At 44.9% G+C, this 72089-nt stretch overlaps 1 protein-coding gene and 2 pseudogenes across 1 annotated transcript; 2 read left to right on the forward strand and 1 right to left on the reverse strand.

Annotated features, from left to right (window-relative positions):
- Window positions 1-17920: 17920 nt before the first annotated feature.
- LOC129812106 (AP-5 complex subunit mu-1-like) lies at window positions 17921-32284 on the reverse strand (annotated as a pseudogene).
- On the forward strand, window positions 17976-28874 carry LOC129812105 (zinc finger BED domain-containing protein 4-like; annotated as a pseudogene).
- LOC129811693 (exocyst complex component 5-like) lies at window positions 32099-44264 on the forward strand. Its single transcript, XM_055863210.1, has 18 exons — window positions 32099-32309; window positions 33936-34030; window positions 34684-34831; window positions 34986-35180; window positions 38101-38165; window positions 38434-38462; window positions 38566-38675; window positions 38888-38932; window positions 39753-39893; window positions 39996-40078; window positions 40173-40382; window positions 40633-40780; window positions 40891-40999; window positions 41147-41267; window positions 41353-41439; window positions 41553-41661; window positions 41956-42171; window positions 42404-44264. Exons 1-18 carry the CDS (start codon window positions 32283-32285, stop codon window positions 42590-42592), a joined length of 2127 nt encoding a protein of 708 aa, XP_055719185.1. The 5' UTR covers window positions 32099-32282; the 3' UTR covers window positions 42593-44264.
- The last annotated feature ends 27825 nt before the right edge of the window (window positions 44265-72089 follow it).

The following is a 72089-nucleotide window of genomic DNA, read 5'->3' on the forward strand; positions in this document are numbered from 1 at the left end:
AACGTACAGAGAGATGGTTTCAGAGGGGAAATGCTCATGTTGCCAGTGGGAGGACTTGAAGCCCGCTTTGATTGATAGCTATAGATGACAAATGGATAGCTGAGAGGTATGCCACCTCAACTAACAAATAAAGTTATGATGTAATTCATGGTATCATACTAAAGGGCTATGCTAATTTATCAAGAAAGAAAAGTCAACTACAGTATATCAAGAGCCGTAGCAGCCGTGGCGGAGCATGCCACACCACATACAGCCAAGCGAATGAGAGAACCTGAGCGGAGGACTCCAAAACAAGTGAGATGAGACAAGTTCCTCTGATTTCAACACTAAAGGTAATTTATTAACCAATTCCTGCTTGGCTGACCAACAGACTTTCGCTAAAAGCAAAAGCCTAGCATAGCATAGCAGCCTGACGGCCATAGCAGAGGTCTAGTAGTGGAGTATGGGTTCTACAGGCTCCAGGTCCAGGCTCAGTCAGGTGGCCCCGTGTCACAGTCAGACAGAGGGAGACCTGGACCAGCAGGCCAGTCATCCCACTTCACATTGGACCATCCCTGCCACACCAACCCCACTGAAGCAACAACATGAGCCGCTGGGACATAGGAGGACTACCCAGCTGCCCCCACTGAAACTGGAAAACCCTGCAACCTTCCCACCACTATCTACAGGTTGGTATACAAGCAGAACATTATTCAAAATGTTGTTGTCATCCTCATGAAGGATGAACTGTATTGTGTGTCTATGTGTACATGTGCATGTGTGTAAGTATCATCATAAGTATCAAGCAGCCTCCCACAAGTCAAATCAACATTTGGCGTCCAAGCATCATTCATTCTCAGCCTCCACGGAGACTACAGGTCAGAACAGTATAGCTTTCACTAAAATTGTACGACAAACTATTACTAGCAATCTTGTTCAACTGTTACTAAATTCCTACTTTGTTATTTTCCTATCTCTATGTGAGATAAATTGTATTTCAGTATAGTGTCAATTTTTAATCTGTTTAAATGGCCTTAATGCTTCAGTTTGATTTGTTCCCTATTGTCACAGGGCAGGGACTGGAGAGATGGGGGTGTCCTCCACTTTTCTACACCCAGCCAGGGGGCACATGGTGGCACCGGCCGCCAGCCGCAGGTGCAGATAGATACTGTAATGGATTAACATGCTTAAGTTACTCAGTTATTATAAGAGGAAAGTACGTGTGTAGGTGCGTAGCGTCCTCAGCAAGATAGCGCTGTGCTTGGTCTGTGAGTGGGTCTGAGAGAGAGAGAGAGTTGTTCTGATTAATATTGTTGTTGTTGTTAATGGTAATCCCATGTCCACTACTACTATTATTATTGCTGTTGGTCCCACCATTTACTTATATATAAATATATATATTTTGTAAATATATACATATATATTTGATTTGTATTTTTCGATATGTATACTTTGACAATGTAAGTAATAATGAACTTGCCATGTCAAATTGAATTTGAGAGAGAGAGAGAGAGAGAGAGAGAGAGAGAGAGAGAGAGAGAGAGAGAGAGAGAGAGAGAGAGAGAGAGAGAGAGAGAGAGAGAGAGAGAGAGAGAGAGAGAGATGGAACTGCCAGCCCGGGCCCCTCCTGTTCCAGTGGGCCTGACTACAGTGCTGGTGGAATGGAAAGTGGGGTGGGCCACAGCCATGACTGGCCCTCAATGGGATGCTCTTTCAGGGTACGGGGAACAGGAAAATCCCATGACCAGGCAAACACACACAAGCATGTATGCGGACATACACTCCCTCGCAAACAGAACATATTTTGTAAATGTTCATGTTTCATTGCTTAGGGCATGATCTAGAGATCCAATTATTTTCTATAGCATATTTTGGGTGAATTTTCTGTAACATATCGTTGGTGCATTATGTGTGTACCGTGGAATGTGACTATATTATATTTCAAACGACCATTTGTTGGTGACCCATGAATGGTGTGGTCTTTCTGGTTGTGTGGGTTGGGTTGTGCTGGATAGGGAGGTCTCCTGGAGGCACAGATGGTCCTCAGTCAACATGCCCACCAGTCAACATGCCCACCAGTCAACATGCCCACCAGTCAACATGCCCACCAGAGACAAGTCAGAGAACAGCGGGAACACGAGAGGATCATCTATACAGATAATTGTGAGACTGGATACATTTTGTACCACCCCCACCAACTTGAACATGTTCTAACTGACGCATACAGTCCATAGATAAATGGTGTACTTGTATTATTGTCTTTCTCTCTTGGCCTCTATAGTTGGAGCACCAAGCAGCAAAGGGATACAGACACTGCATCTGCTGAACAGGCCAATGCTAGGGGACATATTTTGGGATCGGATGACAGGAGAGAGCCTTGCCCTCAGGGAGATCCTCCAACAAAGCCCCCTTCCCCCAGAGCAAGGAGAGAGACAACAGTACCAGCTTGGACCACAACCACAGCGCCTGTGTAGGGATGAGGAGCTGATCAACAGAGATATGGCTTGGGGAGGCCTCAGGAGTCCTCACCAGAAAACAAATACTCTCACAGACAGAGGCAGGGGAGATGGATGGTGGACCGACTTTGAGGAAAACCTTACCTTGGATGCTGGACTGTAAGACAGAGAAACAAGGAGATCCAATTCCCAAACACTTGATCTCTTTAGGGGATAGTGAGAGGGCTAGTAGGTGGGACATGAGGCCCAGGCCTTTGGTAGACGGGCAAAGGTGGGGCATTGGTTGAATCAACGTTGTTCCACATCATTTCAATGAAATTACGTTGAACCATCATGGAATAGACGTTGACTTGACGTCTGTGCCCAGTGGGCTATATCATGTGGAGAGCGTGAACTGGACTAGGAGCTGTTTATGAGGTTTAGTAATCTGGATTAAACTGGATCTCCAATCTCATGTTGGAAAATGCTAATTAACTTTTCATGGACACTTTATTTAGAAAAAACTGAAATTGTATCTAATTTACTTGTTAAAATGTTTGCATGTTACTGTATGATCGCATGGCAAAGTTAAATATTGGTTTGTTATCAATTACAGTGACAAGAAAATGAGAATCCTTTCCTTACCAGGATTTCTGCATAAATTGGTCATAAAATTTGATCTGATCTTTAAAAAATAAAAATGTAACCTTTATTTAACCAGGCAAGTCAGTTAAGAACAAATTCTTATTTACAGTGATGGCCTACCGGGAACAGTGGGTTAACTGCCTTGTTCAGGGGCAGAACGACAGATATTTACCTTGTCAGCTCAGGGATTTGATCCAGCAACCTTTCGATTACTGGCCCCATCTAAGTCACAACAATAAACAAACACAGTCGGCTTAAACTAATAACACACAAACAATTATATGTTTTCATGTCTTTATTGAACACACCGTGTAAACATTCACAGAGTAGGGTGGAAAAAGTATGTGAACCCTTGGATTTACTAACTGGTTGCCCCTCCTTTGGCAGCAATAATCTCAACCAAACGTTTTTTTGTAGTTGGGGATCAGACCTGCACAACGGTCAAGTGGAATTTTGAACCATTCATCTTAACAAAACTGTTTCAGTTCAGCAATATTCTTAGGCTGTCTGGTGTGAACCGCTCTCGAGGTCTTGCCACAGCATTTTAAATCGGGATGAGGTCAGGACTGAATGGGACACTCCAGAAGGTGTATTTTCTTCTGTTGTTGATTTACTTCTGTGTTTTGAGTTGTTGTCCTGATGCATCACCCAACTTCTGTTGAGCTTCAATTGGCAGACAGATATCCTAACATTCTACTGCAAAATGTCTTGATAAACTTGGGAATTAATTTTTCTGTCGATGATAGCAAGCTGTCCAGGCCCTGAGGCAGCAAAGCAGCCTCAAACCATGATGCTCCCTCCACCATAATTTACAGTTGGGATGAGGTTTTGATGTTGGTGTGCTGTGCCTTTTTTTTCTCCTCACATAGTAATGTGTGTTCCTTCCAAACAACTCAACTGTAGTTTCATCTGTCCACAGAATATTTTGCGAACATCCAGGTGCACTTTTGCAAACTTCAGACGTACAGCAATGTTTTTTTGGACAGCAGTGGCTTCTTCCATGGTGTCCTCCCATGAACACCATTCTTGTTTAGTGTTTTACGTATCGTAGACTCGTCAACAGAGATGTTAGCATGTTCCAGAGATTTCTGTAAGTCTTTAGCTGACACTCTAGGATTCTTCTTAACATTGAGTATTCTGCGCTGTGCAAGTCAACGATTCTTAATCTTAAGTCTTCTGAGATCTCTTTTGTTCGAGGCGTGGTTCACATCAGGCAATGCTTCTTGTGAATAGCAAACTCACATTTTGTGAGCATTTTTTATAGGGCAGGGCAGCTCTAATCAACATCTCCAATCTCGTCTCACTGATTGGACTCAAGGTTAACTGACCTTTGACTCCAACTAGCTTTTGGAAAAGTCATTAGCCTAGGGGTTCACATACTTTTTCCAACCTACACTGTGAATGTTTAAATTATGTATTCAATATAGACAAAAAAAATACAATAATTTGTGTGTTATTAGTTTAAACACACTATGTTTGTCTATTGTTGTGAATAAGATGAAGATCAGATGAAATTTCATAACTAATTTATGCAGAAATCCAGGTAATTCCAAAGAGTTCACATACTTTCTCTTGCCACTGTATGTCATAAGCAAAGTATTTCAGAAAATGTGTCCACCACCAGTGTTAAACTATCATCAATAAGATTGTGAATAGCAGCTGGCATCCTTACCATGATAAAATAAATGTTTTGCTGCTTCTGTGTAGAGCTGTTCTCTCTCACCTGATAATTGATAATTTTGTCACTGTGGTTAAAATAAGTCTCATTGTGGGAACCATTCTGTTTTCCATAACAAATAAATGTGTTGTGGCAGTGCGTCAGTCTCTTATTCCAATATGTTTGAAGCCACAGCATGGGGCGCCCTCTAGGGATGATAGTGATAATCCAGGTGTGGAAAGGACTAACGTGCTTGGTGCAACACCAGTGTAATGTTCAGAAGGTGAGAAAGCACATTCAAAATAATACATTTGTCTTATGCCATCTTCAGAGAGAGATTGTTTTCTTTTCAATCTTAAATAATTCTTAGGATTACATGGTATTTAGATTTAGGGGCGGCAGGTAGCCTAGTGGTTTGAGAGTTGGGCCAGTAACTGAAAGGTTGTTTGATTGAATCTCCGCGCTGACAAGGTAAAAATCTGTCATTCTGCTCACTGTCATTGGAAATAAGAATTTGTTGTTAACTGACTTCCCTAGTTAAATAAAGGTAAAAAGATAATACTTTTCAAGGAACCAAAGTGGCTTTAATCGATTTGTTAGTTTTCAATCTTATTTCATTATTATGATTAATACCTTTCACTGGGCAAAAACTGGTTGAATCAACGTTGTTTCCATGTCATTTCAACCAACACAATCAATGTGATGATGTTGAATCAACGTGGAAAACTGATTGAATTCTCAAAGTCATCAAAATAACATCAGCATTTCGTCTTTTTTCACCCAACTTTTAACCTAAATCCAATGACATAGTGATATATATTAATGTTTTCAACCAAATGTAAGTCAAAACTACACGTTGCACGTTGATATTAAATGATCTCTACTTAGAATCAGCTAAATGTTTTATTTACTCAAAAGTGTATCATTAGCAAACTAGTTTCCTCCTTGCTGACCTGAAGATATGATTTGAGAATATTAATGGCGGGCGGCTCTGGCAGATCCTGGCTGGCGGGCGGCTCTGGCAGCTCCTGGCTGGCTGGCTCTGGCAGCTCCTGGCTGTCTGTGCCCAGTGGGATGGTATTTTTATATATTTTTCAAGGACCCAAAGACCTCAATTTCAATACTTAATCTTAATGGAAATATGTGTTCCCTCAATGGCCATTTGATCTAGCTTCAAGGAGAAAGTATTTAAAAAAATATATTTTGTTTGGTGAGAAGCACACAGAAGATCTCTTATGTTACCTAGTTCCCTTCAACATTGAAAAGATCTATTGCACTTCAGGTCTCCTTTTACCATAACAGGAAATTGCTTTTTGCAACACTCCTCTCCACCTCAATGAAGCCCAGATTGAAGCTCTTAGCAGGACTAGAGAGACAAAGTAGAACTGGCCAGCTACCAAACACCTGGGTCCACAATGTTGAACACACAACAAGAGCAGGGTCAGGTGCATTTCGTTCTTGAATTGAGTGAGAGGTGTCCACTTTTCCAATGATTTCTGAAGCATCTAGGCTACTGTATATAGCCCTTATAAAGGGTTTATGATGAAGATTCAGTTTGTGTAGTCTTACTCTCCTTGTGCCATGGTTTAGTCTTCTAAGAAACAAGGACAGAAGCAAGCTGTTTTTTTGTTTGTAATAGCTCTAGTTTAGTACAGGTCAAGAGCTAGGGTGTGGTAATTTTCTGTTAATTTCCACTGGCCACTATAATGCCACAAGTACTTTCAATACACCAAAGAAAACTGTGGTACTGGTCTCCTTTTCCTCCTTCCTAATCTTGCTGGCTTTTCTGTGGCTTTGATGTTTCCCCTCATAGGGAGCTTTGATGCAACGGTACTGACCTTACCTTCTGGATGGTAGCGGGGTGAACAGGCCGTGGCTCGGGTGGTTGAGGTCCTTGATGATCTCTTTGGCCTTCCTGTCACATCTGGTGCTGTAGGTGTCCTGGAGGGCAGGCAGTGTGCCCCTGGGAATGCGTTTGGCAGACCACACCACCCTCTGGAGTGCCCTGTAGATGCGGCGGTAGAGTTGCCGTACCAGGCAGTGATACAGCCCGACAGGATGCTCTCAATTGTGAATCTGTAAAAGTTGTCTTAGGGGGTCTTAGGGGCCAAGCCAAATTTCTTCAGCCTCCTGAGGTTGAAGAGGCGCAGCTGCGCCTTCATCAACACACTGTCTGTGTTGGTGGATAATTTCAGATAGTCAGTGATGTGTACGCCGAGGAAGCTTTTCACCTTCTCCACTGCAGTCCCGTCGATGTAGATAGGGGCATGCTCCCTCAAGTCCATGTTCAGCTCCTTTGTTTTGTTGGCATTGAGGGAGAGGTTATTTTCCTGGCAGCACTCCACCAGGGCCCTCACCTCCTCCCTGTTGGCTGTCTCGTCATTGTTGGTAGTCAGGCCTACTACTGTTGTGTCGTCTGCAAACTTGATGATTGAGTTGGAGGCGTGTGTGGCCATGCAGTCATGGCTGAACAGGGAGTACAGGAGGGGGCTAAGCATGCACCCTTTGTGTCGAGGATCAGTGAAATGGAGGTGTTGTTTCCTACCTTCACCACCTGGATGCTGCCCGTCAGGAAGTCCAGGACCCAGTTGCACAGGGCGGGGTTCAGACCCAGGGCCTCGAGCTTAATGACGAGTTTGGAGGGTACTATGGTGTTGAATGCTGAGCTATAGTCAATAAACAGCATTCTTACATAGGTATTCTTCTTGTCCAGATGGGATAGGGCAGTGTGCAGTGCGATGGCAATTGCATCATCTGTGGATATATTGGAGCGGTATGCAAATTGAAGTGGGTCTAGGGCAGAGGTGAAATGTTCCTTAACTAGCCTCTCAAAGCACTTCATGATGACAGAAGTGAGTGCTATGGGGTATGGTAGAAAATTACAAGATTATGTTATAATACTGTTTTATTTTACCTTTATTTAACCAGGTAGGCCAGTTGAGAACAAGTTCTCATTTACAACTGCGACCTGGCCAAGATAAAGCAAAGCAGTGCGACACAAACAACAACACAGAGTTACACATGGAATAAATGTAATGATAGTCTATATCGTCCTCCTCATCGGACGAGGAGAGGCGAGAAGGATCGGACCAATATGCAGAATGGTTCGTGCTCATGATGATTTATTAAAACCGAAACTGAACACTGAAATACAAAACAATAAACGAAGTGCAGAAAACCGAAACAGTACCGTGTGGTGAAAACACTAACACTATAGACAAACACCCACAAAAAACACGTGAAACCCCGGCTGCCTAAGTATGATTCTCAATCAGGGACAACGATTGACAGCTGCCTCTGATTGAGAATCATACCAGGCCGAACACACAAAACCCCAACATAGAAAACAACACATAGACAACCCACCCAACTCACGCCCTGACCATACTAAATCAATACAAAACAAGGGAAAACAGGTCAGGAACATGACAGAACCCCCCCCCCCCCCCCCTCAAGGTGCGAACTCCGGGCGCACCACCTAAAACTCTAGGAGAGGGTCTGGGTGGGCGTCTGTCCGCGGCGCGGGACGTGGACCCCACTTTAACAATGTTTTTGTCCGCCTCCTTAATCCCCCCCGTGGCCTCCTAACAACCACCCTCCATATCAACCCCACTGGACCAAGGGGCAGCAACGGACCGAGGGGCAGCACCGGACTGAGGGGCAGCACCGGACTGAGGGGCAGCACCGGACTGAGGGGCAGATCCTGGCTGGCGGGCGGTTCTGGCAGGTCCTGGCTGGCGGGCGGCTCTGGCAGATCCTGGCTGGCGGGCGGCTCTGGCAGATCCTGGCTGGCGGGCGGCTCTGGCAGATCCTGGCTGGCGGGCGGCTCTGGCAGCTCCTGGCTGGCTGGCTATGGCAGCTCCTGGCTGGCTGGCTCTGGCAGCTCCTGGCTGGCTGGCTCTGGCAGCTCCTGGCTGGCTGGCTCTGGCAGCTCCTGGCTGGCTGGCTCTGGCAGCTCCTGGTTTGCTGGCTCTGGCAGCTCCTGGCTGGCTCTGGCAGCTCCTGGCTGGCTCAGACAGCGCTGGGCAGGCTGGCAGCTCAGACAGCGCTGGGCAGGCAGGCAGCTCAGACAGCGCTGGGCAGGCAGGCAGCTCAGACAGCGCTGGGCAGGCAGGCAGTTCAGACAGCGCTGGGCAGGCAGGCAGTTCAGACAGCGCTGGGCAGGCAGGCAGCTCAAACAGCGCTGGGCAGGCAGGTACACCTGTAGGGAGGAGACGGAGAGACAGCCTGGTGCGGGGGGCTGCAACCGGAGGACTGGTACGTGGAGGTGGCACCGGATATACCGGACCGTGAAGGAGTACACGAGCTCTTGAGCACCGAGCCTGCCCAACCTTACCTGGTTGAATGGTCCCCGTAGCCCTGCCAGTGCGGCGAGGTGGAATAGCCCGCACTGGGCTAAGCATGCGTACTGGGTACACCGTGCGCTCCACCGCATAACACGGTGTCTGACCAGTACGACGCCCTCTCACTCCACGGTAAGCACGGGGAGTTGGCTCAGGTCTCCTACCCGGCTTTGCCACACTCCGCGTGTGCCTTTCCCCCCCCCAAGACATTTTTGGGTCTGACTCTCGGGCTCCCAACCGCGTTGCCGCGCTGCCTCCTCATACCAGCGCCTCTCTGCCTTCGCTGCCTCCAACTCCGCCTTGGGACGGCGGTATTCCCCTGGCTCAACCCAGGGTCCCTTGCCGTCCAGGATCTCCTCCCAAGTCCAGGAGTCCTGTGTCTGTTTCTGCTGCTGCTGTCGCTGCCCTTTTCCACTCTGCTTGGTCCTTTGTTGGTGGGTGTTTCTGTAACGATAGTCTATATTGTCCTCCTCATCGGACGAGGAGAGGCGAGAAGGATCGGACCAATATGCAGAATGGTTCGTGCTCATGATGATTTATTAAAACCGAAACTGAACACTGAAATACAAAACAATAAACGAAGTGCAGAAAACCAAAACAGTACCGTGTGGTGAAAACACTAACATGGTAGACAAACACCTACAAAAAACACGTGAAACCCCGGCTGCCTAAGTATGATTCTCAATCAGGGACAACGATTGACAGCTGCCTCTGATTGAGAATCATACCAGGCCGAACACACAAAACCCCAACATAGAAAACAACACATAGACAACCCACCCAACTCACGCCCTGACAATACTAAATCAATACAAAACAAGGGAAAACAGGTCAGGAACGTGACAATAAAAAAATGTACAGTCAATAACACAATGGGAAAAAATCGATATACAGTGTGTGCAAATGAGGTAAGATTAGGGAGGTAAGGCAATAAATAGGCCATAGTGACTAAGTAATTACAATTTAGCAATTAAACACGGGAGTGATAGATGTGCAGAAGATGAATGTGCAAGTAGAGATATTGGGGTGCAAAGGAGGAAAAATAATTTAAAAAATAACAATATGGGGATGAGGTAGTTGGATGGGCTATTAACAGATGGACTATGTACAGGTGCAGTGATCTGTGAGCTGCTCTGACAGCTGATGCTTAAAGTTAGTGAGGGAGATATGAGTCTCCAGCTTCAGTGATTTTTGCAATTCGTTCCAGTCATTGGCAGCAGAGAACTGTATGGAAAGGCGGCCAAAGGACAAATAGGCTTTGGGGGTGACCAGTGAAATATACCTGCTGAAGCGCGTGCTATGGGTGGGTGCTGCTATGGTGACCAGTGAGCTGAGATAAGGCGGGGCACTGTGATAGACTGCATCCAATTTGCTGAGTAGTGTGTTGGAGACTATTTTATAAATGACATCGCCGAAGTCAAGGACCGGTAGGATAGTCAGTTTTATGAGGGTATGTTTGGCAGGATGAGTGAAGGATGCTTTGTTGTGAAATAGGAAGCCGATTCTCTATTTAATTTTGGATTGGAGATGCTTAATGTGAGTCTGGAAGGAGAGTTTACAGTCTAACCAGACACCTAGGTATTTGTAATTGTCCACATATTCTAAGTCAGAACCGTCCAGAGTAGTGATGCTGGACGGGCAGGCAGGTGCGGGCAGCGATCGGTTGAAGATCATGCATTTAGTTTTACTTGCATTTAAGAGCAGTTGGAGGCCACAGAAGGAAAGTTGTATGGCATTGAAGCTCGTCTGGAGGTTAGTTAACAGAGTGTCCAAAGAAGGGCCAGAAGTATACAGAATGGTGTCGTCTGCGTAGAGGTGGATCAGAGAATCCCAGGCTGCAAGAGCGACATCATTGATGTATACAGAGAAAAGTGTCGGCCCGAGAATTGAACCCTGTGGCACCCCCATAGAGACTGCCAGAGGTCCGGACAACAGGCCCTCCGATTTGACACTGAACTCTGTCTGAGAAATAGTTGGTGAACCAGGCGAGGCAGTCATTTGAGAAACCAAGGCTGTTGAGTCTGCCGATAAGAATGTGGTGATTGATAGACTCGAAAACCTTGGCCATGTTGATGAAGTCGGCTGCACAGTATTGTCCTTTAACGAGGGCAGTTATGATATCGTTTAGGACCCTGAGCGTGGCTGAGGTGCACCCATGACCAGCTCGGAAACCGGATTGCATAGCAGAGAAGGTACGGTGGGATTCGAAATGGTCGGTGATCTGTTTATTAACTTGGCTTTCAAAGACCTTAGAAAGACAGGGTAGGATAGATATAGGTGTGTAACAGTTTGGGTCTAGAGTGTCTCCTCCTTTGAAGAGGGGGATGACCGCGGCAGCTTTCCAATCTTTGGGGATCTCAGACGATACGAAAGTGAGGTTGAACAGGCTGTTAATAGGGTTGCAACAATAGAAAGAGAGGGTCCAGATTGTCTAGCCCAGCTGATTTGTAGGGGTCCAGATTTTGCCACTGTTTCAGAACATCATCTATCTGGATTTGGGTGAAGGAGAAATGGGGGAGGTTTGGGCAAGTTGCTGTGGGTGGTGCAGGGCTGTTGACCGGGGTAGGGGTAGCCAGGTGGAAAGCATGACCAGCCGTAGTAAAATGCTTATTGAAATTCTCAATTATCGTGGATTTATCGGTGGTGACAGTGTTTCCTAGCCTCAGTGCAGTTGACAGCTGGTAGGAGGTGCTCTTATTCTCCATGGACTTTACAGTGTCCCAGAACTTTTTGGAGTTTGTGCTACAGGACGCAAATTTCTGTTTGAAAAAGCTAGCCTTTGCTTTCATAACTGCCTGTGTATTGGTTCCTAACTTCCCTGAAAAGTTGCATATCGCATCGAATAAGGTTTTTCTCAGAATAAGGTTTTTCTCATAATAAGGTTTTTCTCAGTACTCTCTCATTTGCGTCTGTGTGGACTGAGTTGGGCCTCTGGGGCTTGGGCTGGCAATTGATTGATGATGGCTTGATGATTAAAAACCTACAGCCTGCATTCCATAGAATGAGTTGGTGTTTGTGTACTATGAGGTACCAGGGAGAAGATGGCTCTGGTATGGATAGCTGATAAGAAGAACCTTGTCTTAGGGGCAAAACCTTGGGTTCTATACAATTGGAATAGTCTACACAGCAAATGCTATCTGGCTGGGGGATATTACTTTCTCACATACAAAACCTCACCTTTGACCCATTCCACTCATCGGTTGTTTGTCATGAAAATTCAGAAGGAAGTACTTTGCTATAAAGAATTGTAACCAAAATCTGCTCGTGGGTACTCAGCGATCACCTCCGGGTGATTGTTTACCAGCTCCATTATTGCTATAATTAATAATAAAGTTTGATTGTTTTGAAGAAATAACAAAGTCTCTCTCACTTGGTTAGAATTTCTACGACAGTGGCTATAGTCATTTAGTTCAGTTACCTTTGCTTTCTTGGGTACAGGAACAATGGTGGACATCTTGAAGCAAGTGGGGACAGCAGACTGGTATAGGGAGAGATTGAATATGTCCGTAAACACTCCAGCCAGCTGGTCAGCGCATGCTCTGAGGACGCGGCTAGGGATGCCGTCTGGGCCGGCAGCCTTGCGAGGGTTACTCACGTCGGCCATGGAGAAAGAGAGCCCACAGTCCTTGGGAGCGGGATGCGTTGGTGGCACTGTGTTATCTTCAAAGCGGGCGAAGAAGGTGTTTAGCTTGTCCGGGAGCAAGATGTCGGTGTCCACGACTTGGCTGGTTTTCTCTTTGTAACCCCTGAATGTCTGTAGACCCTGCCACACACGTCTTGTGTCTGAGCCGTTGAATGCAACTCCACTTTGTCTCTCTACTGACGTTTTGCCTGTTTGATTGCCTTACAGAGGGAATAACTACAATGTTTGTATTGAACCATATTCCCAGTCACCTTGCCATGGATAAATGCTGTGGTTTGCGCTTTCAGTTTTGCGCAAATGCTGCCATCTAGCCACGGTTTCTGGTTTGGGTAGGTTTTAATAGTCACAGTGGGAACAACATCCCCTATACACTTCCTGATGAACTCAGTTACCATGTCCATGTATACGTCAATATTATTCTCAGAGGCTACCCGGAACATATCCCAGTCCGCGTGATAAAAACAATCTTGAAGCACGGATTATGATTGGTCAGACCAGGGTTGAATAGACCGTAGCACGGGTACTTCCTGTTTGAGCAAAATGGAGTTGTGGTCTGATTTGTCGACGAGAGGACGGGGGAGGGCCTTGTATCCCGGAAGGGGGAGTAACAGTCGTCGAGCTTTTTCCAGCGTGAGTACTACAGTCAATGTGTTGTTAGAACTTCTCTATCGTTTTCCTCAAATTTGCTTTGTAAAAATCCCCAGCTACAATAAATGAGGCCTCAGGATATGTGGTTTCCAGTTTGCACAAAGTCCAGTGTAATTTCTTGAGGGCCATCGTGATATCGGCTTGGGGAAAAATATACACGGTTGTGACTATAACCGAAGAGATTTCTCTTGGGAGGTAATATGGTCGGCATTTCATTGTAAGGTATTCTAGGTCGGGGGGAACAAAATTACTTGAGTTTCTGCACGTTATCACAATCATACCATGAGTAGTTAGTCATGAAACATACACCACTGCCTTTCTTCTTACCAGAAAGTTATTTATTCCTGTCTGCGCAATGTACTGAGAACCCAGCTGGCTGTTTGGACGGGGACAGTATATCTGGAGAGAGCTATGATTATTACATAATTTTACATAATTATGACATAACATTGAAGGTTGTGCAATGTAACAGCAATATTTAGACTTAGGGTTGCCACAATTCAATAAAACACGTAACGGTTCCATATTTGAAAGAAACGTTTTGTTTCTGAAATTATAGTTTCTGGATGTCACGTTCCTGACCTGTTTTCTCTTGTTTTATATGTCTTTATTGGTCAGGGCGTGAGTGTTGGGTGGGCAGTCTATGTTTTCTATTTCTATGTGGGGTTTTGTGTTCGGCCTGGTATGATTCTCAATTAGAGACAGGTGTGTATCGTTTGTCTCTGATTGAGAGTCATACTAAGGCAGCCAGGGTTTCACTGGTGTTTTGTGGGTGTTTGTTTCCTGTGTTAGCGTTTGGGCCACACAGGACTGTTGCAGGTTAGTCACGTTTGTTGTTTTGTTAATTTGTAGTGTTTGTTGGTTTGCCATTAAAATCATGAATACCTCCTACTCCGCATCTTGGTCCGATCCATGCTCCTCCTCGTCTGAGGAGGAGAACGACATTGACAACCTTTACAGAAACACCCACCAAACCAGGACCAAGCGGATTGGAGAAGGACGGCAAGAACCAAAGCAATGGAGAGAAGAGGAATGGACTTGGGAGGAGATCCTAGACGGTAAAAGACCCTGGGCACAGCCAGTGGAGTGTCGCTGCCCCAAAGCGGAGCTGGAGGCAGCGAAAGCGGAGAGGCGGCATTATGAGGCGCTTGCAAGGCAGAGTGGCTGGAAACCCGAGAGGCTCACCCAAAAAATTCTTGGGGGGGGGGTGGGGGGGCGGCTAAAGGGGAGTGTGGCGAAGCCGGGTTGGATACCTGAGCCGACTCCCCGGGCTTACCGTGGAGTGAGAGGGCGTCGTACTGGTCAGACACCGTGTTATGCGGTAAAGCGCACGGTGTCCCCAGTACGCGTGCTTAGCCCAGTGCGGGCTATTCCACCTTGCCGCACTGGGAGGGCTAGGTTGGGCATCGAGCCGGATGTCATGAAGCCGGCCCAACGTATCTGGCCTCCAGTACGTCTCCTCGGGCCGGCGTACATGGCACCAGCCTTAGAGGTGGTGTCCCCGGTTCGCCTGCATAGCCCAGTGCGGGCTATTCCACCTCGCCGCACTGGCAGGGCTACGGGGACCATTCAACCTGGTAAGGTTGGAGAGGCTCGGTGCTCAAGAGCGCGTGTCCTCCTTCACGGTCCGGTATATCCGGCGCCACCTTCCCGCCCCAGCCCAGTACCACCAGTGCCTACACCACGCACCAGGCTTCCAGTGCATCCCCAGAGCCCTGTTCCTCCTCCCCGCACTCGCCCTGAGGTGCGTACCCTCAGCCCGGTACCTCCAGTTCCGGCACCACGCATCAGGCCTATAGTGCGTCTCAGCTGGCCAGAGTCTGCCGTCTGCCCAGCGGTGCCTGAACTGCCCGTCTGCCCAGCGGCGCCTGAACTCCCCGTCTGCCCAGCGGCGCCTGAACTGCCCGTCTGCCCAGCGCCGTCTGAGCCATCCGTCTGCCCAGCGCCGTCTGAGCCATCCGTCTGCCCAGCGCCGTCTGAGCCATCCGTCTGCCCAGCGCCATCTGAGCCATCCGTCTGCCCAGCGCCGTCTGAGCCATCCGTCTGCCCAGCGCCGTCTGAGCCATCCGTCTGCCCAGCGCCATCTGAGCCATCCGTCTGCCCAGCGCCATCTGAGCCATCCGTCTGCCCAGCGCCATCTGAGTCATCCGTCTGCCACGAGCCATTAGAGCCGCCCGTCTGTCCCGAGCCAGTAGAGCCGTCCGTCAGTCAGGAGCTGCTAGAGCCGGCCGTCAGTCAGGAGCCGCCAGAGACGCCCGCCAGTCAGGAGCCGCCAGAGACGCCCGCCAGTCAGGAGCCGCCAGAGACGCCCGCCAGTCAGAAGCCGCCAGAGACGCCCGCCAGTCAGGAGCCGCCAGAGACGCCCGCCAGTCAGGAGCTGCCAGAGACGCCCGCCAGTCAGGAGCTGCCAGAGACGCCCGCCAGTCAGGAGCTGCCAGAGACGCCCGCCAGTCAGGAGCTGCCAGAGACGCCCGCCAGTCAGGAGCTGCCAGAGACGCCCGCCAGTCAGGAGCTGCCAGAGACGCCCGCCAGTCAGGAGCTGCCCGCCAGTCAGGAGCTGCCCGCCAGTCAGGAGCTGCCCGCCAGTCATGAGCTGCCCGCCAGTCATGAGCTGCCCGCCAGTCATGAGCTGCCCTCCAGTCATGAGCTGCTCTCCAGTCATGAGCTGCCCTCCAGTCATGAGCTGCCCTCCAGTCATGAGCTGCCACTCAGTCCGGAGCTGCCACTCAGTCCGGAGCTGCTGCCCCTTATCCCGGAGCTGCTGCCCCTTATCCCGGAGCTGCTGCCCCTTCTCCCGGAGCTGCTGCCCCTTCTCCCGGAGCTGCTGCCCCTTATCCCGGTGCTGGCCCTTATCCCGATGCTGCCCCTTCATTTAGGTGGGTTGAGTTGGAGGGTGGTCATTGGGAGGGGGATACGGAAGCGGGGAGTGACTATGGGGGGGTGGGGACCTCGCCCAGAGCCTGAGCCACCACCGTGGTCAGATGCCCACCCAGACCCTCCCCTAGACTATGCGCCCGGAGTTCGCACCTTAAGGGGGGGGGTTATGTCACGTTCCTGACCTGTTTTCTCTTGTTTTATATGTCTTTATTGGTCAGGGCGTGAGTGTTGGGTGGGCAGTCTATGTTTTCTATTTCTATGTGGGGTTTTGTGTTCGGCCTGGTATGATTCTCAATTAGAGACAGGTGTGTATCGTTTGTCTCTGATTGAGAGTCATACTAAGGCAGCCAGAGTTTCACTGGTGTTTTGTGGGTGTTTGTTTCCTGTGTTAGCGTTTGGGCCACACAGGACTGTTGCAGGTAAGTCACGTTTGTTGTTTTGTTAATTTGTAGTGTTTGTTGGTTTGCCATTAAAATCATGAATACCTCCTACTCCGCATCTTGGTCCGATCCATGCTCCTCCTCGTCTGAGGAGGAGAACGACATTGACAACCTTTACACTGGATTTGATCATCTTAATGACCAAAGGCTCATATTTCTGTTTGTTTATTATATTATAATTAAGTCTATGATTTGATATTTGATAGAGCATTCATTCAAACAGCACTTTACTGCGTTTGCCAGCAGCTCTTAACAATGCTTGAGGCACAGCGCTGTTTATGACTTCAAGCCAATCAACTCCCGAGATTAGGCTGCCAATACTAAAATGCCTAAAAGAACATCCAATGGTCAAAGTTATATGAAATACAAATGGTATAGAGAGAAATAGTCGACGTGTCATAATCCCTACAATAACTTGCGGCTGAACTTGAAAGGGGTTCCTTCGTTATTTTACCGTTCATGTCTTCCATAGGGAATGTCTTGACCTACTTCAAATAAGGTCTGTGTTTCGTGCAGGCTTAAACCACCTCGACGTTTTGATACCCGTGTAAATCTCACTAGGATAAGGTAAGGTTTGTCAACATATTTTCATAAATCCACTCTACAAAAATAAATATTTGCTTATATTTAGCCTTTATTGATCAGAGTTACCTTGTCCTATGTATATCTACACAGTTATCAAATTGTCAAGGTGGTGCAAGCCTACACAAAACACAGACCTTATTTGAAGTGAATCTATAAATATCCTATGGAATAAATGAACGAAGGAACCGCTTTTCAGATTTTGCTGTAAGGTGTCATGGGAATTATGACTCACACTTTGGTAGTCAATTCTTACCATGTCCATTATTAAAATAGGATTTCCTGCATATAGAAATTACAGTTTTTGTTTTCAACATTCATCACAGGTAACTTAAACTCTAGTTTTATTATCCAAACAGTTGAGAATATGTGTCTCCTAAGCAGACTCTTCGGTATCCTTGTCACTTCAGAGTGCTGTGTGTGTGTGTAAGATTATATTCATTTTACAGATGGCAGAGAAAAGCACCAGCGTGGGACTATTACATTGAATTGGCACCAGGGAAAGCAAGGTGTCTTATTTGTGATAAAGATGTAAGCATGGGGTCAGCAACCTGTGGATTCACCTTAAGAACACCTATCCAAAAGCCCATAAGGAAGCAATGATGAAAACAGCTAAACGCAAATTCTTTGCAAGGAAAAAGTGATACAGACACGTCACAGACATCGCAGGCTACAATCGTACAACTTTTTAATAAACAAGCAAAATGGCAGGACAAACCTAAGAAGATGGATAAAGCAATTATTAAGATGATAGCCCCTGACAAGCAGTCATTCACAGTGGTGTCGAACGTTGGTTTTCAGCAGCTGATTACTCTTGCTGAACCCCGGTACAGGATCAAATATGAAAAATGATACCGCACAGAAATGCTAGATAAAACACATGAAAGAGCTGTGATGAAAGTGAATAATCTGATGGCACCATTGAATGCTCCACACATGGCATTCACAACTGACTGCTGGTCAGGCACTACAGAGTCCCTGATGAGCCTTACTGGACATTTAATTGACAATGTCTGGACAAGAAAGCAGGTTGTGCTGAATGTCAAGACTATGACTGGATCACACACAGAGAGATGTTTTTAACCATGTTGAAATACTGGGAAGTCCACACAGAATGTGTAGTGCCTGTCCTCTGGGACAGTGAGGCAAACACGGTGAAGTTATGAGACTGGCAGAGCTTCCAGACTTCAGCTGCAGTGCACACACCCTACAGCTTGTAATCAATGATGGACTATCCAGTCAGAGAGCTGTGCTAGACATTATGCCATGTTGAAGAGCTGTGCAACTCACTTTGACCACTCTGTACTGGCCAAACAGAGGCTGAGGACCATTCAGGAAGAGCTTGGCCTTCCCAAACACAGCATCATCCAAGCAGTTCAAACTCGCTGGAACTCAACACTACACATGTTGCAGAGGATGTTTGAACATAGACGTGCACTGAATGTGTATGCAGGTGAATATGGACACATCAGCAGTTTGTCTGCAGCACAGTGGGACATTGTCTCTAACCTAATTGAGACTCTGGCACCTATGGAGGAGGTGACGGTGGAGATGAGCCACTCCGACTCTACAGCAGCATGCATCATCCCCAGTGTGTCGGTGCTGAATCTGATGCTGCAGCAGGAGGATTCTTCTACTCAAGGCATCAAAACTTTACGGAAGACCATGTTGGACAGTCTGACAAGGCGGTTCCCCAAGGCTGAGGAGACAAAGTGCCTGGTGCTGGCAACTGTCCTGGATCCACGTTACAAAAGCTATGCCTTCACCTCAGGGACAGCACTAGAGAAAGCAAAAGAGTGGCTGAAGGAGGAATCTGACCTACTAAGGAAGCCAAATCCCAGAGCCACAGCAGAAAGGACTAGTGTAGAGGAGGATTCAGATCCAGGTGCAAAGAGTCCAGATAGATCAGCCACCCAGTCTGGTGGAAAGCCTCTACGCTAGAATCCTTGGAAGCCAAGAGGGCAGGGCTGAAGTCCAGTGCAGTTTTGAAATTGAGTTGGAGCGTTACCTCACAGAGCCTGTCATTGACAGAAAGAGCAGTTTGCCTTTGGAGCGGTGGAAGCAGAATGAGGACAGACTTCAATCACTTGCTCCACTGGCAAAGAAGTTTCTCTGTCCCCCATCTTCTTCAGTCCCTAGCGAGAGAGTGTTCAGTGAGGTGGGGATCATTTATGATAAGCGGAGGAGCAGACTGACAGGGGAACATACAGACAAGCTCTGCTTTCTGCACTACAACCTAAAACCTCTTAACTGGGAATATATTAGGAACTACCAGCTTTCATATGTTCTCATGTTCTGAGCAAGGAATTTAAACGTTAGCTTTTATACATGGCACATATTGCACTTTTACTTTTTTCTCCAACACTGTGTTTTTGCATTATTTAAACCAAATTGAACATGTTTCATTATTTATTTGAGACTAAATTGATTTTATTTATGTATAATATTAACTTAAAATAAAAGTGTTCATTGTTCATTCAGTATTGTTGTAATTGTCATTATTACAAATATATATATATATAAATCATTCGATTAATCGGAATCGGCTTTTTTGGTTATCCAATAATCGGTATCGGCGTTGAAAAATAATAATCGGTCGACCTGTAGCATGCACTGTGCGAAAAACATATTCTTGTACTTCTTCTTCTTCTATGGTAATATGGCGGTTCGCAAACAAACATTAGAGGTGCATGCCGCCACCTACTGTACTGTGTAGTCAATCACCCCCCCCCAATCCTCATCCAACCTCAATAACTATACACATCAATCTTTCCCGCTCTTCCACATACCGGTACTTACAACATCACATCATCACATGCTCCAGTGTTTCATCAACCATACACTCGATACACAAACCATTCACATGCTTGCCAACCAGATGCAATGATGAGTTCAATGTACAATGTCCAAGGCGCAACCGAGCAAACACCACCTCTTCCTTCCTAATCTGACCTTTGAATCTTGGTCCACCGTCCTTTCTTTGGAGGGCATATAAATACCGGCCATTGGGCTCACTGTCCCATGAAAAACAACTTTACGACACTCATAGAAGTTAATTTGCTGAGGAGTCGCATACACATCTTTGGAACAGTGTACTATCAAGAAGTCTACAAATTTGATTAAATAATTGAATGCAGAAATAAAATGACATATCTATAAAACTAAATTACGTTTTTTGTTTAGTGTGTCAAACAGACAGAGCTCAACAACATGTTCTCCATCCATACCACTGGATGTCGTAGAAGGCTTGACAGTGCGAGGGTAGCGCTTCGTCCCTACACTGTCGTTGCATTTTGGTACACCAGAATTACATTAATTTCCAATGAAACGCTGTGTTCGCCTTGCAACATTGTGTTGCAGAGACAGTTGCAGTGCGTTCGGTGTGGTGCATACATTAGATTTATCGAAGTTTGTGTCAAACTGTATGTGTAAATGGTTTGACAGAAATTGTAGAAGGTGAATGTTGATTTTTTTGTTGCATACATATCCAGATGATGCTGCGTACTATTCTGCGCAATGACGCTGTCTGTGTGTTCGAAGCGTAAGGAGATTAAAGATATACTCAGCAATATGACCTAGACAAAGAAAGTAAACAGCATAGTGGGTCAATTTCCGCAACAACTAAGAGTATAGAAGCTCAAGGCTCAACTTTTCAACTGTTTTGGTCCCGTGGCTCCCCGTGAAGCAAAACCGTGCACATGCACAGGTACTGTGTGTGACTGTGTGAGAGTGAAGTCTTGAATCTCACCATAGCTGTGGGAAGTACAGGTGCTGGAGGTGCTGCAGCACCCACTGGTGGTGAGATGAACAAGATGGCACCAACAGACATGGTCGCCCTGTTCCTAGCACCTAGCCAACTTTGTAGTATTTTTTTGTCTATTTATTTCTTACATTATTTGCTCAGAACGTTTCTTTCACTATGGGCTGCTCTAAGACTCCACTGACGGAGAAGAGGAATATAAAGTGGGCTTTTAAACCGACTCAGGAGGCGTGCATACCATCCGCTGCTTCCGAGCATATTACACGCTAATGTTCGGTCCCTGGACAATAAAGTAGACAAGTTCAGGGTGAAGATCTCCTTCTCGAGAGACATCAGGGACTGTACATTTCATGGAATGATGGCTTTCTTCGGATATACTATCCCTGTCCATACAGCCAGCGGGGTTCTCAGTACATCGTGCGGACAGGAATAAAATAAGTCTCCAGGAAAAAAGCAGAGGTATATGTTTCATGATTTAACTACTCATGGTGTGATTGTGGTAACGTACAGGAACTCAAGTCCTTTTGTTTTCCCGATCTGGAATACCTTACTATCAAATGTCGACCACATTACCTCCCAAGAAAATGTTCTTTGTTCGTCGTCACAGCCGCGTATATTTCCCCTCAAGCCGACACCGCGACGGCTCTGGACTTCATGCAAACTGGAAACTGCCTATCCTGAGACTGCATTTATTGTAAATGGGGACTTTAATAAAGCAAATCTGGGGAAAACGCTAAAGAAGTTTTATCAGTTGCGCTACTCGCTCATCAAGAATTCTTGACCATTGCTACTCCCCCTTCCGGGATGGTGGGGTGGCAGGTAGCCTAGTGGTTAGGGTGTTGGACTAGTAACCGAAAGGTTGCAAGATTGAATCCCCGAGCTGACAAGGTACAAATCTGTCGTTCTGCCCCTGAAAAAGGCAGTTAACCCACTGTTCCTAGGCCATCATTGAAAATAAGAATTTGTTCTTAACTGGCTTGCCTAGTTAAATAAAGGTAAATAATGGCTACAAGGCCCTTCCTTGCCCTCCCTTTAGCAAATCAGATCACGCCTCCATTCTGCTCCTCCCTTCCTATAGGCAGAAACTTAAACAGGAAGTACCCGTGTTAAGGATTGTTCAATGTTGGTCTGACCAATCGAAATCTATGCTTCAAGATCGCTTTGATCATGCGGACTGGGATAGGTTCCGGGTTGCCACTGAGAATAAGAGGAAGTGAATAGAGGATGTTGTTCCCACTGTGACGATTAGAACTTATCCAAACCAAAAACCAAAAACCACCAATTACGGGTTATAAAGGGAAAACCAGCGAAGTCACGGACACCGATTCCTTGCTCTGGACAAGCTAAACACCTTCTTTATCCGCTTCAAGGAAAACACAGTTCCAGTGCTGGGGGAGCAGCCCGTATCCCTAGCCGCTCCCTCAGAGCATGTGCAGACCAGCTGGCTAGAGTGTTTACGGACATATTCAATCTCTCCCATCCCAGTCTGTTGTCCCCACTTGCTTCAAGATGTTCACCATTGTTCATGTACCCGAGAAAGCGAAGGTAACTGAACTAAATGACTATCACCCCGTAGCACTCACTTCTGTCATCATGAAGTGCTTTGAGAGGCTAGTTAAGGATCATATCACCTTCACCTTACCCGACACCCTAGACCCACTACAATCGCCATTGCCTCTGGACAAGAGGAATACCTATGTAAGAATCCTGTTCATGAACTACAGCTCAGCCTTCAATACCATAGTACCCTACAAGCTTATCACTAAGCTTAGGCCCTGAGTCTGAATCCCGCCCTGTGCAACTGGGTCCTGAACTCCCTGACAGGCTGAACCCAGGTGGTGAACACAACAAAACGAAGGAGCTGATCGTGGACTTCAGGAGACAGCAGAGGGACTGTTTTTTGGCATGCACATCACTGAAAACCTGAAATTGTCTATCCACACAGACTGTGTGGTGAAGAAAGCGCAACAGCGCTTGGCCCCTAAGATCCTCACAAACTTCTACAGATGCACCACTGAGAGTCATCCTGTCGGGCTGTGTCACCACCTGGTACGGCAACTACACCATCCACAACCGCAGGGCTCTAGAGGGTGGTGCTGTCGGCCCAACGCATCACCAGGGCACATTTCTTGCACTCCAGGACATCTACCAGCACCCATTGTCACAGGAAGGCGGAGAAGATCATCAAGGACCTCAGTCACCCAAGCCACAGTCTGTTCACCCCGCTATCAGGCGCTAGAAGGCGGAGATAGCACAGGTGCATCAAAGCTGGGATCACCAAGACTGAAAAACAGCTTCCATCTGCAGGCCGTCAGATTGTTAAATAGTCACTACTAGCTGACCTCCGCCCAGTACCCTGCACTGAACTGGAACAATATCAAATAAGGAACATAGCATTCTCTCAACCTTGGCTTGCAGACCTGCTCCTGTCCATGTCAAACACATAGGTGTACTATCCAACTAGTTTAGCAAGCAACACCATGCTGGGCAAGGCACAGCTCATATAAACTAGATTGAGTTATTTGGCAATGTTAGTTGTGAATGATACAAACCATAGAATGTCTTAGAAATCAACAGATAGGCCTATATGGGCTGTATGATGTGACTATAGGCTATTGACGATTTGAGAAAGTTGCAAAGAAATGTTAGCACATTTTCACCCATCAGACTGTTCTCAAATCAAATCAAATCAAGTTTATTTTATATAGCCCTTCGTACATCAGCTAATATCTCGAAGTGCTGTACAGAAACCCAGCCTAAAACCCCAAACAGCAAGCAATGCAGGTGTAGAAGCACGGTGGCTAGGAATAACTCCCTAGAAAGGCCAAAACCTAGGAAGAAACCTGGAGAGGAACCAGGCTATGAGGGGTGGCCAGTCCTCTTCTTGCTGTGCCGGGTGGAGATTATAACAGAACATGGCCAAGATGTTCAAAATGTTCATAAGTGACAAGCATGGTCAAATAATAATCAGGAATAAATGTCAGTTGGCTTTTCATAGCCGATCATTAAGAGTTGAAAACAGCAGGTCTGGGACAGGTAGGGGTTCCATAACCGCAGGCAGAACAGTTGAAACTGGAATAGCAGCAAGGTCAGGTGGACTGGGGACAGCAAGGAGTCATCATGCCCGGTAGTCCTGACGTATGGTCCTAGGGCTCAGGTCCTCCGAGAGAGAGAAAGAAAGAGAGAAGGAGAGAATTAGAGAGAGCATACTTAAATTCACACAGGACACTGGATAAGACAGGAGAAGTACTCCAGATATAACCAACTGACCCTAGCCCCCCGACACATAAACTACTGCAGCATAAATACTGGAGGCTGAGACAGGAGGGGTCAGGAGACACTGTGGCCCCATCCGATGATACCCCCGGACAGGGCCAAACAGGAAGGATATAACCCCACCCACTTTGCCAAAGCACAGCCCCCGCACCACTAGAGGGATATCTTCAACCACCAACTTACAATCCTGAGACAAGGCCGAGTATAGCCCATAAAGATCTCCACCACAGCACAAACCAAGGGGGGGCGCCAACCCAGACAGGAAGATCACGTCAGTAACTCAACCCACTCAAGTGACGCACCCCTCCTAGGGATGGCATGAAAGAGCCCCAGTAAGCCAGTGACTCAGCCCCTGTAATAGGGTTAGAGGCAGAGAATCCCAGTGGAGAGAGGGGAACCGGCCAGGCAGAGACAGCAAGGGCGGTTCGTTGCTCCAGAGCCTTTCCGTTCACCTTCACACTCCTGGGCCTGACTACACTCAATCATATGACCTACTGAAGAGATATGTCTTCAGTAAAGACTTAAAGGTTGAGACCGAGTCTGCGTCTCTCACATGGGTAGGCAGACCGTTCCATAAAAATGGAGATCTATAGGAGAAAGCCCTGCCTCCAGCTGTTTGCTTAGAAATTCTAGGGAAAATTAGGACAATCAATTTAATATTGTCTTTACTAACATGTAAAATTAGTTTTGATTTAGAATTGCCCACTATCAAATAGGCAGGAACAGTGGCAAGAGAAAAAACACATGTCATCTGTATGCACTCGAATAGCTAATGAAGGCCGCTTTCCCACGGGTTCGTTTCACTCATGTCAGGTAGGCTACATCGGTTATTTCACCACCCGACAGGTGACATTCCGCCCAAACTCTTTATGCCATGGGCTCTCCAACCCACTTCCTGAAGCTACCCAGTGCTTCATTTGGGAAATCGAGTGAAATCTGTTTGGGAGCATCGATAGTAACATGTTTTCACAATTAAACATATTTCATTAAACTGTTGACAGCCCCTCTCTCTGCGTGCTGGAGAAAGGAATGAAGGAGAGCCAGGAGATGAAAACCCATGGTGGTGAGATATTATGTAGCTAAAGGTAATGTGTCAGCATATTAATTATGAAAATATAACAAATCATTTTAATTCAGTTTTTTTTGGACTTGGGCTCATACACTGCCTTCGGAAAGTATTCAGACCCCTTGACATTTTCTACATTTTGTTAGGTTACATCCTTATTTTAAAATTCATTAAATCAAAATTTCCCTCATCAATTTACACACAATACCCCATAATGACAAAGCAAAAACAGTTTTTTAGAAATTTTAGCTAATTTATAAAAACCTAAAAACTGAAATATCACATTTACATAAGTATTCAGACCCTTCACTCAGTACTTTGTTGAAGCACCTTTGACAGCGATTACAGTCTCGAGTCTTCTTGGGTATGATGCTACAAGCTTAGCACACGTTTATTTGGGGAGTTTCTCCCATTCTTCTCTGCAGATCCTCTCAAGCTCTGTCAGGTTGGATGGGGAGTGTTGCTGCACAGCTATTTTCAGGTCTCTCCAGAGATTTTCGATCAGCTTTAAGTCCGGGCTCTGGCTGGGCCACTCAAGGACATTCAGAGACTTGTCCCGAAGCCACTCATGTGTTGTCTTGGCTGTGTGCTTAGGGTCATTGTCCTGTTGGAGGGTGAACCTTCGCCCCAGTCTGAGGTCCTGAGCGTTATGGAGCAGGTTCTCATCAAGGATCTCTCTGTACTTTGCTCCATTCATCTTTTCCTCGATCCTGACTAGTCTCCCAGTCCCTGCCGCTGAAAAACATCTCCACAGCATGATGCTGCCACCACCATGCTTTACCGTAGGGATGGTACCAGGTTTCCTCCAGACGTGACGCTTGGAATTCAGGCCAAAGAGTTCAATTTTGGCTTCATCAGACAAGAGAATCTTGTTTAGGTGTCTTTTGAGTGTCTTTTGGCAAACCAAAAAAGTTTGCCAAAAAAAACTTTTACTGAAGAGTGGCTTCCATCTGGTCACTCTACCATAAAGGCCTGATTGGTGGAGTGCTGCAGAGATGGTTGTCCTTCTCCCATCTCCACAGAGGAACTCTAGAGCTCTGTCAGAGTGACTATCGGGTTCTTGGTCACCTCACTGACCAAGGCCCTTCTCCCCCAATTGCTCAGTTTGGCTGGGCGGCCAGCTCTAGGAGGAGTCTTGGTGGTTCCAAACTTCTTCCATTGAAGAATTATGGAGGCCACTGTGTTCTTGGCGACCTTCAATGATGCAGACATTTTTTGGTACCCTTCCCCAGATCTGTGCCTCGAAACAATCCTGTCTCGGTGCTCTACGGACAATTCCTTTGACCTCATGGCTTGGTTTTTGCTCTGGCATGCACTGTCAACTATGGGAACTTACTGTATATAGACAGGTGTGTGCCTTTCCAAATTATGTCCAATCAATTGAATTTACCACAGGTGGACTCCAATCAGGTTGTAGAAACATCTCAAGAATAATCAATGGAAACAGGGTGCACCTGAGCTCAATCTCGTGTCTCAAAGAAAGGGTCTGAATACTTATGTAAATAAGGTATTTCTGTTTGATATTTTTATACATTTGCAGAAAATTCAAAAAACCTGTTTTCACTTTGTCATTGTGGGGTATTGTGTGTAGATTGCTGAGTATTTTTATTTTTTTTAAATCCATTTTATAATAAGGCTGTAATGTAACAAAATGTGGAAAAAAGTCAAGGGGTCTGAATACACATAACCCCTTATATGTATGAGTGTTTAAATTGATCATCACCTTAGAAAGTGATGTCCATTTCGTTGTGTTAGGCTTTGAAACAACATCCACATTGACCATGTTTTCCACTCAGTTTCAAATTGATCAATCACAGTGAGGTGAGTTTTAAAAGCATGATACTGTTTTGATAAGTGTTTGATGTGATTTTCAATTACATTTGCATTGATGTCAGCGTGGTTAGATGGACAATAGAGCCCTGAGTACCAGGCCATTAGCTACCTTTTGATTATTAGTGAGTTGGGTTCTACTAACACATGTCCAGAGTGCATAAGAGGAGATTACCATGACTCAATGGTCACGTAGAATTTTACTGCAGTCATGACTGGTCACGCAACAGCCCTAGTCGTGGTGAATTAAGACAATCAGAAATCGGACATCCCCAAATGGGCACTTTCCTACATTTGTCCACAGCAGGCCAGTAGTACTTCTCTGCGTGCTCAGGCGCCCTCGCTCCATCAACATTAAGAAGACAGCGAAATCAGACACATGCTCGTTGCTCACATGGAGCACTCCAAACAAAACACAATGAAAAAATGTACAACACTCAGAAATGATGGTATGACAACCAAAACTTGTTTCTCACACGTGGATCAGGTTGTGAACTCTGCAAACAACGTTTCCACTGCGAGAATAAGAGCAGTAAATGACTGTAGGCCTAATTAATCCATGCATTAACAGAAATGTATGTAACCAAATGATGGGGTTAACTGTAAATGTACTACTGGTGAATTTATAAAAATAAACAATAAAAGTGCAAACAATTAACAGGAGACAGCTCACCATATTCTGGAGAGCTGAGCACATTCTGGAGAGAGATGTGCCAAATGTCTTTGTCACACACTCCTCCCCTTCTTGTCTCAACATTTCAAATTTTCCTCAAGACACATTATCTTCACACATATTTGAGATGCATTGCTTTCACTGACAGCCACATCTCAATAATCAGCGCGGCCTATTGCTACCTGCACTGCACAAATTGTGGGCTACCCAAATAGGCATATATGCCTACTGATGATGATTTTTATGATTTGAAACAATCCACAGCTTTAAAAAAGCAAATGGTCCAAATTAAGCATTTTCCTACAACAGAGCAAACCAATGTGGTGCCACCTGGACAGCTGATGAAACTGATGAACTTTTGTGGGGTAAAACGTATTCTTATAGGCTGGGCCTGGCTCCCCAGTGGGTGGACCCTCCCAGGTGGGCCCTCACAGGCACAGTCTTGTGTAATCCATAGATTAGGGCCAAATTAATTTGCATTTATATTTTTGTTCAGTGTACCTTCCTTACTAAAAACAGGGTCTACATATAGTATGTCTTGGGAAACAGCTTTGTTCACTTTTTTGTTACATTTTGTAGACCTGCCTATGCATTTTCTTTTAATTTACAGTTTTTTTTATCATGGTCATGCATGGATGAGCTCTACTCTAATCAAATTGCAATTAGGACCTGAATCCGGGCCCCTACGCTAAACCAATTTTTGGCATGTAAAATTTAATGCCACCACACCCAGTTTCTCCAATTAGCCAGTCATCTGGCCAGCTGGGGCCTCAACTTTTTAGAGGGCGGTTCAGTGGAGAGGCTGGGTATTTGAAGAGACCACTGGCTGACAGGCAGGGCAGTCACAGGGAGGGACCAGTGAGTCCTGCCAGTTCTCCAGAGGGGCCCTTTGTGGCACAGACTCTGCCCAGATCAGCTTACCCTTTCACAGCCCAAGCCCCGTCTCCCACAGGCCCTCAGCTCCAGCTGACAACAAGGCCCCAGCTGCTAATTATCCGGCTGATGGAGGGGTGGGACTGAAGTGGGACTGTCAAAGCTAAGGGTGGCAACACTCTCTAAAGAGATGTGGAGTGGGGTGGCCAAACAAGTTCCAAAAATGGCAGCATCAATACCATTTTTATAATTTCAATATCTCTATTCAGTATTACTACTCTTTACTAGAATTCAGTTAAATAACCATTATCTCTATTTAATAAGGCACATTCTTTCACAGAACAGGGATTGGTCTGTGTTCAGAACAGATGAGAAACAGCATTTTGCATCTTAGATGAGACCAAGACTGTAAGAACAACAGCAGAAACAAACCATTCAGTTACAGTACTTTGACCATTGGGTTCATAACGTTGGATGCTGTCCGTTTCACAGACTCAAACCTGGTCACCAGAATCCTGTTGTCCAGTTGCTGCAGAGAGGAGAGAGACAGAGTGTGCATTCAGAATTCACACTAATACACCTATTTTCATACATAATAATGAAACCATCATTAGAACCCAAATATGTGACTATGCAAGGTTTTGCAGAGGAATAGACCAGCACTGAATGCTGGGCTACACATCATTGAGACAGAGTCAAGTCTGGCACTCAAAAGTACAACTGAAAAACATAAATCAAAAGTTTCTGGTTTGTTTGGTTTTAGATGCATCTCCATTGTCTAGAAAGATTCTGACTTACTTTGATGTAGACTGTAAGGTCTGTGCAGAGAGGATCTGTAGGTCCTGGGAGCTGCCCTAAGAAACTCAGTGCTGTCTAGTGACACCTCACTGGACTTGGGGAACTTCTGGCCTAAAGAGTGGCAGGGCAGAATAGGCATGTTGTTTTTCCATAAACAAAGGCTATTTTAACATGTAATATGGCTTAAACTGGGTCATTGCAAAGTGTAAATGTTGTCGCCAGACCAATGAGACATACAGAGGAACCAGACCAGCAGGTTCTCCTTGAACACCTCCAGCTGTCCTGAGCTCACCTTTACATCCACACTACTCATCTGGTCCATACAGGGACACATAGGTCAGAGGTTTAACTTCAAGTCAAGATGTGTTTCTTAAAAGAATTGCTGAAACACTATTTCAAGCGACAAAAAGTGATGATTATGTGTAATAAGCTACTATGTTGACATCAGGAAGCCCGTCATCAATGTGAGATGTTATGTATTGTATTTAGAGGAAGCGCTACCGGAGAGCCAAGTCTAGGTTCAAAAGGCTCATTAACAGCTTCTTCCCCAAGCCATAAGACTGCTGAACAATTCATCAAATGGCCACCTGAACTATTTACATTGACGATCCCCCCCTTTGTTTTTACACTGCTGCTACTCGCTGTTTATTATCTATGCATAGTCACTTTACCCCTACCTACCTATGTACAAATGACCTCGACTAACCTGTACCCCCGCACATTTACTCGGTAACGGTACCCCCTGTATATAGCCTCGTTATTGTTATTTTATTGTGTTACTTTCTTTTCTTTTTACTTTACTTTATTTAGTAAATATTTTCTTAACTCTATTTATTGAACTGCATTGTTGGTTAAGGGCTTGTAAGTAAGCATTTCACGATAAGGTCTACTACACCTGTTGTATTTGGTGCATGTGACAAATACAATTTGATTTGATATGTCCATAGGTTACCTGTTAAAGAACGGCAGATGTGCCTCACAGTACTCAAAGCTGTTCCTCACACTCTCGTGAAGTTTGAGACTCACAGTCAAATGCAGCTGGTTGTCATACTCCTTCAGCTGATAGAGAGGATGGGTGGCACGGGGACCTGAGAAAAGATAGCATTTCATTTAACATGAGATGAACACAGCAATGTATGACATTTGTTGATGTATGAAGGAGTGTTTAGCTATGTTTAGAAGCTGTGGACCTGAAAGACTCAATGGGAGAAGGGGAACTTGTAGGGGCCAGAAGCATCCAGTGAAGACACACAAGAATGGACCAGGACATCGAGCAGTGGTGAGCCATTGGGTCGCAGGGAGAGAGTGACCGTCACATTGGGAAGGACCCCTTCCACGTCACACAGATTACACAAAGGGAAAAATAACAAATGTGTTTGAGATAATTAGGAGACAGCAGAAGGCAACAAGAAGCTTTAGCATTACATTTACTGTACCATAGACATAAACAATATTACTGTGCGCACCTTGCAATTCACTGTGCCGTAGACACTGTGCAGTTTCCATACTGCATGGAGCGTACCATCTCCGATAGAGCTACATTCACCACATCCCCACCATGCTGCAGCCGTTTTCTAGGCTTGGTGTTTCTGGATCCTTGCAGGAGAGGGCATTGCTGATGCCGATGAGGCCCCTGGCTGAGGGATGTCCAGGGGGGTCCCAAAGGGGCAGACCTGCAGGAAGATAGAGGGTATCATGGCCAGGCGAGAGGCCAGCCCTTCACTGTCAGGCCTACTCCCAGACCCACAGAGGAAAGCCCGCAGGCCCGACAACAGTGTGAGGTCCTGTGAGACAGAGAACAGCCTGGCCAGAGGAGGAAGGGCCCATCCACCAGGGGCAAATGGCCAACACTGGCCAGAGGACCCCTCCACTGGAACCCTCCACATGCAGCTTCATAGCTGGCGAGCGCTGCTGGTGGAGACGGTTATCTCATGGAGCCATGTACAGTTTGTCAGGGTTTGTGAGTAATAGGAGCTGTGAGTAGGAGCTGGAGCACATGAACATCCTCTGGGACAGACACACACAGGGAGCCGGCCAGACACTTAGCACGCTGCTCCACTGTTGGGTATCGCATGTGTTAGAGAAGAAGACAAAATACTGCACAATCACAAAGATGACATAGCCTGCTGACAGTGTTGAAAGTAGAATAATTAAAATGAGTACATGCACAGTACAATCAGGGAAAATAAGAAAAAAAAGCATTACAAATGTGGAAAAACGCACTACAGATTCCCCCTCTCGTATATAACGTTACTGTATAATCCACAATGCCCTCACACTCATTTTGGCCAGTAATGACTGTTATTGACTGTGATTGAGGTTATGAATAATTATGGTAACCAGGACTCTTCAGTGATACATCTATGAGTAAAATCCTAAAATAAACAAAGGAAAAAATAATGCAATTTTGTTTCATTTTAAACTTACACGGCTGATGTTCTATCAAATTAACATTCTGTTGCGTTCTATTTTCATTGCAAACTGTACTTCCTATTTTTATAATAATGTGACTGCCTGGACCAATCAAGAATCATTTGGTGCGTGCGTTTTACGCAGTGTATTTTGGCAACGATCAGTCCCAAACTTTTTTTTTTCTTCAGCTCAGGATTTGTATTGCTTTGGATACAGGAAGTAGAGCTGTGTAACTGTTGTCAATAAAGGGCAAAACATAAATCCAGCTGATCAATCAGTTGTCTGTCATACCCGACTGTTAGTTTGCCTGAATTGCAATTTCTACATTGCAAATCGAAGTAAAACATGTCAACGACTGCCCAACTATTCGAGGTAAATTGAACTGTATGTTCTAGTATTGTTGGGATAGCTGTCTGCTAGTTCTAGGTAGCTAGCTAATGTTAGCTAGGTGGAGAATGGAGAAGTCAGTGCTAGCTATACATCCATATGAAGAGAAGTCCGAGCTAGCAAGCTAGCCAGCCTATTGTTTAACCGATTAGGCTATAGTTAGCTGGCTAACGTTAGCTATAGCTAGCTAGCCAGATAACTATAATGAGTGTGAATCGCGTTTTTGAAAGGAAGCTGCCATCATCTAGCTAGCTACCACTCGCTATACAGTTGACAGTGCTGTGTTTATCCAGGGATATGTTGATGTGATATTGTCAAACATGTAGCTAACGTTACCTACATATGTTGACCAACAGAGCCTTTCCAGCAGTGAATGTTAATCTTTGCTTCTATGTTTTTTGTTATTGTATACTGGTGTACATTTGCATTGGCTAGCTTGTCACGCCCAGTGTTGGCCCAATGTACTACCGTCTGAATGGGCTAGCCCAGTGTTAGCTATTAGCAGTGACTACGTTTACATGCGCATATTATTACGGATAGTAGCTCATATCCCGTTTAAGGTCTTATTCGGGAAATGCTGTTTACATGCACCTTTGATATCCTGCTCATGGGTATCCCTGTAAACATGAATAAACATAATATTCTTAATTTACGTTTATATGGGTTAGTCACTGAAATATGGACACTGAGTGTCGGCCTCTGAGTGTAACCTCTCACATATAGCGTAATAATATTAACTCCTGGATAATTATTCATTTCTTGCAGTGTAATTATACAACAAATGTTAATTTTGTCTCGGGAACAGCAGTGGATAAATATTATGTTTTTCTTTCAGCATCTGTTGAGAAAATGCAAATGCGTGTGTAATGTGTTATCTTTGACACTGTTATGCCATCAGACAATATTTCAACCACATCAAATATGCACCCAAACTGAAGTCTTATCAGAAACGGGTTTTGGTATTTTTCTCAGCTTTTCATTTCCTTAACTGGTCAAGCTGATGACATTTGGACATTTTGCACAGGACCAATCTTTCCACTGTTTTCTCCCCGGTCACTAAACAAAACAGACAATTTTACCAGCGTTAACTAGATTACAAATGCATTCATTCCATCGATGTAAGACATTATTCTGGTGATCACTACTTTATTTGGTCTTCTGGGGGAACAAGTTATGAAAGAAGAAAAGCTGCATGTATCAAACTATAGGTGACAAACAAATGGCCTACCAAATGTCTGAAATTATAATATGGCCTTCCAAATGTAAGCAGAAACTTATATTAATTATAGTAGGCAAAATTATTAAGGAATTATTATGGTGAATCGAACTGGCAGGTAGCCTACTTTTTGAAGTGATTTCAGTTTACTTAGAATTCCAGCAGTTGTACAGAACAAACATAGGTACAGGTAAGTGTCTTCAGAATTTACATTTTTACAGGAATTGAATGATGGTGACTCAAATCTTGCGACCCAGTTATAAAAACTCAACCCCACCTCGATATAAGAGAACAGAGTTGAGCGTTCCTCAGCTAGGTCCAGTATTGCTCATGTCATGTAAGATACACACCATTTACACTGATTTACTGTGTTTGTGATATGATATGATTCACAGGAGCCCTTTGATGCAGACGAGTACATAGAGAGGTTGGCCTGGAGAACCCCCGGAGGAGGGTCCAAAGGAGGAGCAGAGGCATTCGACCCCAAAAGGTAGTCTTGTACTATAGACATGGCTTTATTGAGACTCACTGTAATCATGGCTCTAATCTCAACCATACAGCAAGCTTTATTTAAACCTCCATTGAAGATAACTCTGAGGCAGAGCATTATGGGAGGCCACCAAGTTCTGAGTCATACAGTAACTGACAGAGGGAATGTATGTGCGTTGGGAAGGGATGGGCGATGTGCCTAAGCTGTAGCCACTGCCTAAGGAATTAGCCAAAAGATTATATACTCATCATTTTGGGATGTTTCCTACTCTGTTAAATATGGTGCTGACTTACAACATTTGCTCCACAGTCCTCACTTTAAATGCAGCTGACGAAGCTTCCAGTTTGTAGAGATTCTGAAATCTGGGGACCCAAGAATTAAGCCCCCAATGCTATTTATAAATATTAACAGAGAGAGTGTAAGGTTAGTAGGACAAATCTAACCCCGTATTACTCAATCACTCATGCTAGTAATATAGTAAGGCATTTTCTCCCTACCCTTTGTTTGCTGTAAAACTCATGACTATAGATCAATGAAGACTGTTGAAGGCCAGCTTGTACTGTAAGTGGACTTATGGCTATAGAGTGTTTACTCTAGACCAATGTGAGGTATGCCTGCAGTGTGTTAAAGCCCTTGTCCTGCTTCCCTTCCAGGCTGCTGGAGGAGTTTGAGAACCATATAGAGGAGCTGAAGCATCTGGATGAGAAGATCCAGCGGCGGGTGGAGAAGCTGGAGCACCAGTGTCACAGAGAAGCCAAGGAGTTTGCCCACAAAGTTCAGGACTTACAGAGGAGCAACCAGGTCAGCTTCACGGCCCATCGGACCCTTAACCACCCACCACAACCCCAAATCCCCAGGAGTTTCTCCTGTAGACAGGAGTGTGTTTTATCCACATTGATCAATCATGTCACTAAACATGTGACTTCTTTTTGCACAACTCTTTGTCTCTATACAGGTAGCCTTCCAGCACTTCCAGGAGTTGGACGAGCACATCAGCTATGTGGCCACCAAGGTGTGTCACCTTGGTGACCAGCTGGAAGGCGTGAACACGCCCAGGCAGAGGGCTGTGGAGGCCCAGCGTCTCATGACCTACTTTAATGAGTTCCTGGATGGGGAGCTGCGCAGTGATGTCTTCAACAACCCAGAAAAAGTCAGGATACACGCACTACCATCCACCCACATGTAGTCTTAAAGAGATGAACCTTTTTATCTTTTCAAAAAACATTGAGTTTGACCATTGAAAACAAAAAAAACACTACAGTAGTGAAAGATATTAAGAACTGAAATTAGTTAATGAACAGGATTATGAAGTAACCACCCATTTTAATTTGTGGAATTGATCCCTTTAATTGAAACTCTTAGCTAATTTGGATTAATATACTCGCATTTACTTCTTGACAATAGCTAGCGGATTGACTGGTATGGATGTCAACATGCTCATGTCTGGCATAATTGCCTTAAGGTGCAAGGTAGACTGGGCCTAATTAATCTATGTTTCCTAATGATGGGTTGGTTGTTTAGCAACAACCGATGCATGTGCAACTATGGGGCAAAACAGACGGGGTTGACTTAGATTGTTGACAACATGTAAACTATATTTCATCTCCAATGTTTATTGAAAACAAATTGATTTGCACAATTAGCATTTGTTGTCTCTCAAAGACATTTCTCCGGTTGTTGTTTAGCTAGCTAACAAATGTTAGCCATATTAGCATAGACGTGACAACAGTCAAACACCCCCAAAAAAGAGACAGTATCAGTAACACGATACACTACATGACCAAAAGTATGTGGACACCTGCTCATCGAACATCTCATTCCAAAATCATGGGAATTAATATGGAGTTGGTCCCACCTTTGCTGCTATAACAGCCTCCACTCTTCTGGGAAGGCTTTCCACTAGATGTGGGAACATTACTGCGGGGACTTGCTTCCATTCAGCCACAAGAGCATTAGTGAGGTTGGGCACTGATGTTGGGAGATTAGGCCTGGCTCGCAGTCAGCGTTCCAATTCATCCCAAAGGTGTTCGATGGGGTTGTGGTTAGGGCTCAACAGGCCAGTCAATTTCTTCCACACCGATCTCCACAAACCATTTCTGTATGGACCTCGCTTTGTGCACGGGGTAATTGTCATGCTGAAACAGGAAAGGGCCTTCCCCAAACTGTTGCCACAAAGTTGGAAGCACAGAATCGTCTAGAATGTCATTGTATGCTTTAGCGTTACGATTTCCCTTCATTGGAACTAAGGGGCCTAGCCCGAACCATGAAAAATAGCCCCAGACCATTATTCCTCCTCCACCAAACCTTACAGTTGGCACTATGCATTGGGGCAGGTTGCGTTCTCATGGCATCCGCCAAATCCAGATTAGTCCGTCGGACTGCCAGATGGTGAAGCGGGATTCATCACTCCAGAGAACACGTTTCCACTGCTACAGAGTCCAATGGCGACAAGCTTTACATCACTCCAGCCGACACTTGGCATTGCACACAGTCATCTTAGGCTTGTGTGCGGCTGCTCGGCCATGGAAACCCATTTCATTAAGCTCCTTACGTAGAGTTCTTGTGCTGACTTTGCTTCCAGATGCAGTTTAGAACTCGGGAGTGAGTGTTGCAACTGAGGACAGACGATTTTTACATGCCACGCGCTTCAGCACTCGGCGGTCCTGTTCTGTGAGCTTGTTTGCCCTACCGCCTCGTGGCTGAGCCATCATTGCTCCTAGACGTTTCCACTTCACGATAACAGAACAGTTACAGTTGACCGGGGCAGCTCTAGCAGGGTAGAAATTTGACTACCTGAGTTGTTGGAAAGGTGGCATCCTATGACTGTGCCATGTTGAAAGTCACTGAGCTCTTCAGTACGGGCCATTCTGCCGATGTTTGTCTAAGGAAAATGCATGACTGTGTGCTTGATTTTATACACCTGTCAGCAACGGGTGTGGCTGAAATAGCCGAATCCACAAATTTGAAGGTGTCCACATACTTTTGTGTATATATAGTGTACAATGAGTTGAAATGAGCCACCTATGTTTCTCAACGTGGCAGTTTCTTGTCCTTGTTGTTAGCTATCTGGCCATCCAGAATCACAGCAACACACCACAGCCTTCTGCCCCATTGAAGCGCTCGCATTGTTTTTGTGACGTTGTCCGCTAACCCGTCTATAGGGTTCAAAACAATCTGAGCAACCTCACTATCAACCCTCAAAAATTTGATAGTGTATAATCAGAATATTACAGCTGTTTTGAAGAGTTTGGGATTCTCTCAATTAATTCCTTTTAGTGGGAAAACAGTAATCAATCTCAGAGACGGGAGCTGGACATAGGATGAGAATGCTTCCAGAGAGGCATGATGTGGAAATTGCAGACAGATCCCTTTTTCTGAGCATACCTCCAGACGAGGAGGAAAGAGGAAAGCTGCGAGTGAATAGCTGAAGGGGGAAGGCTCTGCTAATCCTTCTGAAAGGGAGGGCTGGGCCGCCAGCGTGGAGACAAGTGCTGCTAAACCCTGACTGCAGAGAGACGGCTACATTACTTACATGGGATTTAGCTAATCTTAGCTGGGGGACAGATACTTAGAAAACCTTCGCCGAGCAGAAAGGCTGGATCCTCCTCACGGGAGCGGAGTAATAATGTTAGCTGAGGCAGGCATCTGCAGGAACCGGGAAGTTGCGGACGGCGGGCCTGTCCTAGGTCTGGGGTTTTCAGCCAGCGTGTGTATGTCGGGTGGGGGGAGTGGGCGGTTCTCGACAGGGCCCCTTTTTAGAGAGATATCCCTGGCCGGACAGATTATTGAAGGCGATTTAGGCTCCTGTGGGATTACAGCGCATTCAAAGGAGGCATGCCAATACAGAGTTGGATATGCTGCTAACTCAGAGCTGATGTGGATGCTGTTAGCCAGGTGAGCGGCGGCTGCTTGTTATCAACTCCGTGGTGTACAGAGAGGAGGTGGAGGAGGGCTGGTTTAACATGATCCCCTAAGTGGAGATGCTGCTACTGCTGGTCTGCTCTCTGGATGTTTGGATGTCCATTTCTTATGTTCTTCTGTCTCCCTCCCCCTATTTCTCCCTCTCCCAGATTAAGGAAGCTGCTGATATCATTCAGAAGTTGCATCTCATAGCCCAGGAGCTGCCATTCGACAGGTGAGTAGTCCTGGAGGCAGCTATACACGAGCTCTGTGGTATAATGTGAACAGTATAGGTGCTGCTACTCTGCCTCTAGCCCATCTCATAGAAAAATCTGAAGTATTTTTGTCAATGTTAGGTTGCATTAACTGTTATTTCTGAGGGAGAGAATATATTTAACTCACTTCAAATTAGAGGGACTACACATTATACAATTTTGTGTTTGAGTATTTTTAAATGTCCGATATCTCTCTGATGAATGCCTCTATCCTTGTCCTCTTAACAGGTTTGCAGATGTTAAGGCCAAGATTGCAAGTGAGTGTTTGCATTCAACATGCTCTTTTGTTGCTGATTGATGAACAAGTGATAACACAGCCATGCTAAGAAAGGCAGCTAAATCTGTTGAGTGTGTGTCTAGGTAAATACCATGACCTGGAGCGCCAGCTGATCCAGGAGTTCACGGCGGCCCAGCGTAGGGGCGAGATTGGGCGCATGCGGGAAGTCGCTGCGGTCCTCTTACACTTCAAGGTGACCCACAAACACTGGACACACACTGGAGATATGTCTCCATATTAAAGGAAGATGTGTGCTATTGTTTGAGTTGTTGTAACTTACAAATATGCTCTTGTGTCTCATTCAGCATCTATGCAACCATGCATACAGTTTGTTGTAATTTTTTGGTGATGTTAGATTGTGGAAGTCATGCAGGTGTGATTGTGACATATCTATGTTTCCTGCAGGGCTATGCACACTGTGTGGATGTATATATCAAGCAGTGCCAGGAGGTGAGTGTGCAGTGTTCAGTTGAACATGAACCCTTTAAAACAACTCAGTATAGAGTACCTGAGTGCTTCTGTAGTCTCACCACAGGTTAGTCCTGAGGTCTGGCTTTAACAAAGCCCCTCTAGTAATTTAATAGGATCTCTCTGTCATAAACCCTCAAGGTTCCAGAATGGGATGAAAATGGTAGCCATTGTTAAAATACAAACCATTCTAATTGGAATGAATGGCAGTAGAGGCATTAGTAAAGAAGTGATGCATTTCCTGCTTTTACTTAAGCAGAAAAATGCAACTAAGGTGGGATATATCAGAATTAGTGTTATAGAATTATTGTTACCCTACAATATTGTAATATAATTAGATATGTTATGTATAAATAGCCCAAAAAATTATATGTAAACAGACCATAAATGTCTCAAAGTTTGTTTCCCAGGAAAGCGGTGAGTGTTATAATACAAAATCAGTACTTGTTGCATTTCTGACTTGTCTAAGTCCTATCATCAACTGATTTCAGCCAGTTAATGGCTGTGGATTGACTGCATTTGTATGGAATATTGTCAGTTAAATTGAAAATATATGGAATCATTCCACTTAAACTAGCTGGTTAGTCAGCTAATAAACATACTGTGCAGATAATCTTCAAATTCATTGTTTTCCACCATCTTATCACAGCACACTGGCTGACTAACTCCCTGACCAAAATGGCTGACCTTTTATACTGGCATAAGACTTTATCCATTCTAGTATTCTAATTCATTTTTCTATGGGGTTAACCCTCTCTCTCGCTCTCTCTCTTTCTCATTCTGTCTGACTGTCTGTGTTTAGGGGGCGTACATGCGTAGTGATGTGTTTGAAGACACTGCACTCCTCTGCCAGCGGGTCAACAAGCAGGTGGGAGAGATCTTCCAGAGCCCAGAGACCGTCATGGCCAAACTCATCCAGAACATCTTTGAGAACAAACTACAGGTACAGTGGACAGTCTCTCCTATTGACCAAATCTTCAGCTGCCACAAGGTTTAAAAATGTCTTAGTTTTCTGATGGACTGACTAAGCAGTTTTGTGTTCCAGGCCCACGTAAAAGAAAAACTGGATGAAACCCGCCACTCTGATGTAGAACAATACCTCAAAAACCTCTATGACCTTTATACCAGGTAATACTGCTGTTCACCCTTTGACCTCTCACTCTAAGCACCTCATACCATCTATTCTGACTTTTTTGAAACCGCGGCAACCCTGTGTCTCCAGGACAACGGCCTTGGCTTCCAAGCTGGCCGAGTTCAACCTGGGCTCAGACAAACACACCTTCCTGTCCAAGCTCATTAAAAACATCTTCTCCACCTATCTGGAGAGCTACATTGAAATGGAGAAGGATTACCTCCGCACGCGCAGCGCCATGATCCTGCAGCGCTACTACGACTCCAAGAACCACCAGAAACGCCCACAGGGTGGGGGCAGGTAGGAAGTGACTGACCACCTCTACCCCAGTACCCCCTGACCCTCTCTTCAGTCTCTTCTTCCTTTACCCAAAACTTCTTGTTCATCCTTGGGGTTAGATCTCAGTTGATTAAATAGTTAAAGGGATTTAAATAGTACGTTCCTCATCTCTCCACTCCTCATCATAGCAAGGTCCTGTCTTTGAGTTCAGACTCTTCCCTTTTCCTTAAGTGTATTAATTCACCCCCACCCCCCCCCCCCCCCCCCCCAGTATCCAGGAGCTGAAGGAGCGGTTCAGGCAGCGCACCAACCTGCCCCTGGGGCCCAGCATTGACACCCACGGAGAGACCTTCCTCTCCCAGGAGGTGGTGGTCAACCTGCTGCAGGAGACGCGCCACGCTTTCGAGAGGTGCAACAGGGTAAGGCTGCTATGCTGCCACCTACAGGAGAGACAATAACACTGCATGCAGTAAATCCCTGTAGATTTCTGAGAGTAAATCAGGTCCTGTCTCTGTGTGTTGTGAACCAGCTCTCAGATCCCTCGGACCTGCCCAAGAACGCCTTCTCCATCTTCCTGCTGCTGGTGGAGCACCTGTGTGTGGACCACATCGACTACGCACTGGAGATCGGCCTCTCCGGTACATCTAACTCTCACTAACACAGTAAAGGCTGCGAAACCTTGAGCAGATACTTTTCATTTGTGTTGTATATTCATCTTCCTATCCTTCTGTTGTTCTCTTTTGCCTTTTTTTAAAGGAAAGTGGTGTGTTTCTCTCTTTCTACAGCCATCCCCTCGCCTGATGCCAAGAATGCCAACCTGTACTTCCTGGATGTGGTCCAGCAAGCCAACACCATCTTCCATCTGTTTGATAAGCAGTTCAACGACCACCTAATGCCTCTTATCAGGTTAGCGTGGGGCCTGAACTGTCAATCACACCTGTGTTATGTTTTTATTGCCTTTGACCTTTCATGGACCTTCTGTCTCCTCTAGCTCGTCTCCCAAACTGACAGAGTGCCTGCACAAGAAGAAGGAGGTGATTGAACAGATGGAGGTGAAACTGGACACAGGCATAGACAGGTCAGTAAACCACAAAGTGTTGTAAATGTTATCAACAGCATCATAGGAAGTGAGTGAATGTATCCTATTAGTGTGTTAGGCGTGGTCGTCATAGTGTTGTCCTCCCTCTGCAGGACACTGAACTGCATGGTGGGACAGATGAAGCACATCCTGGCTACGGAACAGAAGAAGACAGACTTCAGGCCTGAAGATGAGAACAACGTCATGATCCAGTGCACCGCAGTAAGGAGTGAACTGCACCCAACCTCCACCTCTGGTCTCATTTATGAAAAGCAAAGCGAGAATCAAAACCATGTTAAACACGCTGCTCCTGGCAGTTCAGAATATGTTGTCGAATATCAGTGTATTTAAAAAAAAACAACTGTATTTAACTTGAAAGGCATCTGTTTTACGCAAGTACCAGAGAATTCTTCATAGTTGTAGAAGTTGCTCATTCTTTTTTTGCACATTGATTCACTTGACCTTTGACACCAAAACTACGCAGTCCGACTCCTACTTCCTCCCTGTGCTCCCCAGGCCTGCTCCAAGGTTTGTGTGTATGTGAGTCGGCAGGTAGAGCGTGTTCGGAAGTCCATGGACGGTAAGAACGTGGACACAGTGCTGACGGAGCTGGGCGTGCGTTTCCACCGCCTCATCCACGAGCACCTGCAGCAGTACAGCTACAGCTCCATGGGAGGCATGCTGGCCATCTGCGACGTGGCCGACTACCGCAAAAGTGCCAAGGACTTCCGGGTGAGAGGTCACACCAGAGTCAGCATCATTACGCATGCAGCAACAGTTGACATCATGTAGAGCTAGTAATGATACTGAATAAATGCCTCTTGGCCTAGTTAAACGTTGGGTTTATTCCTCCTAGCAGAATGCTAATGGTTTGTCTGTCCCCCAGGATCCTCTGGTTCCTAATTATTTACTGTCTGTCCCCCAGGATCCTCTGGTTCCTAATGGTTTACTGTCTGTCCCCCAGGTTCCTCTTGTGCTGCAGCTCTTTGACACGCTCCACGCCCTGTGTAACCTCCTGGTGGTTGCCCCAGACAACCTCAAGCAGGTCTGCTCCGGGGAGCAGCTCACCAACCTGGACCGGAACCTTCTGCACGCCTTCGTACAGCTGAGAGTGGACTACCGCCAGGCCAGACTGGGACGACACTTCAGCTAATGGCCCTGGCCAATGCGTCGCTGTCCAGCCATCGGTCCGTCCAATCACCACGGCCTATGATTTCACAAAACTCCCCATGGAAACGGAATTCAGCCAACCTAGATTCTCTGAGTTAGTCTTTCATTCTCATCTGCAGTAGCACCTTTTTCTTTGTCCATCCTAGAGGCCAAGAAAGACCACCACCATTCACAGTTGGTCTACAGGTAGCCTAGCGGTTAGAGCAGGGTTTCTTAAACTATGGGTCGGGACCCAAAGTGGGCCCTGAGTTTGTGGGAGGTGGGTCGCGAGTTATGAGAATACATATATATAATCAAACACTATTTCTTCTTAATTTGGTTTGTTGGAGGACGATTTGGGTCACAGGAGGACGGTCAATTTCTCATTTGGATCTCGAGCTGATAAAGTTTAAGAAACCCTGGGTTAGAGCATAGGGCCAGTATCCGAGAGGTTGCTGGTTCGAATACTCGCGCTGACAAGGTGAATAATCTGTTTATGTGCCCTTGAGCATGGCACTTAACCCTAGTTTGCTCCAGGGGTGCGATACTACCATGACTGACCATGTAAAACAGGGCTGTCAAACTCATTTCATGGAGGGCTTAGTGTCTGCTGGTTTTTGGTTTTTCCTTTCAATTAAGACCTAGACAACCAGTTGTGGGGAGTTCCTTACTAATCAGTGTACTTGATTGATGAATTAAGGTCAAGGGAGGATGAACACCCGCAGACACTCAGCCCTCCGTAGAATGAGTTTGACACGTGCTGTAAAACAACACATTTTCACTGCACCTTTCACCTAAATTTACCTGCATTTTGCCCTTGATTTCTGCAACACAAAGAATTTGAAACGTATATGACTCTTGTTTTGAAATACTAATCCACCAAACATGATTGTGTCATATTACCGGTAATATCAACCTTGATTTCCAAGCTTTCAACTTTAACATAGAGACATTTTGTTTTGATTGTGCCAAATGTATATTCTGTGGCTGCACTTGTACACAGGAACAGACTTTAAAGCTACTGCAAAGAGAAAGTTGCGCTCTTCATAGCTCAGGCCTGTCATGGCACTGACTGACTGCATACTGGAAACAGCCACCCCTCATACAGAACTCCCAGAGGAATCTACTCTCACCAACATCCTTCTCTCTCCCTCTCTCTCTCCTCCCGAACCAAGCCTACTAAAGAGCTCCGCTGTGCCTGGCAGAGAGAGTCACATGACCACCTCTCGCCGACCCCTGACCTCTGACCTCAAGGGAGAGGTGAGGGGTCAACACACTGGCTGTGATCCCAGCTGTAATCATGTCTGAGAACCACTCTGGGGTCCTGGGTGGTCCGTCTGTGGCTAAGATGACGGGTGCGAGAGGTCAGTGAATGTGTCATTGTAATTGCATAGATCAACACCTGCTTATCCAACGAGGCTTACCATCCGTGCTCTCCATTGTGGACTTCTCTTCACCTCTTAAGGAGATAATGAGGGAAAGTTAAGTGGACTTCACGGGGCCTACAGGAGGCCAGGGAGGGTCAAGATCACTGTGCCTCTGTGTTCTCTATGGTGGTAATTGTTTGTCTGTCTATCAGTGTCGGTGAGACCAAACCTGAAGTTATGTATTATGCTAAGCTATTCCCAGTGTACTGCTGTTTACCTTAATGAGTCATAAAAAAATCTTGTGTTTAATTAGTCTCATTTTCATTAACAATAACAGTGAAGAAAGAGTTTGAAATGTAAGAACTCAATGAGAGAGTAGGCTTGGTGCTGGAAGGGATAGGAATAGACTTCTATAACTCATTATGTATTCTTAACATGCCAGACTCAGAGTAATTTCTCCCTAAAAGAGTAAAGTTCTCTAGACTCCAGGAACAGAATCTGTTCGAGGGATTAGACATCTAGCGGTTCATGAAATGTGTGCAGTCGTCATGGACTGGAGAGACGGGGCGAGATGGAGATGGCTGAGCACTCAGCCACAGCTCCGGCTGGCTAGTGTTGTGTAGAAGGTACACAGAGTGCTGAGCAAAGTCAAACAACATCATTAATTAGGCTAATATTATTATCAATGCCACGGAAATTAAATTCTCCCAGCCCTAATCACAACTGGATAGCTTGTAAAAAATATTTTGTTAGGCCCTGGTGCAAACACTGGGCTTTCTACCAAACAATTGAAAACTATTTGTTTTAGCAGCGATTAATACATGCTGCCTGGGTAGGGGTGGGGGGAATGGGCCCCAGCCAGAGACTATAACTGGAGAGGAGGCTAAGGCACAGCCTGCCCCCAGGGACGCCCTGCATGGGTAAATGGGAGGGATGTTTTTTTTCGGGGGGGTGTTTGAGCAGTTGGAGGGGATTAGTAACACTGTCAATACTGGAGAGCTGGATAAGACTGTTCCCTCTTACTCGTCAGCCGCCACAGTCTGAGCAGCTCCTGCATCGACACACGTTTACACACACAAACACACGCAGGGGCGTCTGTCTGGAGACGGAGACAAACTGAAAACTGTTCTTGTTCTACATTCAATCAAACCCCTGGTTGAGGAAGATATAGAGTGCATTCGGAAAGTATTCAGACCCCTTGACTTTTTCCTCATTTTGTTACCTAACAGCCTTATTCTAAAATTAATTACGAAGTCCCCCCCCCCCCCCCCTCATCAATCTACACACAATACCCCATAATGACAAAGCAAAAACAGGTTTTTAGAAATGTTTGATAATTTATTAAAGAAACTGATATCACATTTACATAAGTATTCAGACCCTTTACTCAGTACTTTGTTGAAGCACCTTTGTCAGCGATTACAGCCTCAAGTCGTCTTGGGTATGATGCTACAAGCTTGGCACACCTGTATTTGGGGCGCTTCTCCCATTCTTCTCTGCAGAAGTTCTGTCAGGTTGGATGGGGAGCGTCGCTGCGCAGCTATTTTCAGGTCTCTCCGTAGATGTTCGATCAGGTTCAAGTCTGGGCTCTGGCTGGACTACTCAAGGACATTCAGAGACTTGTCCTGAAGCAACTCCTGCATTGTCTTGACTGTGTGCTTAGAGTTGTTGTCCTATTGGAAGGTGAACCTTCGCCCCAGTCTGAGGTCCTGAGTGCTCTGGAGCAGGTTTTCATCAAGGATCTCTTTGTACTTTGATCTGTTCATCTTTGTATCGATCCTGACTAGTCTCCCAGTCCCTGGTGCTGAAAATATCCCCACAGCATGATGCTGCCACCACCATGCTTCACCGTAGGGATGGTGCCAGGTTTCCTCCAGACGTGACGCTTGGAATTCAGGCCAATTTTGGTTTCATCAGACCAGAGAATCTTGTTTCTCATGGTCTGAGAGTCTTTAGGTGCCTTTTGGCAAACTCCAAGCGAGCTGTCATGTGCCTTTTACTGAGGAGGGACTTCCGTCTGGCCACTCTACCATAAAGGCCTGATTGGTGGAGTGCTGCAGATATGGTTGACCTCCTGGAAGGTTCTCTAATGTCTACAGAGGAACTCTGGAGCTCTGTCAAAGTGACCATTGGGTTCACCTCCCTGACCAAGGCCCTTCTCCCCCGATAGCGGAGTTTGGCCCGGCCGACCAGCTCTAGGAAGAGTCTTGGTGGTTCAAACTTCTTCCATTTAAGAATGAATGATGGAGGCCACTGTGTTCTTTGGGACCTTCAATGCTGCAGAAATGTTTTGGTACCCTTCCCCAGATTTGTGCCTTGACACAATCCTGTCTCGGAGCTCAACGGACAATTCCTTCGACCTCCTGGCTTAGGTTTTTGCTCTGACATGCATTGTCAACTGGGACCTTTTTATACAGACAGGTGTGTGCCTTTCCAAATCATGTCCAATCAATTGAATTTACCACAGCTGGACTCCAATCAAGTTGTAGAAATATCTCAAAGATGATCATTGGAAACAGGATGTATCTGAGTTAAATTTCGAGTCTCATAGCGAATTGTCTGAATACTTTATATAAATAAGGTATTTTTTTATATATTTGCCAAAATTTGATTGCTGAGGATTTTTTTCTAATTTAATACATTTTAGAATAAGGCCGTAAAGTAACAAAATGTGGAAAAGTCAAGGGGTCTGAATACTTTCCCGAAGGCACTATTTCCTAATGCTTTTTCCTGCGCCGATTGCAAGGCAGTTCTGCAAAAATGCAAGCATCTGGATGTAGCCAAAGAACCTTATTCAACTTCTTGTAAAAATACCAAATATGTACTGTGCATGTTTTTATCTATCAATCATTTCTTAACTTCCTACACAAGGAAATGCAGAACATGCATCCAAACCCATTAATTCACTTTCCCTCCTCTCTCTTCCTCCACTCTCCCTGAGCTTTATCCTCACCCAGCAGGCTCAGGTAGAGCTCAGCCAGCAATTACACCTGTATTAGTGGCCAGATACCGAGTGGCCCTCTCTTAAGCTACCAAACCTGCAGTGTCACCAGGCTAATTCTCTGTCACTCACACCCTCAGGAAGGAAGATGTCTCCTTGTCAAGAGTGATCTCCATTAGGCAATATGAAAAGTGGATTGATTGTTTTGTCATTTGTTCTTAGTGTGTGTTATTGTATTCAAATGAAAGACATTCTGTTTCAAACGCTAGCCTCTTGAGTGTTCTACTTAAGCTACATATTCAACAGCAACAACTCTTGAAACTCCATGTGTGTTCTGTTAAGAGGAAGTCTGATTCCTCCAGTCCTCTGCTCTGTCCGTCAATATCTTTCTCTCCGCAGGTCATATTCACCCCCATCATCCACACTCAACACCAGTCTTCCAGAAACCCCCTCTTCCACACTAAGATGTCATAGCACTTTCAGTTTGTCCACTCTCTACGCTACAAGCCCAGCTAGTCCTTCAGAATCCCACAAATCCCTGCTTTCGGCGTCTCCCTCCCATATATGCCGGTCCTCCCTCTGCCTCCTGGAGCACTGACAATAAAGCATTACAGCAGTCAATCCATGTCAACAACAGCTTTGCTTAATTCCTGCTAAACACGTTTAAGCTAAATCTTCACCTAATGATGCATAGTGATTAGCACTTGCTCTTTCGTCTGCCGGCGGCTTGTATCAATTTCACTTATGTATTTGATTTTCCTGCCATCATCAGAGAGATGACTCAGGTGTGGGAGCTATAGCAGCCAGGCTGGGAGGGTGTTAAGGATCCCCCTTCAAATTAGACACCAAGTAATTAACACTTGTATTGTGGGCAGCTTTGTATTCATACAACACCCCTCATCGGCCTCTTTGATGTGGGAATCAGATTAATGATGCCAGAGCCAGCAATAACTGGTGCTATTCAACTGCCTGTTGTCCCTATCGACATTTCATATCAGTCATTTGTCACTTGACATCTACAGTATGGCTTGGAAAGAGGGAGTCGAGATGCAAAAGGAGGCCCAGTGCATATTAATAGCGCATAATCAAAAGGCAGGTTGGATACAGCTATGATAGGGGTTGCAAACAGGGTGCTTTCCAACTGAAAGATAGAATGATTATTGTTCATGTGCTGCCCCTTTTCAAAAGCCATTCTCCAGGATGTCACTACGTGAGAGGCTTAGAACAGGAGTCAGGAGGTGGGCATCGTGCCAGACACTTACCCCGCCAGGCTCTCTTAATGTGCTGTAGATTTTGCCCTGGCCTTGACCCACTGCCCAGAGTGTGCCAGCTAGGCCCAGCACAGGTGTCATGCCACCTTTAGTCTTGGGCATCCTGGAAATTCGCTAGGCAGAATGAGACTGATGCCAATGCTCTCCTCCTTCGCTTCACTCTTGTCATAGTGAAGGCCTAGTCCACTGTGGCCCAATTGAGCCCTCCCTCAAATCATTTAATCATACACCACCATCCTTTTGATAATATTAAACCAACGTGCCGTGGTGTGCTTTGTTCTCTCCCACTCCTTCCCTCTATGCCATAACTCTATTAATACTATTCATCATTTTCCGGAGCTGTTTCCTGGCTCGATGCCTGTGCTGTGCATGCTCTTGGCTGGGCTTGTCTGTTTGCCTGCTCCACAGGAACAGACTGACACTCTGACTGAGGGCTCTGGGCTTCGGGGCCTGCACACACAATCAGCTAAGCATGGATCTGTGTCTGTGATAAACAGGGTTGACTTCTCACAAGAAATCCCCAAATAAATTGTCTCAATGCTACTTTAAGTTGCTGATCTGTATCACTTACACCCACACACACACACATGCATGCACACATACATACACACAAAACAACAGCTAGGTTCAATAGCACTCACCCAACCCTGGGATGTGAGCAGTTAGGTGTCTTGATCATGGGTTTGGGTTGTTTTTCAATAGAAACATCTGCAGCACCCCACTGAGCCACCACACTTGGCAGAGAGAAACGGAGCTCCCTCTCTCCTCGACTAAAGATGAACCACTACGTCAACACAACAACACATGCTTTTGTTTCATCAAGCATTTGCCTTGAGGGTAGATCAAATGTAAATGAATGTGTTCTGTGCTCTCCTCCCAAGTATTTTCCCATGTGGAATGAGTAGCTGTGCTGCTGTAGTAGAAATGGTTCAGTACCTCTAGTAGGCCAGCAGAGGGCAGTAGTGCTCTAGTATTGCTCTCCCCTGAAGAACTCTCTCTTCCTCAGAGCTGCTCACAATGGGGATCTGCCTGAGGGGTGAAATTTAGCTTTTTTAGGTCTGTAAGCCCATATCCCTTAATCCCCAGCCATGATTGACAATCATGATTTAGGGTATATGGTGTCCCATTCTAATCCATGAGCAATGATTCATTTGCATACCTTCCGTGCGTGGCCTCACTTTGAAGGAGGAAACCGCTGCCTTTGTAAGTGACACAGAGAGAGAGAAAGAGCGAGCTGAGGAGACAGTGTATGACAGATAGAGAACAGAAAGAAGAGAGCATGGATGGGGGAATGCTTGTGAATTTTGCCAGAGGGGAGATGATTGCAGTCTCCATGCCTCACCAAACCTGCCCTTTGCCCGTCTTCTTCTCCAGCAAGACTTTCCTCTGACACAGTGATATATACACACACACACACACACACACAGGCAAACAGGCAAACAGACACACACAAAACAGAGAGACACACACACACAGAGAGACAACCATCAAACATAAAACACAGACACCAGAGCATATACAGAAATAGAGACACAAGGGGACACAGAGGAGAAACACAGAGATGCTCCCTCACACGTTGCAAAACTAAATTGGTATTTGCTCATTTTATATCCAAGTCAGGCTTAATTATAATCATGGGAGTTTGGGAGTTACCGTATAATCTCTGGAAGGTATTAAGAATTACCCAGAACACACCACAGCAAAAGAAACAAATACAAATACTTACAATTACTTTCCAGTCATAATACACGAGGGATTTAACATCAAATAATGCATGCTGTTTGGCATACCTTCAGAGAGCAGTCATCCACACTATATCAATGAGAGCATTGTACAGAGGGGGATCACCTGATCGAGGGGTTTAATGGTCAATGTCTGGGCTTACTGTACTACATGTACATCAAAATCATTTGCACAACAATTTCTATGTTTTGCTAAATATCCTGTGAGTGTATAGGATGCAATTAGGCCTTTATTTTCAATATTGAAATGTGAATATCTCACTGTCTCACGTAACACACTGTTGTTACATGTTCATGATTAAAGGATAAATATGGATACATTTTGTATTTGATATATATATAATTTATCATCTGTAATTGTGTAATTACAGTGTTTTAAGGCTAGTTCAATATTATTGTAATTGTAGATAGGCCTATGTGGAAGCAATATTTGTTTGAGATATCAGTTCTACACTTCAACAACTTACACACAATTAGACATGGGGATATTACAATATAAATATATATTCTAAAATAATTATTAATGTTATCATATTGTATTAGAATATGTTTTATAGTGCATATGAGGCAAGTGTTTTCTTATCCAGGGGAAATTGTCCACTGCAGTTTAAACACATTTTCAACACATGCTACTCATATTACGGTAATGTACATTTCTGTTGAAAAGCAACCTATAAAGTGACCTTGAACATATAATTATCATACCTCCGTAATGGTTTATTATTCCTTCACTCAATCCCTGAAACCAAAGTTATCAAGGTCATCAAGTTTATCAAGTCTATAAAAGAGTGAATAGAGGTTCAGGTATCTCTTCGCACTGAATTTACCTTTACGAGACCACCACATTTTGCAATTAACTTACTGACACTCTTGACTGACTGAGCCTGGCCAAGCCTTTGTGACAGATCACTTCCCTTTGAGATGGCAACTGTGTGATAATCTGATTTGATCTACAGTATATCGTCTGTCTGGTTAACATGCTGTCTGTTGACAGGTGTGGATCTGTCCACACTGTAGTGTCAGTGTTAGTACTAGCCTGGAGAAGACAACACTGGGACACATTGACTACAGCAGATAACCTGGACACCTCAGTTCACACAAATACATATTTTTTTTAAAGTTAAATCAAATCAAATCTAAGAAAAAGGTGTTTTTATGTTAATTATCTCTTTTCAGACTTGATATTCTAAGTTATCAGTGGCTTATTTTTTTATGTAAAAACAATAACGTCAAAATAAATGCAGTTACACACAGTCATTTACAATATTCCTTATTAAATTCATAACATTTGATTTTTAATTACATGTCATACACTTCCCTTCCATTGACTCGGTGCTGGTACGTATAGCTAATTTATCGCTGCTCAATGTATATTTATTATTACGTATTTTACTTTTATATTATTTCTCTATTTTATTTTTCTCTGCATTGGGAAAGGGGGATACCTAGTCAGTTGTACAGCTGAATGCCTTCAACTGAAATATATCTTCCACATTTAACCCAACTCCTCTGAATCATAGAGGTGTGAGGGGCTGCCTTAATCGACATCCACGTCTTCGGCGCCCAGGGAACAGTGGGTTACTGCCTTGCTCAGGGGCAGAATGACAGATTTTTACCTTGTCAGCTCGGGATTCGATCCAGCAAGCTTTCGGTTACTGGCCCAATGCTCTAACCACTAGGCTACATGCCGCCCCATTGGGGCCAATAAGTAAGCATTTCACTGTTAATCTACACCTGTTGTTTACGAAACGTGATGAATACAATATGATTTGATTTACCTGGCTTATTGCAGTGAACAGTAGCAAACATGAATAGGCTCGGTTAGTCCTACTGTATCCACCATGGGCAACCATCCTGAGTGCCTGCTGGCTACCCAGCCACAACCTCAGCCTAGCTCTGAACTGGCCATGTGGGAGGTGCAGTGTGATTAGTGAGCCTGTGGCAGGGCTCTATCTACTTTAACACAGTGCCCCCCATCCCACCGCCATGTGCCATTCTACCATCCCAACCCCTCTACAATCAGCACTATTTACTGGCTCAATTGATTCCTTCTCTTTATCTCTCTAACTCCTACATTTTCAGTGCGTGAGGGGAAAAAGCTCTTATTTTTCCCATTTTGAGAAATTATACTCTTGTACTTGATCCAGCTAACAGGATTTTCTTAAATTACTTTATAAAAGACCATCTTTTAACTTTCCTCTTTCTCCTCTATCCATTCATTAGCAGGTCTGCCTCAAGGCCTGTTCACATCAATTGGTTGGGTTAAAGTTACAAAGTTAGGCAGCTCAGCTCAGCGCTCACGGTGGTTTGTGGATGAGAGAGGGGGGGGGGGGGGGGGTGCAGAATTATTAATTTCTGAAGTATTAGAAAAAATAAAGAGATTGAATTAAGAGTATTGGCCCTCTGTTATCCAGCACGGGGAGCCTCAGGGACCTACTGTGGTGGAGGACATTATGCTAATGCTCTTTCCCTTTCCCCAATATCTCTCTCTCTCTTTCACTCTCTCTATTCTCTCCCACTCCCTCTCTGTCAATCTCTTGTCCCTCTCTCTATAATCTCTTCCTCTGCCCCCTCTCCTCTTTTCATCTCTCTCTCTCTCTCTCTATAATCTTCATCAGTCTGCAGAGACAGAGACAGAGAGCTGCCTGGGAAAAAGACAGCTGTCAGAGTGTCTCCTGTCAGTACACTTCCCTCTCGTTGTCGCTCTCTCTTTCACTATCTTGCCTCATCTCTCTCTATTTCACTCTCTCGCCTCATCTCTATTTCACACTCGCCTCATCTCTCTCTATTTCACTCTCTCGCCTCATCTCTCTCTATTTCACTCTCTCGCCTCATCTCTCTCTATTTATAATCTTCATCAGTCTGCAGAGACAGAGATAGAGAGCTGCCTCGAAAAAAGACAGCTGTCAGAGTGTATCCTGTCAGTACACTTCCCTCTCGTTGTCGCTCTCTCTATTTCACACTCTCGCCTCATCTCTCTCTATTTCACTCTCTTGCCTCATCTCTCTCTATTTCACTCTCTCTCTATTTCACTCTCTCGCCTCATCTCTCATTGAGTGTTGATTCCGTTCCAAAGATTTCCAAGAGCAAACCAGAGGGGAGGGAGGAGGATGTCTCTCTCTCTCTTTCTGTGTGTCCCTGGCTCTTGTTCTGTCTCTCTCTCTCTCTCTTTCTGTGTGTCCCTGGCTCTTGTTCTGTCTCTCTCTCTTTCTGTGTGTCCCTGGCTCTGGTTCTGTCTCTCTCTCTCGCTGTGTGTCCCTGGCTCTTGTTCTGTCTCTCTCTCTCTCTCTTTCTGTGTGTCCCTGGCTCTTGTTCTGTCTCTCTCTCTTTCTGTGTGTCCCTGGCTCTTGTTCTGTCTCTCTCTCTTTCTGTGTGTCCCTGGCTCTTGTTCTGTCTCTCTCTCTTTCTGTGTGTCCCTGGCTCTTGTTCTGTCTCTCTCTCTTTCTGTGTGTCCCTGGCTCTGGTTCTGTCTCTCTCTCTCGCTGTGTGTCCCTGGCTCTTGTTCTGTCTCTCTCTCTTTCTGTGTGTCCCTGGCTCTGGTTCTGTCTCTCGCTGTGTGTCCCTGGCTCTTGTTCTGTCTCTCTCTCTCTGTGTCCCTGGCTCTTGTTCTGTGTGTCCCTAGCTCTTGTTCTGTCTCTCTCTCTGTGTCCCTGGCTCTTGTTCTCTGTGTCCCTGGCTCTTGTTCTCTCTCTCTCTCTTTCTGTGTGTCCCTGGCTCTTATTCTGTCTCTCTCTCTTTCTGTGTGTCCCTGGCTCTTGTTCTGTCTCTCTCTCTTTCTGTGTGTCCCTGGCTCTTATTCTGTCTCTCTCTCTTTCTGTGTCCCTGGCTCTGGTTCTGTCTCTCTCTCTGTGTGTGTCCCTGGCTCTTGTTCTGTGTGTCCCTGGCTCTTGTTCTGTCTCTCTCTCTTTCTGTGTGTCCCTGGCTCTTGTTCTGTCTCTCTCTCTCTGTGTCCCTGGCTCTTGTTCTGTCTCTCTCTCTCTGTGTCCCTGGCTCTTGTTCTGTCTCTCTCTGTGTCCCTGGCACTGGTTCTGTCTCTCTATCTACCTTGTGACAGAGAAGAGGATATCGTTTTCTCTTCATTCCCTCATTCTGATGTGACATGTATGATAGTGTAATCAGATGATGGAGATCTTTATTCAAGGGGATCTTCATTAATTTACAGTCACTGTTGGCACTCCTGTGATCCTCTTGTCCTGATCATTCTGCCTCCCAGGTCATAATATACTGCAAATGCAAAAACACAGTTAGTCCCAAGCCTTCACTGTCTCCTTTTCGGTGGTCAAACTTTGATAAATTGAAGAGATTCATTCCAAAACGCTATATATCCATTTTCAGAAATCTTAGTAAATGATGAAAGAGAGTGGTGTTTTTTCACATGGGGTTGTTCTAGGACAGACATCTATTTGTTTAAAATCTATCACTTGACGGTTTCAGTTCACAGGGACAAATAATGATGTTTCTTTGCAAAATGCTGTGTATCCACCTCACTCTCAGAGAAATAAGTAGTACTGCTAGGTTTTACACAGTCAAGTTTAACAAATAGCTACATTTTTTATTAATAAATGTACAAATGACACATTTGTGACATGATAAAAAAATAAAAAATAAAATTCAGTATTCAATACAGTAATATGAGATCTGTATGTAAAACATTTAGATTTTACAGTTTAGTAATTTAGCAGATGCTCTTATCCATTCATCTTAAGATAGCTTGGTGAGACAACCACATTTCACATTTAAAATATACATGATACGAACATTCCATTCCAGCTACACAATGGATACAGTATATAGCATTTTGCAAAAAGAAAAACATTTTCATACACATAAAAAATCTGAGAACAGTAATAATTTACACACACATGAAGGTACCCATTAGCAATCATTTCTGATAAAAAACACAAATTAAAGAAATTGGTTGATATAGCGTTTTCATTTTGATAGGCAAGCGTTCCACAGTAATTACCACACTGATGAGCTCTGGTCCAGTTAATTAAGACTCCATTAGAAAATGATGGAACAGCATGGGCGATAAGGGGAGGATGGCCAATGGGGAAGAGAGGAAGAGGAGGAGGAGTAGGAGGGCAGCGAGGCAAGGAGTCAGTAACAGGGCCAGTAATCTTACCGCTGGAGGGGGAGAGACTCCCAGCAGCACCTGCAGCATCCCGCTCAAGCCACAACAGACAGGTTTGATGTTCGCAAATATTAGCTTTGTGCAGGATGTAGGGTTTTCTCTTCCTTGACAAACTCATTGCATATTCAGAGGCAGATGTTGCAGTGGCAGTAGAGACGATGAGGAGGAAGAGGGCAGGCGGCCGAATGAAAGGCTGGGATGGCAGAGTTGCTGTCGGAGGAGCAAGTAATTGGCCCCTTGACGATGGCGGTGGCAGAGAGGCACTCGCAACCCCCCCCCCCCCCCCCCCCCTGTTCTCTCATCTCTTTTCCTTCGCTCCCCCTCCCCAGATCTGATAAAGGTAAACGTGGAGCAAATTTGTCATTTGATGAGGGAGGGTTGCCACAAACAGAGCTGACATGATGAGCCTGTGATCTGCCTGTATGAGTGTCAGCAGGGGCCCAGGCAGAGATCTCAATCCTCCCTCTCCCTTTCTCCCTCCCTCCCTATCTTTCCTTTTCTCTCTCACTCTTACACACACACAGCTCTTTGCGCATGGAGCCTCAGTAATTGCTGCCTGCCATCCATATCTTGCTCTCTCTCTCTCTGGCTCTTGTTCTCTCTATCTCTCCTCCTCAGAGATTTCCTCTCCTTTTCCACTCCTCTTTTCCCATCAAATAACACCCTTCACTACTGCACCTCATTCAATGTCTGACTCTCACACTAATCTCAAGTCTCCATGTCTTGAGCAGAGCAGTCTGTGGAATCTGTATTATGCACCTTGCTCACATTGAAGTATATCTTCTTGAAATATTTCCTTGCCCTCAAGACCACAGAACAGAGCACAGAGATAAAAATGATAAATAACAACTTTAAAGAACAACATGGGTGGGAATCTGAAGGCCAGGGCTAGAATAATCCAAGACTGACTAAAGTGAAGGTTAACAACCGATATCAACATTTCCCAACCTGGGATTTAAACCTGCCCCTCTCTGGTCACCAGTTCATTTATCTCACCACCAAGTCCAAAAGAGATCATCTTCTAAAGCATTCATCAATGAAAATTGATCTTGAGACTTTCGGACCATCAGGAAGAAACCCATCTTCCTCATTCTGCTCCACTTACAGTAATTTTGCAGCACTTATCTGTTAGACTGCGGCAGGCTTCATTCTATCAGGCAGTCTTTCCCTCTCCATCTGAGTAAGAGGGTTGGGTTTGAGCTCCTTTACTCAGGGGTAATGGTTGCCTGAGGACTCACCCTGAATGTAATTCCCTTGATCTGGCTTTCGCTACATACGTTCAGTATGAAACTGCCATCCTACAACTTGTTTGTGTGACTTCAAAATGTGGGGCGTTGTACAAAACAAAGAATCAGCCATTGGATCGTATCTAACAAATCTAACCAATCAGAGTATCAAAGTTAATCATGTCATCATGTAGGCTGGCTCTGGCCCAACCCATCGGTTTCTGGGACCAATCAGAATGGTCAAAATGTGTTCGCGTTCTAGAAATTGTTGGGGAGGGAGGCAAATCAAGACTCATCGTGGAGAAGAAATGTCAGTGTGATGTGGATGGGTAGCCAGGCAAGGGTAATGGTCCTGCCTGGTCCCATGACACTCTAATCCAGGGACTCAATGGCCGAGCTACTGCTCTGTGCTGTTCAGAACCCCTCTGTCTCTGTGTATGGCCAATGATCTCTCTTCTTCTTTAAACCTGCAGCTATTTATTTTATTGTAACACCCCCAGTAGTCATCGTAATCAGGACTGTAACTCCGGCCCTCTATTCACCACACTCAGATTGTCCCCAGCCTATATATTAAAGCACATCTCCCTGGAACATCATCAGCAAGAACTGGGCTGCTGCTTATGAGAAGGCTGGTGTGGACGGAGAGGAGAGGAAGGGTACACTGAGGAAAGGAGAGGAGAGGGCTGGTGTGGAAGGAGAGGAGAGGGGGGACTGTAAGGAAGGAGGAGGAAGGGGGCACTGAGGAGAGGAGAGGGCTGGTGTGGAAGGAGAGGAGAGGGGGGGCTGTAAAGGAAGGAGGAGGAAGGGGGCACTGAGGAGAGGAGAGGGGAGGGCTGGTGTGGAAGGAGAGGAGAGGGGGGCTGTAAAGGAAGGAGGAGGAAGGGTACACTGAGGAGAGGAGAGAAGAGGGCTGATGTGGAAGGAGAGGAGAGGGGGGCTGTAAGGAAGGAGGAGGAAGGGGGCACTGAGGAGAGGAGAGGGGGGGCTGTAAAGGAAGGAGGAGGAAGGGGGCACTGAGGAGAGGAGAGGGGAGGGCTGGTGTGGAAGGAGAGGAGAGGGGGGGCTGTAAAGGAAGGAGGAGGAAGGGGGCACTGAGGAGAGGAGAGGGGAGGGCTGGTGTGGAAGGAGAGGAGAGGGGGGCTGTAAAGGAAGGAGGAGGAAGGGGGCACTGAGGAGAGGAGAGGGGAGGGCTGGTGTGGAAGGAGAGGAGAGGGGGGCTGTAAAGGAAGGAGGAGGAAGGGTACACTGAGGAGAGGAGAGAAGAGGGCTGATGTGGAAGGAGAGGAGAGGGGGGCTGTAAGGAAGGAGGAGGAAGGGGGCACTGAGGAGAGGAGAGGGCTGGTGTGGAAGGAGAGGAGAGGGGGGGCTGTAAGGAAGGGGGCACTGAGGAGAGGGGGGCTGTAAGGAAGGGGGCACTGAGGAGAGGGGGGCTGTAAGGAAGGGGGCACTGAGGAGAGGGGGGCTGTAAGGAAGGAGGAGGAAGGGGGCACTGAGGAGAGGGGGGCTGTAAGGAAGGAGGAGGAAGGGGGCACTGAGGAGAGGTGAACTTTGTTAATGGACTGTTTCTGTGTGCGAGTCACCCAGCTTTGAAAGCCAAGCCCCCTGGGTGAGGGCTCTGAAGCGCCGGAATCCGACATGAACAATCAGTTCCACTCCTTAAATCTCCTTTAGAAGCATATCTATTTGAACAGCCTTTCCTTAATTTGTTTCTCTATCAGTTAGTGGGTTGTGATCTGGCGGAGTGCTTCGGCAATATGAGGCACAGCTGAATGGTGAAATGGAGATGGTTCTCTGTTCCTCTCTCGTTCCTGGTCTCTCTCTCTGATTCCCTCTCTCACATATATACACTCACTCTCCCTCCCCCCCCTCTGCCCTTACCATCCATTTAGGCAGCACTTCTGACTAATTTGCCCATCACGCTTCCTGTCTGCTCTCTCAGCTGGCGCTGTCTCCATGGTGATTATGAATATTTTAATAAAAAGTAAAATGCAGACAGGGAAGGATGCTAAAATGTGTAGAATTGTGTGTGTGTGTGCCTAGCCTTTTCGAGACCATGAATCAAGAAAGCAGGATGGCCATTGGAAGACATTTTACTATTTTGTCCAACCCAGAGCCATATGTCACTAGGTGTAAAAGCTGAGAGGTACTTCTAAAATGTATTCCCAGACACACCTGTGACATCCAGTAAACATTAGGCATCCTGTGGACAAGGCCCCTGGGATAACTAACTAAGCCTGGCCCTGGAGCCATGCAGTGTGCCTTGGTCTGGCTAAGGCTAGCATGGCTGTAAGTTTGTGTGTGTCTCGTTGCATGCAGCCGTCCACGTGGCCTAGCTGGAAGCGGAACAGGAGCATTTAGTCGACAGCTCCAGCTGTCCACGTGGCCTAGCTGGAAGCGGAACAGGAGCATTTAGTCGACAGCTCCAGCCATCCACGTGGCCTAGCTGGAAGCGGAACAGGAGCATTTAGTCGACAGCTCCAGCCGTCCACGTGGCCTAGCTGGAAGCGGAACAGGAGCATTTAGTCGACAGCTCCAGCCATCCAGTGGCCCACTCTGGAGATCACCCTGTTTGACTTTTCCCACAATCCCCTGGAACAAAAGTGTCATTGACATGAGGAATGTGCCTGGTCACCACATCAGCCCCCCATACCCCTCCATTACCCCCAAAAACCTCCACCCAAGCTGGACTCACCAAGTGATTAGTTAGGGATTAAAAAATTTGCTGTGCAAATACCTGTCTGATCCCACACCGTAGTTTAAAGACATGGGCTTAACCATCCCTTCTCCTAACTTTACAAACATCATAGACAATCCTAGACACCACCCTTAACATCTTCAAACTCACTCTCCTTATTAGCAGACAGAGTTGACTTGCTTGAAAGCCCAGGGGAGAAAAGATGGTAACAGTCTAAGGACACTATTTTGAGCAAATGAACGTCAGGGCCTACATGTGCAGTAGTGAGATGGCTTGTTTGAAGTGCATCATGTGAGGTGCTGACATACAGCACCTGCTGATGAAGCCCTGATGGGTTAGCTATGTGCCCCACTGACACTGGGGGCACATGGAAATCAGGGCCTCTTCAGTGTGAATACCAAAAATGGCCCAAACATGGAGGAATATTGAATGACCAATGAAAGAGGACTCATGGAGGACCCATGCTCACTGTTAGAGGTCCATTCTGTCACCAACACCCTAATGTTTTTTTTTAAGGTCCAATGCAGCTGTTTTTATCTCAATATCAAATCATTTCTGGGTAACAATTAAGTACCTTACTGTGGTTGTTTTCAATTAAAATGGTCAATAAATAAATAGTAGCATCTGAGGTGTGTGGGGTGTTATTAACCGAGCCTAAGAAAATTGCTGTCTGTCATTGGTCTATTAACTTATACAGCCTTGTGATGTCGCCAGGCAGGCCAAAAGTCCCTCCCACCAAAACAGGCTGACATTTCAGGTGACCTTTTCACTCAGCTCGTACACTAAAAGGGCATTTTCACAATATTATTCCAACCTAAGTGTGAAAATGTATATAAAACACAGAAAAATCACATTTGTGAATGCGCTGGGCCTTTAAGACTGGCAAATTTACCATCAAATCGGATTTCTCAGGCTAGATTCTATCAGATCCCTCCTAGCTGATATCTGCATAGTAGTTTTTTTTGCCAGTGTCAGAGGTGGAACAGCATTAGAGATGTTAAATCCACATATGTTCCTTTCCAAATCACGTAAAAATGCATCTGCTGATTTATGAGTGTGTCCCTGCTTATATCTGGGCATCTGGATTGACGAAAAGCGATCTTTCAAAAAGCATGTTAATGAGTTAGTTAAGAATTGTTATTGTTTTAAGAATAGGTCATTCCTTTCATTAAATAGCAGAAAACAAATCATTCAGTCAACTTTCATTTCGGTGATAGACTGGGGATATTGTCTATTTGAATACAACTGCCACTGTATCGAAGCCATTGGATGCAGTTACCATAGCTCACTACTCTTTATTACGGGCGATAGGTTCAGTACACATTACTGCATTCTGTATCAGAAAGTAGACTGGCCCTCTGAAGTCTCATAGATCAATGCATTTTACTCTTTTTATATAAAACCTTCCTGCATGACCTTCCACCGTATACTTCCATTGTTAACTTATAGACGTACGAGATACCAGACCTGGTCTCAGGGATGACTATCTCCACTGAGTTAGGTCAATTTGCCTTTAGTTGTTTTGCACCTTACTTGTGGATAATCTCCAAGGCTCTCTAAAATTCAATGAATTGGTGCGTCTAGGACACTTCAAAAGGCTGACTGAAGAATGTAACTCGTAAATGGGCATCAACATTTAGCAATGAAAGGAAGAGACGGCTAGAATGATACGAAAAGCAAGGGCCTAACATTAAATCTGACCAGAAATTGTCTTACACAATATAGATTATGAAATTTTCTTTATGTTTTTCTAGTTTTCTATGATTGTGTTTTGCTTTTAGTGTATTGATGTGAATTAATATTGATGTCTATAATTGATGTGTATTGGTGTGAAAGAGACCTTGGTCTCAGCATGACTCCTTGTCGAATAAAGGTGTCCACAGGTTCGGTTTGCTCCTAGCAGAATTCATCTAGGCGAAGTGAACGTCTGTGCTCCCATTTCCATTAAATACCTTTGCTTGAAAAAGCGACAATATTACTGTTTGTCCCTCTTGAGATTACGTAAACCAGTACACTTCCTCAAAATAGTCTGAATGAATCTACTAAGTCAAGAAATACATAAATAATTTGGACATTTATGCAGAGGTGGACTTAGTTGCACATTTTTACATCCAACTAAGATGTTTGATACAGTATTTCTCAAGTGAAAACATGTACATGAAAACTAGTCGTCTGTTGTTGAATGACAAACACTTAACTAAAGAATCCCTACTATTGACTAATCATCCACGACTGGGCGTAGACTTCGGCTACCAAACTTCAACTAGCCTCAAGGGGAAAATGTGTGCTTGAACAGCCCCACCAAAAACTGACAAACATCACAGTCTCGTCATAATATAGTCAGTGGCGACCTGTCATTCAGGGCAGGTGTGGCAGAGCCCCACTTGTTTTGAGCCCCACATTTATAGCAAAAACAAAATAGTACATATCATATTTTTTTTTTTGGGGGGGGGGGGTTGATTTCCTATTTTGGCATTAATACATGTCACATCAGTTTGCAAACGATGTAAAACATTTATCATTGAGTTAATAAAGCCATATACAGTCATTGTCTCTTTTGTTTTCTTGAGTAAGGCAGCTCCAAAATGCAGGTGTTTCAGCCTAGCTCAGTGTTCTGTGGTAGTGAGGCAAGTCAGCAGAAAATAGGAGCATTGTACCGTGATTGGCTCAGTGTTCTGTCACTCATGGGAACACTATGTGTCTAAGTCCCCTTTGGGCCCTGCCATAGAGTTACATTAGAAGAGCCCTTCCAAGAAGGCTCAAGGTCATTGGCCACAGATAAAATGAGGTCAAATCACATATTTAGAGTAGCTTTGATTTGACTGATCATGTCAACATCATACTTTCAGAATCTTAGCTAGCAGTCATCATCATGAATCAAGTCGACAATCTACTGGCAAATCCTTTTTAATCCTTGGAAGGAATCAGTGGCTAACTGCAAGCATCACAAAGTAACCACTAGCCTGCTATTCAGTGGAGTGGCTGTGTGTTTTTTTTCCGAGTTCACACCATAAATCCAGAGAATGCCAGACTTCGATGACAATTTTTTATGACAAAATTTGCCCACACAGGACCTCTGCGCCACCTTTCTGTTAAAGTGAGCACAGCACAAGGTGAGTCCAAAAATGTCATATAACGTTATTGTTACGAATCCTTTTGGCCCGGCAGTCTAGGGGGGGATGGTAACGAGACCCGTAACATAACTCGTGCAAATTATAGTAGTGAAAAAGTAACAGTGAGACCGAAATAACCACAGACACCTAAATTACCGTCAAACACTCATGGTTTATTTGGTAAACACACGGTAAAGGGGGGCAGTAAAAGGGGCTGAGCTGGACCCAAGGATAGAAATAAGCATTCCAAAAACACCCCTAAACTAGACTAGCCTACTTCAACAACAGCTAGCTAACTAACCAAAAATACAGTGGGTGGTCCACCCAGTTCTAACTAGTATTCAGAGACAAAGTATTCCTATGGGTAGTGTATGCCCATGGGCGACTTATCTTGGTACCCCCTTTTCCCACCATCAAACAAACAGTCAAACCCCATAACAAAACAATACTCACAGGGTAACAGACAAAGTGACACGTAGTTGCAACACTCAAGAGATCTAGAGAGAGATTGCATGACAGAGAGATCGAGCTCCAAAGAGAACAACTGACAGGGTTTTTAAACCAAGGGAAAGGGGTAATGGAAACAGGAGGAGGTGTGTCTTCTGATTGGTGACTGATTGGGGAATGATGATTGCCACCTGTGGGGGGAGAAGGAGAGAAAAGAAACACACACAGGATACCTGTATTCGTAACAGTTATGCTGCTGCATAAATGATGTAATATGCAAGGGAGATATGTATACTGTAGCTAAGAAAGTAATACTAAGTTTATGTTGTGTAGTAAGCTGTAACCCATGTGCCTTAATAATTTGGTCTATTTTCAATAACACGGTATTGTCCGGTGTGTGCTTGTTTGCAGACTTTTTTTGTACAGCTTTGACAGTGCTACTGATAATAGTGGTGGCGCTTGGCTTGCACATGCAAATTCATTCTATAATAGAATTGTGTTATTTGACGTGTCAAATTAAAAGCTTATTTAACATTTAAAATAGTGTTATTTGACATATATCTTTTTTGACACGCAAAGCGTTCAATGTGCCTCACCCCAGTAATTTGGTCTATTTTCCCCTTTTAATTTTGCCTACTGTTCTAATTTGGTGGTGCACATGTAGCCTATAACCTGTTCTAGAGAAATGTAATCATTGAATATTGTAAGAGCCCTTTATTTATCCTATGGTTCTGACTTGGTGTACAGGGAGAACACTGTAAGAACGGCCCATGTTCTGAATTCTGTCGCTGTATATTTCAAACGTGCTGAACAAATAGTTATATTGACTACGTCCGTCGTCACTCGCTCGTTAATGCCTTAATCGAAATTACGGATTGCCTATTACCCGCTTGTCGTCCCCTTCTGCCATAGTTTGTACATCTCAATTGTCAGTAGAAACCACATTTGTTTAAGCAAGTCAGCCATATGAGCAATGTCTTTTTTTTAAAGCAGTAAATGAGACTGAATGAACTGTTTCGCTGCCAGACAAGGCTTCGCTGATAGCCAGGTGTAGTAGTGGTAACGTGTTGGGACAGCTTTATGTAGGCCCTAACAGTTTGTGGGCACCGTTTGTCGCCGTTATAGTGCAATTCATGTATTGTTTAGTGTTGTGTAGTGTAGTGGCTTTGCTGGCATTCATCCCACATTTAATTTCCCCCCCCCCCCCCCACCACCAATATTTAATGCTAAAATCGCCACTGAATACAGTATATGCACAAACTGTTTGGACTGGGAAGCATACGGTAAGCTTCAAGCGGCTCCTTGCGTTACCTGATTGTGGACACTGCCATTGGATGCAACAAAATCACCTGACTTTATATCCTTCAAATTCCAATGAAGCCCGTTAGAAGTTTGTGCAGCTGCTTTACAAGTTCAAATGCTCGAATGCGTGATGTTCTATTGTCTACACCTCGATTAGACTGACGGTCCCCATCCAAATGAACATGAAAATATGCATAAGCCTGTCAATATTTCTATCATCGATAGTGCCTATACTTTATCGCTGTTTTGAACTAACGCGGTAGGGATAATAGGTAGGGAGTGATTTTTGCAGTTACACTTCCAACACCGCCAAAACATCTGCTATGCGGCTGTCGGCCACTTACTTCCTTGGGGAATGGCATGCATCTGTTGAACGAAAAACAATAACAGGTTTTTAAAGGGGAAATTTCACCGCTGCTCTTTCACTGTATATGTCCATTAACATGTTAGTAACATATAATATGTCATAAAAATCAAGAATTTCCTCACTAAATCAAATCAAAATGGTCACATACACGTATTTAGCAGATGTTTTTGCAGGTGTAGCGAATTGCTTGTCTTCCAAGCTCCAACAGTACAGTAGTATCTAACAATTCACAACAATACACACAAATCTAAAAGTAAAAGTATAATAAATATATTGTCAGGTATACTCCCTCTCCGGCCTCTAGGTCATCAGGCTGCTGATTATCCCGCACACCTGTCACCATCGTCTTGCGCACCAGCACCTCATGACACTCACCTGGACTCCATCACCTCCTTGATTATCTTCCCTTTGCACACTTGGCATTCTTTCAACCAGCTTCACCTGGAATGCTTTTCCAACAGTCTTGAAGGAGTCCCCGAATATGCTGAGCCCTTGATGTAGCACTCCATTGTCCTGTTGAAAAACAAATGATAGTCCCACTAACCGCAAACCAGATGGGATGGCGTTTCGCTGCAGAATGCAGTGGTAGCCATGCTGGTTAAGTGTACCTTGAATTCTAAAAAAATCACTGACAGTGTCACCACCAAAGCAACCCCACACCATCACACCTCCTCCTCCATGATTCACTGTGGGAACCAAACATGCGGAGATCATCCGTTCACCTACTCTGCGTCTCACAAAGACACGGTGGTTGGAACCAAAAATCGCAAATTTGGACTATTCAGACCAAAGGACAGATTTCCACCGGTCTAATGTCATTGCTTGTGTTTCTTGGCCCAAGCCTCTCCTTCTTATTGGTCCTTTAGTAGTGGTTTCTTTGCAGCAATTCGACCATGAAGGGCTGATTCCTGCAGTGTCCTCTGAACAATTGATGTTGAGATGTGTCTGTTACGTGATCTCTGTGAAGCATTTATTTGGGCTGCAATGATGGCTATTTAACAGCCTGATGGCCTTGAGAAAGAAGCTGTTTTTCAGTCTCTTGGTCCCAGCTTAGATGCACCTGTACTGACCTCGCCTTCTGGATGGTAGTGTTGTGAACAGGCTGTGGATGGTTGTTGTCTTTGACAATCTTTTTGGCCTTCCTGTGACATCGGGTGCTGGAGGTGTCCTGGAGGGCAGGCAGTGTGCCCCCATTGATGCGTTGGGCAGACCGCATCACCCTTTGGCCAGCCCTGCTGTTGCGGGCGGTGCAGTTGCCGTACCAGGCGGTAATAGAGCCTGACAGGATGCTCTCAATTGTGCATCTGTAAAAGTTTGTGAGTGTCTTAGGGGCCAAGCCGAATTTCTTGAGCCTCCTGAGTTTGCGCCTTCTTCCCCACACTGTCTGTGTGGGTGGACCATTTCCGATTGTCAGCGATGTTTACGCTTAGTCTACAAGCAAGCACTGGCTGCTGGGGTAATATTTCATTGGTTACCTTACTAAGAAGTGGAGCAGAGCTAACTTGCTAGTGAACTACATTTGTTTATCTCAACCAAAATCTAAACCAATGTAATTGCAGGATACAGTGAAATTCTTATACTCAGAGCTCCAACAGTGCAGGTCAAAAGAGAAGTGAGTGAGACAATAATAACAAATTATAATAATATAGACACATTTACAACTGTAGCAATGATAAATCTCCATTGGGTGGTGGGGTGGGAGCATGGTAAGTGTCAATAGGGGCAGTAGCAGGGTAGAATGTCCATTGAGGGGGTGGCAGCAGGGTCAGCGGTGGTGGTGTTGCCATACCAGGTTGGGATGCAGCCCGACAATAAGCTCTCGATGGTGCTCCTGTGGAACACTGTTAGGGCCCTCGGGGACAAATTTCTTCAGCCTCCTGAGGTTGAAGAGTCCCTGCTGTGCCTTCATTACCAATGTATCCGTGTGGTTTGACCATTTCAGCTTATCGGAGACGTGTACGCCGAGAAACTTTCCGTTATTGATTGTCTCCACTGAGGCCCCGTTGATGACGATGGGGGTGTTCCCAACCTGGTGACAGCTTTGCACACTCTTGGCATTCTCTCAACCAGCTTCATGAGGTAGTCACCTGGAATGAATGTCAATTAACAGGTCTGCCATGTTAAAAGTGAATTTGTGGAATTTCTTTACTTCTTAATGAGTTTGAGCCAATCAGTTGTGTTGTGACAAGGTAGGGGTGTCGTGGTATAGGCTTGAGGGGGAATGTACACGGCTGTGACTATAATCAAAGAGAATTCTATTGGGAGGTAATATAATGGACTTAATGGAGTTTGATATAAAATATTTTATATCATATTTTCTGCAAGTGTACTGACAAGTGACTAAGTGATTCAAGCTGCATTAGAACCAATAAAGTGTTCACTTCAACCTTTGGATCAATTCATTGTGATATTCATGAAATATATTTACTGCTAAAACAAATGATGCAGGGAGTTGGTGTATCATTTCAACTTTCATTTGTTCGTCATCAACATCAAAATATTTCTCCAATTTTCTTCTAGTCTTAACCTTTACTTAATACCCATCCCGGATCCAGGATCCTCCTCACCAAAAAGCTGACTAGCATAGCCTAGCCTAACGGGACAGGGATATCATATAATATAATTTTCATGAAATCACAAGTCCAATACAGCAAATGAAAGATAAACATCTTGTGAATCCAGCCATCATTTCTGATTTTTAAAATGTTTTACAGCGTAAACACAATATGTATTTCTATTAGCTAACCACAATAGCCAAACACACAAACACATATTTTCACCATGTTTCCACCACATAGGTAGCTTTCACAAAACAGACAAAATAGAGGTAAAATTAGTCACTAACCAAGAAACAACTTCATCAGATGACAGTCTTATAACATGTTATACAATACATTTATGTTTTGTTCGAAAATGTGCATATTTGAGGTATAAATCAAAGTTTTACATTGCAGCCACAATCACAAATAGCACCAAAGCAGCCAGAATAATTACAGAGAGCAACGTGAAATACATAAATACTCATCATAAAACATTTATGAAAAATACATGGTGTACAGCAAATGAAAGATAAACATCTTGTGAATCCAGCCAATATTTCCGATTTTTTAAGTGTTTTACAGCGAAAACACAATATGTATTTCTATTAGCTCACTACAGTAGCCAAACACACAACGCAATTTACTCCCCGCAAAAATAGCTTGCACAAAACCGACAAAATAGACATAAAATTAATCACTAACCTTGAACAAATTCATCAGATGACAGTCTTATAACATCATGTTATACAATGCAATTATGCTTTGTTCGAAAATGTGCATATTTAGAGCTACAAATCCTGATTATACATTGTGAATACGTAGCATCAATTCACCAGAATCTCCTGAGATATTTTGGACACTCACCTAATCTGACCAAAGAACTCATCATAAACTTTACATAAAAATACTTGTTGTATGGCAAATGAAAGATACACTGGTTCTTAATGCAACCGTTGTGTTAGATTTAAAAAAATAACTTTACCATAACATACAGCTTGCGTTATTGTGAGACAGCGCTCACCAAAACGGCGGAGAATAGGAGTCAACATTTTACACAGAAATACGAAATAACATCATAAATGTTTTCTTACTTTTGCTGAGATTCCATCAGAATGTTGTACAAGGAGTCCTTGGTCCAGAATAAATCTTTGTTTGGTTTTAGAATGTCCATTTCTTCTGTCGAATTCACGCCACAATGCTAACCAAGGTTGCTAACATTCCCATCCTCTCTTGACGAGAGAACAGAAAACTCCAAAAGTCCCAATAAATGTTGAATAAACTGATAAAACTCGGTTGAAAAAACCTACTTTATGATGTTATTATCATATGTATCAAATAAAATCAGAGCCGGAGATATTCGCCGTGTAAACCAAACGCTTTTCAGAAGACAATGTCGAGCTCCGCCGCGCGCCTTCGAAGACAAAGAAAATTCCAGACCTGTCACTCCAAAAGCTCTTGTTCGGCCTCAGACCAAGCTAGACACCCCATTCCACCTTCCACTGCCTGATGACATCTAGTGGAAGGCGTATGAAGTGCATGCATATCGATAAATAAAAGCCAGTTGAATAGGCAGGCCCTGAAACAGAGCCTCGTTTTCAGATTTTTCACTTCCTGTATGGAAGTTTGCTGCAAAATGAGTTCTGTTTTACTCACAGATATAATTCAAACAGTTTTAGAAACTTGAGAGTGTTTTCTATCCAATAGTAATAATAATATGCATATTGTATGATCTAGAAAAGAGTACGAGGCTGTTTCATTTGGGCACGATTTTTTACAAAGTGAAAACAGCGCCCCCCTAGAAATGCAGCGATGCAAAGTAGCCTAGCTAGCTAACGTTATCTAGCTAGCTATAACATTAGGCTACAATACATTTTGGGTATAGCAACCAAAGCTAGCTAGCTCAACTTGGCTAGCTTAGCTTGTAGTGGTAATAGCGAGCCCTGTTATGTCCGAATCTATCACAAAATTATACTGTACTGAATTACACTGCCTTGTGTGAGAAGAGAGCTTAGCTATATTGCAAGCTAGCTACCGACAGCAAAACAACTTACTTGTTTGACATTTGCCCTCCTGGTCCAGCTGGTCTAGGCTGCCGCTGGTCTAGCACACCTCTATCCATATGTGCATTGAAACTTCGATTGTCTGTCACACACACGTTCCATGGGATCTGCAGTGACCCTGTCCAGTAAGAACTCAAAGGAATAGGGCAGAATGGCCCTATGTTAGTATGTCCAGCTCTTCTTGGAAAGAGGAATCACTAGAAGCAGCTGTTGTAGTTATTGAGCTAGCCATCTCAGAAAGACAGTGCACGGCAACGTAACATAGCTCTTTTGAACCTGTACAAACTAGTACAGCCCCTGTTTTGAAAAGCCTGTCTTCGAGGGTGGGAACAGAATTTGACAAGGAAGTAGGGCTCCCATCAGGCTGTAGTCTTTCCAAAGCCAGATAAAATGAGTCAACCTAGATATCCTGCAATGTCGTGGCAGATAGGAACATCATTGAGACAAGTCCAATGTTTCTTTTGAACAATGACAACCCTATCTACTCGCTGCTAGAATGATCGTGCAATTGACAAAACACAAAGGCCACAATAATTGTTACTATACATGACACCTTTCATTTTTAGACAGCCGGCTCAATCAAATCAAATTCAAATCAAATTTATATATAATGCCCTTCTTACATCAGCTGATGTCACAAAGTGCTGTACAGAAACCCAGCCTAAAACCCTAAACAGCAAGCAATGCAGGTGTAGAAGCAGAGTGGCTAGGAAAAATTCCCTAGAAAGACCAGAACCTAGGAAGAAACCTAGAGAGGAACCAGGCTATGATCAATCAACCAATGACGTCATTGGTTGAACTTTCCCGGAGCAAAAATGATGTCTGAAACACCTCTCATCACTCATAATTATGTAGAGAGACTGGAAGAACAGCCCAAATACAGTCTAGCGCTGAAGTTTCCCTTTAAGAGTACTGTATATTGTGAAGGAGAATACTTTTTTTTCTCCAAAGTTTCCACAAAAGCTCCAAAGTGCTGACCAAAAACTGGAGGAGAGGAGACGCTGCCAAGTGCATTACTGCCTCTCTGGCCAAAACAACATGCACCCCTGAGGCCTTACACCACTCAGCAAATTAAGAGCTGGGCTTGTGGCTGGGGCCTTCCACCTTAACAGCCTCTACCTCGCCACAGAACAATGAGACCCGTTGGCCGCCACAGTGCATTCATCTCAGCTCTCTGCCTGGTCTTGTTATTCCTTTATTATGAGCCCTGGCCCTTTGACTTAGGGGGCTTATATTGTTTTGCTTCCGACAGTCATTTGGCACAGTGTTCTTAATTTCTTGCGCCTGCCTCTCCATCATACCTTTCCTTTGTGGTGCGTGGGGGTGGGGGCAGACAAGGCACGTCGGTGGAAAGCAAAGGTTTAATTACTTTCTGTTGAATTAATTAAGGGGGAAAACTTGTGGGTCCCAGGAACAAAAGTGGCTGGCTGGAGGTGGAGGCGGTGGTCTGGAATGGGTGCAGGGCGCGGGGAAAGTGCCATAGCAGGCTGCCAGTTTCTGAGGATTTAAATTAAAGTGGGTTCCCCGGTGGGCTCATCTCCCAGGGCCCAGGGCCCCATATGGACCTCTATATGGACCTTTCAGAGGGCCTTATTGGTACCAGGCTCACAGCCATCCATCATTGTCACGCCACCCTGCTTGTCCCAGCCGACAGGGCCACATTGGGGCTGGATACCTGACCTGGAGCTGGGGTGGACTGTACCAACACTAGTGGGTTATGAAAATGATATGAACGTCACAGTATCTTGTTTCAGGAGACCAGCACCACTGCTTCTCTAGATTAATGAGGGAAGGAGCCTCGTGGTCCTTCTTGTCTGAAAGTTTGGAGTGGAAAACAATGTTGCTAGTGGTAATAGGAAGAGGGTGCTGGAGTGGAGGTTGGAGGGACAGGGAAGTTGAGTCAGTGGCAGCGCCTGAAATGGGTCTGCTGCTTAATGCCTATTTCTGGTTCTGGTCCAAACCTTACAGGACTGCTATTTCCCTCGCTCTAATCTGGATCCATCAGTGGTCTGTTATACTGTGTGACCCCTTATTCTAATTCCTTCTGGAAGCTGCTATCTCTTTGTTTTCTTGTTTTGTTGTGCCCTGATGTAGTCTCCCTGGTCTCATTGGCTGCTTTTACACAGGCAGCCCAATTCTGATCTTTTTTTTCTAACTTTTGACCAATCAAATTAATTCTGAAAAATGTCTGATGTGAAAAGATCTGATGTGATTGGTCAAAAGACCAATTAGTGGAAAAAATATCAGAAACGGGCTGCCTGTTTAAATGCAGCCTTTGTCCCTCACCATGCCATCATCAAATAGGATAGGTCTGTGTGTTAGTACTGGGGACGAGAATTGCTCTTGGCTCTACCGAACACATGCAAAATATGATCAGGGTGGCATTCAGGTTCACTAGTAGAGTGCTATGTGTGTTTTTGTGCGATTGTGTTTGTGTGCGCTGTGACAGAGGGGGAGGGGAATGTTGGTTGAATACAACATCTAAAGTGTGCAGAACTGTGATATCACCAAATTAGATGTCTCTAATCCCCCAGGAATTTGAATTAGATTGGAATGAATCAGTGCTGAAATGAGTAGGTGTTTTCAGAGGGGAGACATTGCTCTGATGTGCGCTCTAGCCAGTAAAATACAATTTAAAATGAAAACACAAACATGAAGACAGGTACTTAAGTAAGCTAAGACTAAAAGCCAACATGATCTGAGAGACATTGATTGGATTGTGACAACTTTTTTTATTTCTGCTTACCTGTGGGTTTGTGTAAGAAACATTCTTTACTTGCATGTGAACTCAAAAACATCATGCTCACAACGCCTCCCCCCCATGTGACCTACTTGTCGTGTGTATGTACTGACATGTATGTGTAACTGATAGACACACACACACACACACACACACACACACACACACACACACACACACACACACACACACACACACACACACAACATGTTACTGTTTTTAAATGTATGTTAATTGTAAAGTATTTTGTCTGTAGTGTATTTTTCATCATGTGTCGGACCCCATTCGCCATTGGCATCGGCTAATGTGGATCCTAATAAATTAAATAATGCTCAAAAAGCAAAAACGGATTATGCTGATTAGACTCTAAAATAAACTATCCATAAGTATACACTGTAACACAAATGTAAATGATTTCCCTATCAAAGCTTTCTCTACAGCAGCCTATGGCTTTACCTCTGTCAGTGGAGCTGTGGCTGAACTAATGACTACCTTTCACTGGAGTGTAACGTAACAGCTACTGGGTGGCTACATGTCCTACTGCTCTGCGTCTGCC

The sequence above is a fragment of the Salvelinus fontinalis genome, chromosome 15 (assembly GCF_029448725.1).
Source record: "Salvelinus fontinalis isolate EN_2023a chromosome 15, ASM2944872v1, whole genome shotgun sequence".
Lineage (NCBI taxonomy): Eukaryota > Metazoa > Chordata > Actinopteri > Salmoniformes > Salmonidae > Salvelinus > Salvelinus fontinalis.

Bases quoted from the DNA above. Each gene is read 5' to 3' on its own strand.
- LOC129811693 (XM_055863210.1), top strand. From the start codon at position 32,283: ATGTCAACGACTGCCCAACTATTCGAG. The intron at 34,031-34,683 runs GTAGTCTTGTAC...CTTCCCTTCCAG, and splicing joins GAGGCATTCGACCCCAAAAG to GCTGCTGGAGGAGTTTGAGA. The intron at 41,000-41,146 runs GTACATCTAACT...CTCTTTCTACAG, and splicing joins ACTGGAGATCGGCCTCTCCG to CCATCCCCTCGCCTGATGCC.